This window comes from Lissotriton vulgaris, chromosome 2_1 (assembly GCF_964263255.1).
Source record: "Lissotriton vulgaris chromosome 2_1, aLisVul1.2, whole genome shotgun sequence".
Lineage (NCBI taxonomy): Eukaryota > Metazoa > Chordata > Amphibia > Caudata > Salamandridae > Lissotriton > Lissotriton vulgaris.
Genome location: NC_141687.1, coordinates 661995360 through 662067448, shown reverse-complemented (window position 1 = coordinate 662067448; position 72089 = coordinate 661995360).

The following is a 72089-nucleotide window of genomic DNA, read 5'->3' as shown; positions in this document are numbered from 1 at the left end:
TGCGGCAGAGAGAGCCAGCTGTACTGGGACAAGCCCGACAGCATCGGAATCGCGGAAGGTGTGGGGGCGGGGCTTCGGCAATGAGTGACAGTGAGTGTGGCCATCTGAGCAGAAATAGGTAGCGCTGCGCGCAGCAGGCACTTGTGTGTGCGCATTTCGAACTAGTCATTTTCACGACTGGCCCACGCATGCGCACACCCAGTAGTACCTTTCCTCCTCCTTCTCCCTACAGCACTTAAACAGGCAGGGACTCGGGTCCCCCGGGTCTCACAATGGGCAGTATTAAGCCTGCACTTTAGCCAATCCTGGCGCAGTGGTGCTGGTAGCGCTGCACCAGGATTGGCTGAGACACCGCGGAGACTTCAGCACTGGTGTCGCGCTTGGGTGGTGGATGTTTTCTAAGTGTGGCCAATCACGTGTGGCTTATGTTAAGCCATTGAGTGGTGATTGGCCATTTCCCCATGCTGTATGTGCACGTCACCGCGCCTGGCGTGCCCTTACATCAACAGTCAAAGAGAGTCACGAGGAGAGTGTGTAGTAGACCCTCGTGACTCGTGCATGCCTGCAGCAGTCAGTGAGTGTCTCTTCATCGTGTCTGCAGTCAGTCGAGTGAGTCACACAATTCCACATAAAAGTAAACGTAAGTTTTTTGTGTACAACAATCACTATTATTCACTACAGAAGTGCGTCGGTGTGCGTGGGGTCTTTCTCTACATATGCGTGTGATTGCAATGCATGACCTGAGCACTAGTACAGTAGCACATTTCCTTGCGGTCAGAACTTGCACTAATGCAAATGCACTTTTTCTTAAACGTGCGGCTGCTGCGGGGAGTACTTGTGCAAGGGAACATATGCTTCGTTATAATTAAAACGGTCTTTCTTGTGGTTTGTACTTAGAGCGGGCCTCACTGGTGCAGAGGCACCGCACGGCACATTTCTGGTTTGGCGTGGCACTGGAAGAACTAGCACAGAAGTCCACACCAACCATTGTGTTTAGAATCTGATTCTAGGAGCACAGGGCGGGTGCGCACTTTCATGTGCGCAAATAACAGCTGGGTACACTTACACAGATGCTCAAATCCCTGCGGTCAGGACTGGCACTTAAAGAACGAGTCCACAAGCATGGTGTCATGTGCACTAGTGCCCACTCTCTTCCATGTGCTTGTACCTACCGCAGGAAGATCGGGGGCGGGGTACCCTTTCATTCACCTATGTGTATGTTGGTGAGATGGTGACTGCTTGAACCCATGTGCGTGTGCCATGATCGTAGAGGGTATTTAATTATATGCAAACCGTGCTTGCCGTAGGCCTCTGAAGTGGTATCAGTGCTAGGATCATAGGTGTCAAGAGCATGCTTATGAACCTTGAGCAGGCACAGACAAAGGCAACAGGGACCCTGGAAGGAAAGCAGCCTCGAAAAACAAGTGCTTATTTTACAATGCAGTTCTGCATGAGTTTGTTTGAATGTTCGCCTTAAGTGCAGGTGGAGGAGGAAACTAACTGTGTATATTTATCATGGCTTAGCACGCTCCCAGATCCAGTAGGTCTTTGTATGTGTGCGACAGCATGCGCCTATGCGGTGCTCTCTGACACCAATCGTAGCTGCGCTTTACTGTTTAATTGGTGACATGAGGTCTCATTTTTTGCTTGCTTCCACTGGGACCCATGGCACCCTTGGTACGCCGGGATTTACCCACCCCTGCCTCGCTTTCATTCGCAAAAAAGAGGCCTTGCATTCTTTCATTGTCAGCCTTAATTTTGTGCTGTCGGGCAGCTGGTATAGTTATTAGGAGAGTTAACTAGTAGCTTTTCATAAGTGCCTTCGTTGCATTTATAGCAAACAGGTGGCATTTTATTGTCTTTGCGCTGTGCTTCAAAAACAGCTCCCAACATTAGGAGGGCCAGATCAGCTCAGCCTTCCATTTTCCCTGCCTCACGAATGTGTTTTAACAGTACACTCTCGTAGAAGGCTGTCAAGGCAGGTGCCGGTTTCATGCAGAGCCGGAAAGAAAGCCACATGGCCCCCTGATTCTTCAGGTCCGGAAAAATGTTCAAACGCCTCATCTAAAATAACAAAGAAAACCGTAAAATATTTTAAAGGGCCCACGGGCCATGTTTAGTAGTGGTCTCAGAAATGTCTTATTAATCCTGAAATTGTTGCAGTTCTCTCTGATCGTCTCAGAGTGCCCTGAAGCTGCTGCAAGTAAATGTGTTGACACTATAAGAGTGATTTGGATTGATATTTATTGACATCTTTTTTGTTTAAAAAAGGATTAGAAATAGGAAAAGCACCGTTTTTATTTGTACTTTTTCTTTTCCTTCGTGACTTTTGTACCCTCGATCCCAGAAGCTCTAATTGTTCTAATCCAGCTCTTTTTAATCGTGTTTTTTATGTGACATGGTCTCTTCTTCTGCAGTTCACATGTCCACAGACCCAAACCCCTGGCAAGTTTAGCCTACAGATTCCCTGCTCCATCGCGTGTCCCTCTGTCTACGACCTCTTGAGGCCCCCAATAAATCTGAAGCGCTGAGAAGGCACTGAGGCAGAATTTCTGCGCTTTAGTAGGAGCCCCGTGGAGAAAAAGTGTCAGAAGTAATAATAGGAGCTGGGGGAGTGTTTGAGGGGGTGAGCCCTTGTTTACAGTTACCCACACCCTGTTTGGGCATGAAAGTGCCTGCAGCATTGTTGGCATTACACAAATGAGTCTATTTTGGTGCACAGAGGCCGACTGGATGAAGGGGGCAGATATTCCTATTTTTGGACTCAGATTTTGGTACTTATTGATTTCTTTTTTTCTGGATGCATAGCTGAATCTGCCTTAAGGAGTCAGAGATTGCCGTGATCCAGGAGGATGGCTGCAGAGAGGGCGATATATTAGGTCTGTGTGCACTGCTGTTCCTGCAAACAGACATGGTGGGGGCCCCTCTGGGTACCACAGAGTTGCACAGGGCTTCGTTGATAGTTTAGGTGGAACTTGCGACTGCTTGAGTGGTTACTACGCTTATATTGAGCACTATGTGGGTTTACATCACTAGGTGTGACGTATGATCATTCTTCTACTAAGAACTGCCAGTATTTTGATTTTGTTTAATTCATGTCAGCGTATTGCACAGCAATGTAGATGAAACAACTTCAATGTTAATTTTTCTCAATGCACATCAGCTGGATATTTAATGTAATCATGGCATTTTACATCTTCATGCTTCCTCAACCAGCCCTTTAATTCACAGATGAATCCAGTTATCTTTTTCATCCCTCGATACATTTGTCTCTGCAGTCATGCTTCCGAATAACATTCATACACCCCTGCAGCATTGCTCTAATCCACTGCTTGCTCAAAGCCATTACGCAATTTACATTTGGCTGCCTCCTACCCCACCGGCCATGCAAGCGCCATGCCAAACGTCATTATTTCAATGAAGCCCTAGTAGCTGTTGCAGATATTCACTTAGTTGCCATGATGAAGAACAAATGACGACTAATCTCTGAACCCTGCCCACCTCAAACCATGCATGGCCTTTCGTTTTGTTTCCACCATGCCTCCCTCCATATATAAAAGAAACACACTCACACTTCTTTGTGTGTAGGGCTTTAAGTTGGATGAAAAAACTGGGAGGGGGGGGTTGCTCGTAGGGGAAGCCAATGTAATTATGAGCATGGCTTAAAACTGTCAAGCTAAAAATCTGTAATTAGCATAGTTTGCGCCTCACTGGTATTGTGCTTCTTCTGTCACTGCCTCCAGATATATAATACAAGTGACATTAAGCCCACAACCAACCAGGGCGACAGGCTTTGTCAATGGTTGTAAGTTGCATAAGATAAATAAGAATAAACTGCAGCATTTTCATTATTATATACAATGAAAACAGGTGGTTCAGAGATGTGTTACAGGTGGGAAACACTTAGAGGGCCTGTTTCCGTTGGTTGTATGTGCCTGGCTTGGGGGTCCTTTTGCAAGCAGACTAGTTTGAGGATTGGGCACATTTCTGATTTGATTATAATGTTTTCTTCACACTTGTGCTTCAAAATGCTATATTGGATCCCCATTTTCTCAACAATTTGCAGTAAATATGTGGTGTAAAACCCACCATTTGAATCCATTTTCTCAATTTTCTTGCGGGGTGAATCCCCCGCACCCTGCTTTTGCAGTTCAGGCTCGCTCGCTTCGCTCGTTCACTTATTACATTAGGATAAAACATTTTCGCCCCACCACTTTCAAAATCCACCAGCCGCCACTGGTTTATTGCATAATTTAGATACCAATATGTTGATGGCTCCACTCCTACTCTGGCTGTAAGTGTTAAGTCAGACCCCTGGCTTCACCCATTTGCTGGCTTGCTCACTTTCAAGGGAAGATCTTTGGAGAAATTCAAGAAAATTATAAAAAGAGAGTTTTTTTATCACTTAGAATTACTTGTGAAAATTAACAAGGCTGTCAATCGCTAAGCTAAACCACTTTTGAAAGACAATACGATTACAGTAAAATTACACCTCAGCAGAAACAAATGTCAAGAAAGGGAGGCCCTTCTGCCTTTCACAATGAATGCAGTGTTTGTATGTTTAAATGACAAGCTCTGCGTTTCTGTCATTGAACACAATCATCAAGCGCCAAGCTCAGGAGTGCACAAAAGATAGGTCAACATGATACACAGTGAACAAGGAAGAACACAAGAAAGCAGATCCTTCTCAGTACACTCTGTTACAGAAGACAAAGGACGGCTGAGCCAGTCATTCCGCTTTCCGCCTCCTCGGGCAGTGACTAACAACCCCCCTTGTCTGCCTCAGGTTTTTCTTCCTACTCATTGTGGGAGTGACCACGATATGATGAGGTCTGGAGGCAGGAGGAGCGAGATTTGGGGTAGGAGAACAAAAACACAGCGGTAAATATTTTTCGTACAAACCGGAATAGTATTAATATACCATTGTCCACATCTGAAATACATTTGGATGACCACTGAGGTAGGCAATTTCAATTTAGTCAAATAATGAATGAGTGGTTGATTGGAATATTCAGCTACGCTGATGCCAACTGCAGACAGAACCGACCAGGCCTAATTGGTTTTTCAATTTTCCTTTTTGCTGGAGACACAGTGGACTCTTAATAGTCCACAGCTCTGTCTTTGATCTCATGCCATGACCAGGAGCGTAACGCAGGCCCCTTCTCAGCCCAGTTTCTTTAAAATATCTGTGAGATATAGGAAACTGAGGGGTCCCTCACCACATTCTGCAGGGGGTCCCCGATTATTTAGAGTTACTCCACTAGCCATGACATATCACCTTGCATCTGTCCATTGCCTTTCAGTTTGGAATGTGACAGTGCTTGCACCATTCACAGCATAAGGCAAAATCCAGGCCCCAAAGAGTGCCAGTTTCATAATGGCCAGCTCTTCATTGTCAGTTAGGACATTTGAGGCCAGAGGTGGAAAGCATTTGTGTTGTCCTAGCATTACATACAGTGCACTAGCATAAGAATAGAACAAATATCTTTGTAAATAAGAAGCCCTTCTACTCTGTCCCTTTCACGCAGCTCAACACAGCCACTTTGCTTGCTGCCCTGCATTGTTTGAAAGATTTGTAAATATGCCCCTTGCACTTTAGCTGCTTCAGGAGTCTTTCGTTGTATGATCAGCCATACGAAGGAGCACTCTTTCATGTTATGTTTGTGGCATGCCTGCATGATTGATGGCAGTTTCAGGGATCAAGAGTCCTCAGGACAGAGGTCTGGTAACAAGACTGCCATCAATATATGACCTTCATATCACTTGCAAACCTGCCTGATCCCCATGTTCATCTAAGGACAGGGAGAGGGAGATCAGCTGTGCAACCCCAATGACTGGTAGGACACGTGAACCAAGAAGGGGAGTATCCTGGATAGTATGTGCCCCTATGGAGAAGAAAAATACAAGGCTGCATGATTTTGTGCTTGTAGCCAGAAGAAAACTATTAAGCTGGTGTTACACTTTGTATGCTCCAGGCAGTCCATTCCAAAAGTGTGCTTTTGGCAAGTGGATTGGTCTCTAAGGATGGAGCTAATCTCATATCTATGCATACATATATAGCTTGACCAGAGCTACAAGGCATTGGAGTGATGTACATGGTCAAAGGAAATGATGCAGTTACCAACAAGTGAAGGGAGTGATAGCTGGGTTCTGGGAGTATAAGTGGACTGGTATTGCATCATGATGTAGTATTCTTTAAAGAGGTTACATGGTAAATCCTCCCTAATTTGAACAGGACTGAGGAGGTCCTCATTGATACAGCGATGGTGTATATTATCAACACAAGCAGAGATGTAGAAGGTCTGTTGCAGTGTTTCTTTTTATTCTTCTTTACCTCCATTCTCAGTGCCATGGCTGTGGCCACTAAAGTCAGTGAACTTGTCAGTTATATATGCAGGAGTTCTAGTTGTAATAGCTTTGTAAAAGATGCGATGGTTTTGAAAATGCTGTGTGCAGGGAAGACGAGCCAGTGGGGTTCCATCAGTATGGGGATAGTGAGGTCATATTTCTTCAGGCCTTGGAGGTCATGTGAAGTGGCCTGTAGCCAATAACATTATCAGGTTTGGATTAGTTACTGCTCGCTATTCCAGTCAAATAAGTGAAATTCACTCTTGGTGGGGATGAGCTTCAAGTAAATGCTGGATATCCAGGTTTGAATGTAGTTCAGGCAGTGTTTGCAGCATAGGATACCTGTAGCAGAGATGATGTTCAAGTAGAGTTGTGTTTGATCAGCATTTTGATACTGTTAGAAGTGAGTAGAGCCCCAACGGGCTCCATATAGAGTCTGCAGATGATTGGGGACAAACTTGCTCCCTGTGGTACTCCATAGGTGGTTGAGATCCTCTGTAATCTTGAACAAACTGGTTTCAGTTGGATAAGCCGAAGCAATGAAGGCTGGTGCCTGTAAATCCCATTTACGTCATGAGGTTGTGGATAAGGGTGTGATGATAAAGGTGGCAAAGACCGCTAGGGGTACAACAATATTAGAAGGCAGAGGTGATCTTTAACTGTGGTCAAAAGGGAATTTTCTCCAATTTACAAGGTATCTGGAGGTATGACAGCATGTTTTGCAGCCAGATTATGTGTTTTATTATGGTATGTGTATTTGTAAAGTGCACTATCACCCGTGAAGGTATCCTGAATTAGAAGCAGTTGTTAGGAGTTGGTGTTATTTTGGAGTTGAGCGAGGACTGCTTTTTAATGATCTAGGAGAGTCACAGGTCAGTAATTGGTGAGGTCATCAGGATTTATTGTGGGTTTTTTAAGGAATGAGAGGATCTGGACAGTATTGATAGCTTCTGGGAAGTTGTCATGAGTCAGAGTGGCATTCACAATAGTTAGTAGATGTGAGAGAGCTTCTCAAGGAAGGGATCTGGTGAAGGACAAGGCTTAGACATCATCTTCTTGTCAGGTGACTATGAGTTCATATGTGGGAAAACAAGCTTTGAAAATGCCCTTTGGGAAGCTACAGGAAGGGATGGGTATATAAGGAGAAGATGGCCTGGTTTAGTTGACGTGCTGTCAGACCTTCTGTATTTTATTAATGAAAAATGACTGATGGCATTGCACTTGTTTGGAATGTGGGACGGGAGAGTAAGGCAGTGGGGAGGGTTGATTTAGCGCTTGATTGTCTTAAAGAAGGTTCATTTTATGTTGACAAATGCATTCTGTTACATTCATGCCAGTATCAGTGCTAAGGACTGCACCCAAATCTCACCTGAAATCACCTGGGTCCAAAAGGGGAAGACATTTCTGATCTGTTTTCATTCCACACACTGCCAGTGGCCAAGTTCAATACCATGCTGAGCCTCCTCACCCTCTGAGTCATTCTAGTGATGCTGCACTTGTGGTGTGCTAGAGGGATATTCCTTGAACTGTGTGAAAGGCAGAGAGCAACGACCGGGAGAGGGACTTCAGATTGCTTTGCAATGAGCAAAATTCCAAACCTGGGCTTCTTTTTAATAGTTGAATGAACGTCATGAGTTTTTGGAAAGGGATAGAACCAAAGATTATAGGGTGGTGGTCTGTCCTTTGGAGAATTTGAGTACACCATTCAAGGATGTCACAGAGTCTTTTCCTGTGATCTCAGGTCCTGTTTAAAGCATATATAAAGGAGTGTTTATGAGTGGAAGATGTGTTGCAACATATTTTGTTCCCTGATTTTTTGTTATGATCTTCGCTCCTTGCTATTCTTTTTCCCTCCTGAATTTTTACTTACTGATTTCAGATAGAGCCTGGACCTTGCTTTTTTCACATAGGTGAAAGATCAGCCCTGTGCAACTAGCTTTGCGTTGGGATATAGTAAACAGGGCATTTCTAGCGCTAAGGCCCATTCCTTGTCATAGAAAGCTCTACTGTGGCAGATTTCCACCTTTCTTTCAACTGAGTCCCGACAGTTGAAGCATGGACTAAGAGTGGCTTGTAAAACCATAAATATTCTGATGCCAAAATCCCATTGTATAAAGTGCTTGGATGAACAGGTGGGTCTCAGCAGGCCACCCTCCTAGGGAGAGAGAATAACAACAGAATGCCACAAGGAGAAGATGGGGTGGAAATGAGGAGAGTGAGGGGGAGCAGGGACATAAATGTGGATTTACTCCATCGTCAGGCTCAGCACCTATAGAGTGGTGTCCTCAAGTAAGAGTCCCACTAGTCATCTACACAGCTACTGGAGCTGGGCCACTAAGTAATATAACTTGAAGTGTGGGACTCCTAAAGGACCTGTGTCCACCTGAAGGCGTGGTTTGGCAAGTGCAACTTTTCTACCAGTATTCCGAATTAAATTGCCCAATAGCCTGTCCAGAACACAGAAAAACCTATTCGGTAGAAACAACGACTGATTCACAAAATGATATAGGATGCAGGGGAGGACCACCGTCTTTGAGAGGACTATGCAACCATCTGGGTAGCAGAAGATATTTCCAGAACTAAATCTCGGAAGAAAAAGCTGATACTGCTCCGGTCAGGTTACAGTCCAAGAGGTCTTTATCCAAATTGTAATTTTGGGTACCAACGTAGATAAACCTTTGGGAAGCTACAGGAAGGAATGGGTATACAAGGAGAAGAGGGCCTTGTTTAGTTAACGTGCTGTCAGACCTTCTGTATTTTTTTACTGAAAAATGACTGATGCATTGCACTTGTCTGGAATGTGGGACGGGAGAGTAAGGCAGGGGGGAGGGTTAATTTAGTGCTTGATTGTCTTAAAGAAGGTTCATTTTATGTTGACAAATGCATTCTGTTACATTCATGCCAGTATCAGTGCTAAGGACTGCACCCAAATCTCACCTGAAATCACCTGGGTCGAAAAGGGGAAGACACTTTTGATCTGCTTCCATTCCACACAGTGCCAGTTGCCAAGTTCAGAACCATGCTGAGCCTCCTCACCCTCTGAGTCATTCTAGTGATGCTGCACTTGTGGTGTGCTAGAGGGATATTCCTTGAACTGTGTGAAAGGCAGAGAGCAAAGACTACATTATCCAACACTTACCCTACTGTTGCACTCACTGGAGTGGGAATAGTAATTTGTACCCCCACACTATCCAACACTTACCCTACTGTTGCACTCATTGGAGTGGGAATAGTAATTTTTACCCCTACACTATCCAACACTTACCCTACTGTTGCCCTAAAAGTACTATGCGTTATAATGGATTGCGCTGTATTGGTAGTTTTGTAAAAATGCCTTGCAATGGCATGCGTGGTAAAATCATGCGATGTAATGGTAGTTGGGATGTAAAAACTACGTTGTAAAAGCATGCATGTTTGCGTTGTAATGTCATATATTCATCACTGGCAGGATGGGAGGGCGGATGTTAGAAATTGGGTTATTTGTTCACTGGAATATAAACCCTGGTCAAGTAACAACCACAATCCTAGTCAGGCTAATAGGAGGCAAACCGTAACTTAACCTGTTCTCACCCTCTGGTAGCTTGGCACCGAGTAGGCAGGCTTAACTTAGACAAAATGTATAAAGTATTTGTGCAACACTTTAAGTAAAACAGTAAAACAGTGAAAGCACCACTCGAAAAGATCCCACACCAGCTTTGTAAAAATAGAGTAGATTTTAATAAATGAAACAAGGTCAAAACAACAAAAATCCAATCAGTAGAACAGGGGATACTGAATTTTAAAGTTTATAGTGGAAAATAGCGCAGAAAAGCACAAATAGCTATTAAGGGAGATCAGAACACGTGGACTGGGACAAAGACACAAGTTCAGGCTGAATGCGATGAAGCGCGGGCCCGCTGCAGGGACCCAGTTAGGCCTGCTGAACAAAGTACCTTTCAGCCTGGTTGCGGAGCGTATCGAAGATGCGTTGCACAGCAGAGGCAATGCTTTAGCTCTGAGATGAGAAGAGGCTGTGGTGTGAGGTCCTGATGTGTCAACGCCGAGGAGTCTGTAAATGGTGCTTGTGGTGCTAAGTCAATTTTTGAGTATCTGAGGCGCATCCAAGGTGATGAGTCTGGCCTGATGAGCGAGGCCGTCGTCGACGAGGAATGAGAGGAGCTTGCGCTGGAAAAAGCATTGTGCAGTGGCGGTTCTGATGGTGATGTATTAGACTTAAGATGTGGGGGGTGGTGTCAATGTGAGTCCTTTGCGACAGGTCCAATCCACGCAGCAGCAGCAATGTGTTGGTTCTGACCAGAGATGTGCTAAAAAGATGAATCAGTTCTGCTCGGGGATGCTTTTCTCAGCTGGGAAGATGCTTTTGTTCTGCTGGCAAACACCTTAAGCCCACTTCCAAGGGTCCAGGACTGGTGGGCCACACATGGCAGGGTCGATGCACAGCTGGCAGAGTCCAGGTGCAGGGTTTGGAAGCTAGTCATGTTCCTGAGGCTTCAGATCAGGAGGCCAACCAACTAGCTCTTGGAGTCATGGTTCTGGAGTCAAGTGAGCAGGTCCAGTCCTTCTCACACAGCCAGGAGGGCAGAAGGTCAGCACAGCAAAGATGGAGTCCAGCAAAGCAGTAATCCAGCAGACTGGCAGTTCTTCAGCAGTACAGCAGTCCTTCTTCTTGACAGAGTATCAACATATGCAGAAGTGTACTGTCTTGGTGGTGTCTGAGGTCCACTGCTTATACCCAATGGTGCCTTTGAAGTGGAGGAGACTGCAAAGATATGCCTTTGAATCACACAGAGATCCTCCCATCCTGCCCTAGATCCAGACTCATTACAGGGGGGTATGCAGCCCTTTGTGTGTGGACAGGAGACACTCTATTCAGGTGTAAGTGAGGCTGTGCCCAGCTCATCCCGCCAATCCTCCCAGAGATGGCCCATTGAGAAACACCTAAACTCCCATTGTGTGTGTCTGTCTAGGAGGAATACACAAAGCCCAACTGCCAAGTAACCCAGCCATGTGACCAGAGATGGACTACAGGCACCTAGGGCCCGATGTAGGTAAACGGGATTTTCCGATTTCAAAATACCGAGGCGGGCCGAATCGGTATTCTGAAATCGGAAAACGAGATGTAGGAAAAAAATACCGAATGAAAACCGATTCGGTCGGCATCGGTAATGAGATTCGGTACGTTCCGATTCAGCTCGGTCCGAATCGGAAATTACCGAATCGGCCAACAACGAATCGGAAAACACCGAATCGGCTACCACCGAATCGGATATTTCCGAATCGGCGAATACCGATTCGGTAAAAGCCGATTCGGTAAAAACCGAATCGGCAATCATAGACCCATGGCGAAAAATCCCATAGGAATGCATTGCATGAACCGATTCGGCTTTTACCGAATCGGATAATACCGATTCGGATTTTACCGATTCGGATTTTACCGATTCGGTAAAAGCCGACTCGGCAATAGGCGATTCAGCCAATGAGGTGGCTCCCCCTCCCCCACCCAAACAGGGAGTGGAAACCCTGGCAGGTGCAGCCAATTAAGAAGTTTCTAGAAGTTTCTGGAAAGCCTGCCTGAGCCCAACACACAGTTAGCAGCAGTGGGAGAAGGAGGTTGCAGACTGAGCAGGAGCAGGAGAAAATGGCAGATCAGGCAGGAAGGCAGAAGTCCTCCCAAAAGAGGAAGCCCAAATTCACCACCACAGAACTTCAGGTGCTGGTTGAGGAGGTGGTGAGGGTGCACCGCCAGCTCTTTGGCAAGCTGTCCCTCAACGTGCCAGACAGCACCAAGAGGAGATTGTGGGCCGACATCGCCCAGAAGGTCAATGCTGCTGGAGTCACCCCCAGGTCCATTGATGAACTTAAGAAAAGGTTTTACGACCTCCGCAGCCTCACCAAGAGGAAGCTGGCCGACCTCCAAAGGCAGGCTGGACACACCGGAGGAGGCAAGAACCCGGCGCCACCCCTCACCGAGCTGGAGGAAATTGTCTCCAGCACCATCGAGAGGGAGAGCATCGTAGGGATCGGGACCCTGGACAGCACTGCGATGGCCACAGCTACAGGTAAGAAGCATGCGCATCATGACACACCCTACCAGACACCTCCCCATTAGACACAATGCATAGGCAAACACCAGCACTGTACTGTCACCAACATACAAGAGACAAGCATCATGGTACATGTAGTCAGCAGAAGTTAGCCAAATATGTCAGTGCAGAATCACAAGACAGGAAACAGTGTGACACGGTGTAAGGAGATGCAAGGACATGTGGAATGCTATAATTGTACTGACTGTAATACATCGGCACTCAGTTTACAAATGCTTCTTTGTACCTAGGGGCACCATCAGGCGGCACCACTGTGGCAGCAGAGGGAGCTTCAACATCAAATACTGCAGTGGCAGGGCCGAGCACCAGCCAGCCTGGCCAGGAGGAGGAGGATGAGGATGAGGAAGGAGACACCCCAGGGCTTGGAATGGAGGGAGTCCTGGTGATTGATTACCAAGCAGTGCACTCCCCTGTACTGGCCAGCACACCCCCCTTGCAATTTTCACCTGATAACTCCCCTACAAGGCAGACCATTCCGCCAACACCAGCACCTGCCACAACCGTGGCCTTGCCACCCGTCCTACCTGTCCTGGGAGCAGGGGCTCCGGGACCGGCCAGCACCACACCCCCACCAGTGGCACCCCTGCCCACTCAGCAGGCCGGAGGCAGCAGTGCCAGACGCCGTGCCACCACCACCACCACCACCACTGCTGCACCAGCACGGGAGGGCAGTGTGTTCCTGGGCCTGGAGGGCCAGATGGTCAAAATCCAGCGCCAACAGGCCAGATCCACCATGGCCTGCCAACGCCAGCTCCTGCAGCACAACCTGCAGATGGGGGAGTTGGTGAAGGGTTTCCAGGCTGTTGTGGACAGCAACAAGGAGGTGGCAGCAGGGTTGGGCAGGCTGACCACTGCCATCACCCACTCCTCTGCCAGGCAGGAGGAGCATGAGGTTGCGCGCAGGAGGGATGCCCGGGTGCTCAACCGGGCCATGGCCCGCCTTGCAGCGGCGACCGCACAGCTGTGCCATCGAAGCTCAAATCAGGAGTCGGTGCTCAGTCAGCATACGGCTGAGCTGACCAGGGGGATGGCCAGGATCACCACGGCCATGGAGGCCATGTTAATATCAAACGCCGCCTCCAATCCTGCCCTGGACCTGGGTGATGCTGGAGACAGCAGCAGCCGCAGCAGCCCGGCCAGCGCTGCATCCGAGCCAAGGAGGAGCACCAGGCGATCCGCTGATGCTGCAGGCCATTCGGAGGGGGCCGAGGGACACCCCAGTGGGTCTGGAAAGCGGGCCAAAAAATAGGCTGGCAAGGGGGGATGAGCAGACCAGAACCCTGGACTTTATTTGTTTTTACAGACTCCATTTTTTGATGCACTTCAGTGATGTAACTGTGGTGCATCACTATTAAAAATTTTATTTTCCAAGCAACATTTAGCTGTCTTTGCATCTGTACTCAGTCAGAAATAGTTCTCAGTGATCTCCTCACGTCTGTATCTGCCATCACATGGCGTACACACCCCAGCTGGCTGTGTCAGTGGCACAGCTTCGTCGTCGTCATAGTCCTCGTAGTCAGACAACTCCACCTCAGTGCCCTTCTTGACCGCAAGGTTGTGTAACATTGCACATACAGCTATGATCTTGCAGCAGGTGATGGGGGTATACTGCCTTGCACCTCCACTCTTGTGCAGGCATCTGAATCTACTTTTCCAGATGCCAAAGGTCCGTTCAACAACATTCCTGGTGCGTATGTGGGCCCGGTTATACCTCCTTTGGCTGGGTGTGGAGGGGTTGAGGTAGGGGGTGAGTATGAATGAGCGGAGGGCATATGCACTGTCGCCTGGAAGAGAAAGGGGTCACATTAGACACATGCATACATGTATTACACCTACCTACTATGTGTTATGGGGGTCTGATGATGTGGCTCACCTAGGAGGTATCCTTCTCCAAAATCGCCAGCCATCAGCCGTGCATATATGCCGCTCTGTTGGAATATATAGGAGTCATGGGTACTCCCTGGAAATTTTGCTACCAGGTCTGTGATGGTGCACTTGGCATTGCAGATCACCTGCACGTTGATGGTGTGTGTCGATTTCCGATTGCGGTATATGTATTCGGTGTCCGCTGGTGGGCAAATCGGAATATGCGTGCCATCTATGCAACCGATGATTTGGGGAAACTGCGCCATCTGGTAGAAGTCTGCTTTGGTTTGTAGCAGTTCTGCGTGGGTTGCAGGGAATGAGATGTATTGCTCCATCCTGTCTATCATGGCGTCAAGGAATATGTGGAAGAACCTTGACAGGCTGCTCTGGCTCACCCCTCCTGCTGCTGCTGCTCCACTTTGATAGCTACCAGACGCTACCAGGTGTAGGCTGCATAGCACCTGGACGTGCGCAGGGATGGCGTGTGCCCTTGGGGTGTGGTGGTCCAAGTATGGCTTAAGGTCCCTGATGAGCTCAAGTATGGTGTCAGAGTCCAGCCTGTATCTCTGTAGGATCTCAGCCTCAGTGAGCATGAACAGGGTTATCCTCTGTCTGTAGACCTGTTCATTTCGTAGCCATTCCCTCTGTTCTTCCTGCTGTAGCCGTAGCCGCCTCGCAATGACATAGAAAGCTGCCATCCTGCAAGTTGCAATGCATTTTGGGACTGTTTATATGGGTTGGAGTTGGTTACCACCTGATTGCAATCCATGGTAAATACCGAGTGAATTCTACCGATTTTGAGCCGATTTCGGTGTTTCTGTGCCTCCCTACATCTCCCCAACTGTCGGAATCGGGGAATTTCCCGATCGGAGATTCATACGAATCGGCATGTTTTCCGATTCGGATCATGTCCGAATCGGTATTTTTTCCGATTCGGTACATGGACCGAATCGGTGATTTTCCGATTCGGTGTCACTTACGAATCGGTACAAGGACCGATTCGGTGATTTTCCGATTCGGTGTCACTTACGATTCGGTACAAGGACCGATTCGGTGATTTTCCGAATCGGTGTCACTAACGAATCGGTACAAGGACCGATTCGGTGATTTTCCGATTCGGTGTCACTAACGAATCGGTACAAGGACCGAATCGGTCTTTGTAACCGAATCGGTGTTTTTCCGATTCGTTACATATCCGATTTTCGGTATGTACGTATCGGATTCTTTCCCATTCGGTACTCATTCCGATTCGGTTTTCTATCCGATTCGTTCTGTTTTTGGTTCCCTACATCTCGATGGCTGTTTACCGATCGGTAAGGGCCAAAAATCGGTATTTTCGGCCAATACCGATCGGTAAAGCCCTACCTACATCGGGCCCCAAATCTCTAAAGCAAGAAAATGCTAATTTTCTAAAAGAGGCATTTTCAAAATGTTATTAATTTTTTTTTTTTTTGGTGTAAGAATTTTATTGCACTTTTTTATCACATACAAGACAAATCGAGAATCACCTATAGTGCGTTCGCCTACAACCGCAATGGGCCGGCGTCATGCAATCATGGTTGTCAGCAACAGTTCTAGTTGTACACAGCCCATCAGCCGACATCCAGCGGACCGGCGGCGTGTTATCAGATAGAATCCAGTTGTGCGTCAGTGCTATGCTCACTGCCTGATATATCAATAATCTTACGTTTTTACAGTTTTTTTTACCCTTTTAACTGAAACTTAACTTAACAGTACATTCCCCAACTTGTAGTTCTCCCCCTGCATCCTTCCCTCTGCATCACAGCATCCTCCCTCCTAAGTATCAGTACTGTACAATTGTTCGCCTTGTGTTATCACTTTCAGACGTTCATTTACCCAACTTCCGTTTCTGAATCTGACGTGCCATGCTCAAGTAAATAGGCACATAAGTACCCCCAGTAGTCTCTGGGCCTAGAGCCGACTGGCAGTTCCTCCTCGTATGTGTTGAGCGTGTCCCGGCAATACACCATGTCTTCAATCCAGCGTTTTACCTCTGGTGCTCGTTTACTATTCCAGTGGATTGACACCCTTCTTTTAGCTAACAGGAGCGCAACAGCACAGAATTTGCGCTTCAAGGCTCTCAGGTGTGGAGTTATACCCAACAGACAGATCTTTGCTTCGCACGGCATGACAACCCCTAGCATTTCGTTCAAAACCTGTATGACTTGTTCCCAATATCCCGCCACTTAACGACAGTGCCATGCTAGATGCATGAAGTCAGCATCTTCTTGATTACACCTACAACAGTTTGAATCTTCCCGTAAGCCATGCTTGTATAGCCTATGAGGTGTGTGGTAAACCAGATGCTAATATTAGAAATGTATAATGTTCAAATTCCCGTTAGGTGTCAGCATACCCGTAAGCATGCATGCGGAATCCCATTCTACATCCGTCAGGGGTTCTGCTAGTCCAGCGCTCCACCTGTCCCTGGCCTTGTGTGTGTTGTTCCCCACCGCCCCCTGTGTACTTGCATACAGCTTGGACACCATGTGAGATGCTTTGGGTGTAGTTATGAGTAGCCGTAGGGGTTCAAGGGTAGGCGGCTCTTCTGGATGTGTTGGGTAGTGTTCCCGTAGTGCTCTCTGTAGCCTATAGAAGTTGAATTTGAACAGTGGAGATGGGTTGCTGATGTAATTCAGCTTACCAAGTGTCTGGAATTCGCCATTTTGGTACAGGTCCCCCAATGTGTCTATTCCGGCCTGCCGGAGCAGATCCATGCCAACCTTCTCCTGCATTACCGAGAGGGCTGGGTGATGAGCTAGTGGGAGTGTGGGTGCGTACAGTGGCAGGCAGTTTGCTTCCTTACCCAATAGTCTCCATGCCTCTGTGGTCGCGTTAACTGTGTTAATATCACGGTCATGTAGTCTGGTGCGTTTATGCGTGAGTATATTGGCCAAAGGGATTGGGTCAGTGTCGCCTGCCTCCACCGCCACATGTGTCAGGAAGGGCACTTCATGGTACCAGAAGTGTGCGTATTGCGCCTGAGCGCATAAGTAATATAAGTAGAAGTCTGGTACTTTGAACCCCCCCCCTAGCATACGGCAACGTCATGGTGCGCAGTTCCATCCTCGCCTGTTTGCCCGCCCACAGCAAATTTAGGACTAGCGTCTTGATATTGCGGAAGACAGCAGCGGGAGGTTTTATCGGGATATTGTTAAATAAATATAGGAATTTTGGTAGAAGTACCATTTTTACTATCGCAGCCCTGTCTGCCAGGGAAAGTGGAAGTCTGTTCCATTTTTTAATTTTGTCTTCCAGGGCATCGATCGTCCGCCCGTAGTTCGTCCTAATGACCACTTCAGGGTCCCTGTGAAACCATATTCCCAGATACTTTGTGGGTTCCTCTTGCCACTCCAACGGATAGTCCAGTTTAGTCGGCTGTGTGCTGTCTGTTAGTGCCAGTACTAGGGATTTATCCCAGTTTATCTGTAATCCGGCTTGGTGACCGAATTTTATATATTCTCTTAGGAGCGGGTTTAGGTGCTGTTCAGGGTGTTTAACATATAACACCATGTCATCCGCGTATAGTGAGATATGTATAGGTCGGGAGGGCATTTGAATCGCTGAGTGATGATAATGTTGCCGGATTTTGCAGGCTAGAGGCTCCAGCACTAAAGCGAAAAGCATTGGTGAGAGTGGGCACCCTTGCCGAGTGCCTCTGCATATTTGTATGGGTTCTGATATGTATCTGTTCACTCTGATGCGTGCTGTCAAGTTTGTGTAGAGCATTGCTATCCATCCCTGAAATATCCATGGGAATCCCATGCGCACCAGGACTGCATGGATAAAGGGCCAGCCAATAGTGTCGAACGCTTTAGCAGCGTCTAGTAGCACTGCCACAGCCTTCGTTTCCGGAGCCAGATAATGCGCCAATGCGAACAGTGTGCGGGTGTTGTGTGAGGTGGCTCTGTCTGGGATAAATCCCGACTGATCAGGTCTGATCAACATTGGCATAAGCGGCTTTAGCCTGTCTGCCAGCAGACTAGCTATGATCTTAGTGTCTACATTTAACAACGATAGAGGACGGTATGAATCACATTTATCTACTTCTTTGCCTGGTTTTAGCAGTGCGATGAGTAGGGCTTCCCTCAGAGACGCCGGCAGTGTCTGGGCCTCGTGTGCCGCCCCGTACATCTGTACTAAGTGTGGGGCGAGTAAGTCGGCATACGCCTTATAAAATTCCGCTACAAAGCCATCCGGCCCTGGTGCTTTGTTATTAGGTAAGCGCCTAATGGTGTCTGTGACTTCCTCTATAGTTATGGGGCGTTCTAAGTATTTCCTATGTCCACCGGCTAACCACGCCATCTCGATATCCTCCATGTATTTCAATAGTTCAGCCTGTGATGGTGAGGGGTGTGCCGTGTATAGTGTGCCATATGTGTTCATAAATTCTCGCAGTATACCCTTAGTGTCCGTGACCACCTCCCCGGTGCTGGTAGTTATGGACGTGATATTTTGTGGTGTTTTGCCTGAGCATATCTTCGCGGCCAGCTCCCTGCCAGGTCTACCCCCTTCCCCATATCGCCTCGCAGTAGCTCGTTTAGTCACATATTGTAGCTCGTCAGTTGCAAATTTTGCATGCTCCATCAGTAGTGCCTGGATATCCCCCAAAATGTTGGTGTCTCCCGTCTGGGTGTATGATTGTTCCAGTGTGTGAATGGCCTGTTCACGTGTGTGCAGTTGCCGTCTGATATCCTTGAGGATGCCTGAGGATGTACTGAGACAGACTCCCTGGATTGTGGCTTTAAAGGCCTCCCACAGCAAACCCGGGTCTTCTGTTGTTGGGCCGTTAAGATCAAAGTAATCCCCTATTGCCTTATGAATTGTGGTGGCGTATACTGGGTCCCTCAATGCAGCCGCGTTAAATCGCCAGGCGAAGGGTGGTGGGTCGTAGTGTGGGATATCTACTTCCAAAAGTACCGGACTGTGGTCCGATAGTGTTCGCGGTAAGTGTACAACATCTAACACCCATGAGAGTACGTCCTGTGTGCCCAGCCAGTAATCTATCCTGGACCAACTGTTGTTTGCCGCGTTTATGTGCGTCGCTGTCGTCACCCCTGGGTTACGAGCCCTCCACAAATCTACCATATGTAGGTCCTCCATGGCGTCTCGCACCATTGTCCTAGCATTTCCATGTTGTTCCGAAGTGTGTGCTGCTCTATCTAGAGCGTCCTGCATCGTGACATTGAAATCCCCTCCCCATATCACGTGAGGCGCCTGCATGTCCGTGATGGTATGCCATACCTTGCTAAAAAACCCCGGGTCGTCAACATTAGTGCCATATGTGTTCACTAATAGAATCTGTTGCCTTCTGAGCCTGCCAGCTAGTACCACGCTCCGCCCAGCTGTATCTCTGTGTATGTCGGTAATTTCAAAGCCCGTACCCTTCCTAATCAGTATGCTCACTCCCCTCGAATATGATGAGTAGCTAGAGTGAATTACAGTTTCAGCCCACTTAGCCCCCAGTTTGGAAGTGCCGTCTCGTTCTAAGTGCGTTTCCTGCAAGAAAACAATGTTGGTATGCAGTCTATCAAAATAAGCAAATAATCGCCTAATCTTCTTTGGGTTGCCCAGTCCCCTCACATTCCAAGTTAGTAATTTCAGCGTATTACTATGTGACATGCGTATGTATTGGGTGATGTATTATCCACTTCAGACGTTCAGTCTGCTTACCATTTCGTGTGTGCCTAATGCTATATCTTACAGCATTCGAACGTGACAACGGCATTTGCTGATTACAAACATTATATACATGATAGTACATGACTAAGGAGTTCGCCATGCTTCTCAGACACAGAGGTTGCAGTCGGTTAGATTCTGAGTCACCCGCCCTCCCCCCACCCACTTTAGCGCCCAAACTTTGCCAAAGCCATCCCTGATTTAACTTTAACAGTAACTTCAGTGTCCAACATAGTTCGGGGTACACCCTCCTGGGGGTGTCACCAGGTTCACACATCTCCATCCACATAGTGGATGTGGACGGTCACATGCGTATGTTTTAGTGAATAACTTGTGTGTGATTTCCTCTAACCCCTTCCACCCACGCAGCATTGTCAGTATCGCTGTACTGTCATAACTCCAGTACACCAGACTCCCCTTAGTCACAAGTCCCAGCGTATAGGTAGGGTGGCGCCATGTAATGTACTTAGTCTCTCTCGCTAGGTAAACAGCTGAACAACAGGTCCGGCCGGGGTGGTAGCCACTTGGCCGCTGCCCCCCATCACCAGTAGCCGGCCCTCATGTCCCTCCCCGCCTACAACATCATTTCGTATACTTACTACTCGAATAGCACTTCCGCGGCATCGCAGTGGAGTTCTGGACTTTTTGGTTCCGTCCAGAGGTGTCAGGGATAACACCCGAAGACCCCGGAGTTCTACCTGTCTCGGTGCACAAATAAACAGAAACACGGGCTTCTCGATGGTGGCGTCAAAGACCAAAGGTTTATTACTGCAGGGACACAGAAGTCACAGAAACTACACACGGGCAGAATCTAGGAGCCTGTTCGAATTGTATAAAGAGGGTTGCTCCTTATATACTAAATATTGGGCTTGAGGCAAATTCTTTACATGTTAGTACATTCCCAAACCTTTGTGTCCTAAACAATAAATATTTGGCGTTGCACAGGAATCGTCAACAATATCTGATGTCAAAACATTACGAACGAGGGGTTCCCACTGTTCCATCATAATCCCATGTCAACTTTTCATTCAAGACCCGGACCGCCTCATCGTAAATTTCGTTACCTCCCCCTAATAAAGGCCCAGAAGGAAAGGAGCAGAGCCAGGTGCAGAAGATAGAAAGGCAGGATAAGAGATGTTTGTGGGTCGTAAATGGGCAAGGCTACCAGTTTCGGCCGCCTAATCATGATCAGGCCAACGAACACGAGAACCAGTATAGCAGGACTGGCCTCGGGCAGAGGAGGCAGCTTCTGTCGAGTCATGCAGCCATGGCGTGTTCTGTTCTAAGGTGCACGTGTCACTAGCAAGGTGAATCTCCGGCTAAAGCTTACTTGTCCTTAGGTGAAAGGGGTCACTGCGTGTCCATTGTCTACGTGAGGGCAAGAAACACAAAATGGCTTCCGTGATCTAAGATGGATGCCATGGGTAGATCAGAAATGTGTTCATAACAGGAGTGCTCTTGCTCGTAGCATAGCGAAAACACCAGGATATGCTAAATGGATCATTTGCGGTTCACTGATACCAAAATTATGTATTTACGACAATGTTGAAAACACGGGTTCAAATCGTCACGGAACCTCAGACCCTCCTTTTGCCCTAACGTAGGCAATTACTCTATGTCCGAGTCTATCTCTATGTTCATCAGGTCAGTGACATGTTGCTGCATCATCATTCTTTCTCGCGCCTTTTCTCCAAACGCAGGTGGTTTTCTGAAACATGTTGCAGCACAGAGACTACACAAAGCGGGACCACACTGGATAATCAGGCAGCATGAGAATAGAAATACTAGGATGACACCAATGACCATCAGAACCTTCCATCCCCACGCTGATATCAGAGTCCAAAACCACTCCATGAAGGACCAGTTTCCCTTGTCTACTTGTATAGAGTGGGAAATCTTGTGTAGTTTAGAGATCGCCTCATAGACAGTTGGAGCGTTATTGGGAATAAAAACACAGCAGCTCGATTGGATCATTCTGCATACCCCACCTCGATCTGCAAGTATTACGTCTAGAACCATACGGTTCTGCAACGTCATGAGTCGATCCGCCTGAAGCTCAGCTGTCAAGTTGCTAAGGGCACCAGCAGTTTCGGTAATAGTAGATTCAACTACCCGTGTTAGCTGACGTAGATTTCTACTATTGGCCATAGGCCCCCAGAACGGAAGGAAACCTTTGAAGAAGTCTCCAGCTTCCTGACCAGCGGTATCTTCCTTGCTGAAAACACCTCTTGCTACTCTGGTCTTGTGATAGTCTGAAGAAGCAGTGTACGTTGGAGGCAACAGTCGAGCAATATAACATGAACCTGAAAAGTCAACAGGCAGCCATGTATATGCTCTGTCTTGACAGATGAAGTAGGTACCCCTAGCAGTAAGGAAGGCAGGGGAAGAGTTAGATGGAAACACGTAAGTCTCAACGCACTCACTCCTCCCTAGCTGAGCTCTCGGATTTCTCCCATTTCCTTGCAAACAGACCTGACCTCGGTGAGGCACGACCCAGACTGGAGTGGAGCTTTTACGCTTGCTTTCTCCCAAACTAAGGCGATACTCTGTAGAATTCCAACTCAAATATACCCGTAATTCATCTCTAGGGTAAGATGGAGTATTATTGACGTCCTTAATCATGTCAATAATTCCCTGGACTAAAGCTTTGTTGGCAGAGTTGTATTTAGTGGAACGTGGTGGACGCGGAGGATAGGTCTCAAGGGCATAGGCAAAAATGGTCTGAAAGGCCTGAAATGATCCATTATAGCTAAAAGGCAAAACCAGATAGGGAATGCCTTTATCCATAGTGTGGGGTATCAAGCCACACACCCAGCAGTCTGTAGTGTTAACTACCAGTTGGTGTTGGTGCAGAAGCTGTACAAATGTGTTGTTAATGAATTCTGAGCGTCGAGCTTGTTCGTGTTCAGGAAACGAGTGAAAAGAATGCATAGAAGAAACAGTAGAAGTAGCAGGATCAAGGGGAGGTACTGTAGTTACCGGCATAAAAATCAAATGCACACCAAAGACGATTCCACCCACCAACGTTATCAAAACAATTAAAAACGTAACTGCACATTGCATTAGAAAGCATTTGCTGTGAAGAATTCTGTACAGTCTATTTCTGCGAACATAAATTACATTTTCTCGTTGCAGCTCAGGAAGCTCCAATCTTCTACAATCCGCTCGCAACCACTGATGATGTGTACGTAGATGAAAATGCCTCTATCAGCCCTGGGAGTTCCCAGAACTAACAGAAAGATCGACCTTGTGTCTGACCCCCGCAGATTCAACTAGGCACACAGCCACGACCCTACGGCTACCCAGACGGCAAGGCAATTTTTAAAACAACAAAACAATAGCAAACTTCCTGGCTGGAGGCAATGTACGGTATTCAAATGCATAAAATAGGCAGTTTCCTGCTTTATTTGTCCATATTGCGATATCGTAAATTGTATCTCAGTTTTGCAGGAGCTGTTTGATCTGAAAACAGTGTATTTTCAGCAGACGTTGCAATGTTCAGGTTCGCAGTTGGCAAATGTTCAGAGTTCAAAGGAGTAGTTTCAGGAGGAGAGTCAGAGTTCGATGTATCAGTGATTAGTTCTGCATCGCTGAAAGGGAGAAACCTGGGTATTTGTTCTGCTTCAGAGGTACCAATTCCCTTCTTCACCCAGTTGTCATAAGGAAGTGGCAGGGGCACACGTTTGACGTGTGTCGTGTGTATCCAATTCTTCCGTCCGGCCACACGAATAGCAGTTCTCGTCGCTAATAACACCTGGAAGGGGCCAGCGAATCTGGGCTGAAGATTTTTCGTCCTTGCAAAATTTCTAATGACGACTTGATCCCCAGGTTTCAGCTGATGACCTGGACTCTCCGGTGGCTTTGGCAATGCATCGAAAACCTGTTGGTGAATAAGACTCAATTTAGCAGTCAAGTCGAAAAGGTAATCAATTAACATTGGATATTCCAGCTGTCTAAATTCTTTTGGCCTAGGCACCCCCCAAACATTGGCAGGACGACCGAATACAATCTCATAAGGACTAAGCCCTACTCGGGAATGTACAGTCGCTCTTGTGGATAACAGAGCCAAAGGCAGTGCATCTGGCTAGGGCAAACCCGTGGATGCCTGTATTTTAGCAAGTTTTAGTTTGAGGGTGCCATTGTAACCCTCAACTAAACCAGCAGACTGAGGATGGTTCGCACTGTGGAACTTTTGTTTAATCCCTAAACCAGCACACACACTCTGCATAACTTTCCCTACGAACTCACTTCCGTTATCTGACCATACAATCCGTGGCATTCCATACCTAGGGAAGTATTCCTTGAGAAGAATTTTGGCAGTGGACAAGGCAGTATTGTCCTTCAGTGGATATGCTTCGATCCATCTGGAGAAAGCACAAACTACCACTAGGACGTATTTTAGATTGTTGCAACGATCCATGTGAATGAAGTCTAACTGGATCACTTCAAAGGGGCAAGAAGGAGGAGCGAAGTGACCAGCGGGTGTGGGGATTCCCTTGCCAGGATTATGCATCAGGCATACCATGCAATTTTTCACCACTCTCTCTGCACACTTACTAATCCCATCATTCTTCCAGACTGGAGCCAACATCTTACAAATCCCTTTAGAACTAATATGCGCTGCTCCATGTGCCATCGTTACTACTGCAAGCACATACGCATCAGGCAACATCCAACGCTGTTGTTCCGACAAATCAATCCAACACCCACTCGAGTCCAATTTACCCGTACTCTCTTTCCATGCAAGCTTTTCCTCCTCAGTCGCCTCCTTCTGGATTTCTTTCACGCTTTCCAATGTGTCCTCACACATTCCAGACTAAGAAATCCATCTTGCAGACGTAGCAACATACATTCTACTCATCATATTTCTAGCTGTCTGTTTAGCGGTCTCATCAGCAAAAGCATTCCCACGACCAACATCATCCGTGATTGCTTTATGAGCGCTGCATTTCACAATCGCAACTTCAGTCGGCAAGGTTAGAGATTCCAACAAGTCGTTAACTAGCTGACCATGTTGAATCTTAGTCCCATGGGACGTAATGAAACCTCTCTCTTTCCACAAACGGCCAAAACTATGGGCCACGCCGAACGCGTACTGACTATCTGTGAACACATTCACTCTCTTTCCCTTAGCTAAAACACACGCTCTTGTTAGCGCAATTAATTCCGCAGCTTGGGCAGAATTCTGACTCACTCTTGCAGTCTCCACAATCGTACTCAAAGTCGTTACTGCATAGGCAGCAGTCACATCACCATTCTCCAATTTAAAGCAAGACCCATCAACATACAACGTGCCATCTGGATCTGACAACGGAGTGTCTTTTAAATCAATTCGTCCTTTTGTCTCTTCCTCGGTTCTGAAACAACAATCATGGGGTTCAGAATCACTCGACTCCTGATTAGTCGGCAACAATGTTGCTGGATTCAATACATTGCATCTTTTGATCTGTATATGACTCGCTAACAGTGTCAGCTCATAGCCAGATAATCTAGCACTGGTAAGGTGTTGCGTCTTGGTTCGATTCATGAGTGTGTCCACAGCATGAGGAACCATGACCACTAGCATGTTATTCATCACCAAACCAGCAGATTGTCGAATGGAAGCCGCAGCTGCTGCTGTAGCTCTCAGACAACTAGGCAACGCTCTAGCTATCGGATCTAATGTTGATGAAAAATACGCACAAGGGCGTTGTTTATCACCAAATCTCTGTGTCAGAACACTCAACGCGCAACCTTCTCTCTCGTGAACATAGAGCGTGAATGGTTTACTGTAATCGGGTGTACCCAATACAGGAGCTGAACATAGTGCATTTCGTAACTCAGAAAAACTCTCCTGACATTCAGCAGACCATGGCACCGGACTCGGAACATTTTTCCCAGTCAAAGCTACCAACGGTTTTGCTAAAAGAGAAAAATTTGGGATCCACTGCCTACAGTAAGAGGTAATAGCTAAAAAGGCACGTACTTCTCTCTATGTGTGGGGAACATCCATCTGCGTAATTGCTTTTATTCTCTCTGGGGTCAACTTCCTTCCCTCCTTTGACAAGAGATGACCTAGGTAGGTCACTTCTTGGCAACAGTATTGCATTTTCGAAGGTGACACCTTGTGATTCAGATTAGACAAATGATGCAATAACGAAATTGTAGCTGCTTTGCAAGTTTCCTTGTCATCGGCAGCCACTAGAAGATCATCTACATACTGCACTAAAGCAGAACCAGCAGGAAGTACAAAGGAATCTAACTGACTTTTTAATGCCTGACTGTAAATGGACGGACTCTCACAATACCCTTGTGGAGCACGTTTAAACCTGAAGCTTCGACCTCCTAAAGTGAAGCCGAAAATATCTCTGCTTTCCTCGGCTATCGGAATGCTGAAAAAGGCATTCTTCAAGTCGATAACTGAAAACCATGTGGCTGTTGCAGGAATCAACGTTAACAATGCAGTGATGTCTGGAACCACAGGAAACTGTGGAATCACAATCTTGTTAACCTCCCTAAGATCTATTACAAACCTATAGACCGGAGGCTTTGAAGGATCAGTACGTTTCAGAATTGGCAATACAGGGCTGTTACAGACATTTCCTCTAGTTTCTTCAACCACGCCTTTCTTAATCAAATCTTGCACAATCAATAAAAGTGCACGTTCACCTTCACTAGAGATTTTGTATTGTGGGATTCGTGGAAATTTGACATTCGCTTTCAAAGTTACTACATATGGTGGAACTTCTAAAAGACCTACATCGTTAGGAACAGTCGCCCAAAGAGTATCAGGGAGAGAACGCAGCTCTGGTGGGAGCGCAACCATCGACAAGTACATTGGAGAGGTGATTCTTTTACCCAACGTAAGCTGTACTCCTTCCGGAGAACAGTACAATGTCGCATATAGTCGTTTTAACAAGTCTAAACCAAGCAGATTTTCATTACAACCTGTCGTCAAAATCAAAAGTGCTTTCAATTGACGGGGTCCAACAGAAATAGACAAAGGACCAGATACAGGGTTGTAAACAGGGGCGCCTGAAAAACCTACAGAAACATTTGTTAAGCCAGACAAAGGTGCGCCAGAGAGTTTCTCATGTATGATAGAACTTTTTGATGCACCAGTATCCAACAGAAACGGTTCGACTACACCTGATGTTGCTACTGCGACATAAGGCCCACTCTGATCCACTGGAGCTGATACTACTCCCTCTCTTTGTCCATGGCTGTCCTAGTATTCCGTTTGCTGAAATCCTTCATCAACTTCACAATAGTCCTCAACGTGATACTGTTGAGATCTATTTTGTTGAACAGACTGTCCATTTAGCTGATCAAAATGATTAGAAGGGCGATCATTCGTCTGTGGAGGCATAGCACCTCGTCCTCGACCCCTAGAATTTTGCACAAAACCACCACGACCTCTCTGAGCTGCTGCAGCGTTATTCTGCGCCAAGACAGGACACTCATTCTTATAATGACCTTCTTTCTTACAATATGCACACTGATTCCATTGGTATTGCGGTCTCTGAGAACCATAATCTGTCCTTTGATATGACCCTTGCTGTGTATTAGTCTGATTCGTGCGAGGCGGATATGCTTGCTGTAAAAGAACTTTAGTTTTTAAATCTTTCGTCTTCTTCTCTGACTTTTCCTTCTCCTCTTTATTCCTATTTTCATAGTACTGGGCAGTCGCCAGAATTTGCGCAGTCGTAGAGACAGCCCACGCACTTTCGGAATCTTTCAATTTATTACTAAGTTCTGGCAACAAATTGTGTACAAATTTATCAACGAATAGTCTCTGTCCTCCTTCTGTGCTCATATCCTGACCACTGTGATCCACGAAAGTCTCTTCGAACCTTGTGAAAAAGTCGGAAACACTTTCGTCTTTCTTTTGCCTGTATGCGGACAACTTGTCCCAGTTAACGCGCAATGCTGGCATCAGAGTCTTCATTAAGTCAATTATTCTACCGGGCAAATTAGCAATTAGAGGTTCGGGTTTGGAACCACCTGTTTGCTGACCATCTGCCGCAATTATAGCTGCCCAATCACCACCTAGAGCAACTGGATGATTCTCTTTACGAATTTTAGCCCAAATTGGTTGCGGAACTACATTCCCAAATAACATGTCAATGTCCGCTAGATTCATCACACAAGCCTCAACTGTCTGTGCTAACTCCTTATAATATCCGGCTGGATTTTTACGCGGATCTGGCAAGGCCTGCTTCACTGCTAATACTTCAGCTCGCTTCCACGGAATGTGTATCCACACTCTCTGGAATTGCGCCGGAGCGGCAACAATACCATGGACCGCATCAGCTTGCACAGCTTCGCGCCAAATTGGAGGAACCTCCCTCATTGGATATTGACGACTTTGCTTCGTACTATGTTTCTCTAACTCCCTCGGTGAACGAAGGGATGGATCATTCCTATAACTTAAAATTAGTTCCATCGCTTCTTTTATATTCTGACCAACTATCGTACCAGCAGCAAACTCTTTCTGAACACTAATTAATTCTTCTAAATTTGATTCAGAGTCATCTTCTTCTAATTCCTCACGTAGAAGGGAGCACATTTCGTCGAACACATATCTTTGTGTTGGTTCATTCCATTGCATAAATGTATCTAATACATCTCTAGTACTATATCTCCTAGTCTTCGAAATCCATCTAAGAGCTGTGGAATCTAATATTCCCCGTTCTTCAGTACTTGGAAGCTGACTACGTCTCTGTACAGAGTCAGAAGTAGGAGTCTTAATCAGAGTTTTATAGAAGGGAGATAGAATATTCGAGACAGAATCAGTGATTCTCCGACGAACAGAAAGTGGAGCCATAATACTAGCAGAAGTAGAAAACACAGTAGCAGTTGGAATGGATAGGACAGAAACAGTAGGAGTATCAGGCAAAGTAGCCTGTGAACTAGCAGGTGTAAGTGATACAGGTATAGGCAAAGAAGCCGGCAACCCTGGAAGAGGGGGTGCCGAAGGAACATTAACATTGACCACAGGAGGTACAGGAGCTTGATTCTGGGGAGCAGGAGCAGGAATACCAGGTTGTCCAGCAACCGGTAAAGGTGGAACCGTAGCACCTTGTGCATACGGTGGGGGTGACCGTAACAAGTAAGACAACAGAGGATCATTTTCGGGGTCCTCTACTATCTTAGCTGTACTCGATGGCAAGGCAGGATAGCACTTGTCTATCGCTAAATTACGCTCTCTGTTGGCCACCTCCATTGCTTTCTCGGATTCGTTGACTTGCAGCTGCTTGGCAGACTGCTCTAAAGTCAACTCTTGCTCTTTCTGTTCTTTCTTCAGCTTTTTAATTTCCCTCTGTTTAGATTCTTTTCACCAATAACGAAGAGAATCAAACATTGCCGGCCGGGCTTTCTTCTTGAACAATTTCGTTTCTAAATTATCAATAACTTGGGGTTCAAAACTACCATGCAGTGGCCAACTAAGGACACCGTCTTTCTCTGTATAACGGACCCATACCTCATTATAAGATATAGGACCCACTCCAAACTTACAATATAGATCATAAAGAGGAGTTCCGATCGGAGGAACCAGACATGAGTCTTCCAACCGGGAATCACTGTTGCAACCAAAACACGACAACATACAATTTTTCCGACTTACCATTTTATAATCCGGAACACAGAACAGACAAAACACAAACGTCGAGTCATGCAGCCATGGCGTGTTCTGTTCTAAGGTGCACGTGTCACTAGCAAGGTGAATCTCCGGCTAAAGCTTACTTGTCCTTAGGTGAAAGGGGTCACTGCGTGTCCATTGTCTACGTGAGGGCAAGAAACACAAAATGGCTTCCTTGATCTAAGATGGATGCCATGGGTAGATCAGAAATGTGTTCATAACAGGAGTGCTCTTGCTCGTAGCATAGCGAAAACACCAGGATATGCTAAATGGATCATTTGCGGTTCACTGATACCAAAATTATGTATTTACGACAATGTTGAAAACACGGGTTCAAATCGTCACGGAACCTCAGACCCTCCTTTTGCCCTAACGTAGGCAATTACTCTATGTCCGAGTCTATCTCTATGTTCATCAGGTCAGTGACATGTTGCTGCATCATCATTCTTTCTCGCGCCTTTTCTCCAAACGCAGGTGGTTTTCTGAAACATGTTGCAGCACAGAGACTACACAAAGCGGGACCACACTGGATAATCAGGCAGCATGAGAATAGAAATACTAGGATGACACCAATGACCATCAGAACCTTCCATCCCCACGCTGATATCAGAGTCCAAAACCACTCCATGAAGGACCAGTTTCCCTTGTCTACTTGTATAGAGTCGGAAATCTTGTGTAGTTTAGAGATCGCCTCATAGACAGTTGGAGCGTTATTGGGAATAAAAACACAGCAGCTCAATTGGATCATTCTGCATACCCCACCTCGATCTGCAAGTATTACGTCTAGAACCATACGGTTCTGCAACGTCATGAGTCGATCCGCCTGAAGCTCAGCTGTCAAGTTGCTAAGGGCACCAGCAGTTTCGGTAATAGTAGATTCAACTACCCGTGTTAGCTGACGTAGATTTCTACTATTGGCCATAGGCCCCCAGAACGGAAGGAAACCTTTGAAGAAGTCTCCAGCTTCCTGACCAGCGGTATCTTCCTTGCTGAAAACACCTCTTGCTACTCTGGTCTTGTGATAGCCTGAAGAAGCAGTGTACGTTGGAGGCAACAGTCGAGCAATATAACATGAACCTGAAAAGTCAACAGGCAGCCATGTATATGCTCTGTCTTGACAGATGAAGTAGGTACCCCTAGCAGTAAGGAAGGCAGGGGAAGAGTTAGACGGAAACACGTAAGTCTCAACGCACTCACTCCTCCCTAGCTGAGCTCTCGGATTTCTCCCATTTCCTTGCAAACAGACTTGACCTCGGTGAGGCACGACCCAGACTGGAGTGGAGCTTTTACGCTTGCTTTCTCCCAAACTAAGGCGATACTCTGAAGAATTCCAACTCAAATATACCCGTAATTCATCTCTAGAGTAAGATGGAGTATTATTGACGTCCTTAATCATGTCAATAATTCCCTGGACTAAAGCTTTGTTGGCAGAGTTGTATTTAGTGGAACGTGGTGGACGCGGAGGATAGGTCTCAAGGGCATAGGCAAAAATGGTCTGAAAGGCCTGAAATGATCCATTATAGCTAAAAGGCAAAACCAGATAGGGAATGCCTTTATCCATAGTGTGGGGTATCAAGCCACACACCCAGCAGTCTGGAGTGTTAACTACCAGTTGGTGTTGGTGCAGAAGCTGTAAAAATGTGTTGTTAATGAATTCTGAGCGTCGAGCTTGTTCGTGTTCAGGAAACGAGTGAAAAGAATGCATAGAAGAAACAGTAGAAGTAGCAGGATCAAGGGGAGGTACTGTAGTTAACGGCATAAAAATCAAATGCACACCAAAGACGATTCCACCCACCAACGTTATCAAAACAATTAAAAACGTAACTGCACATTGCATTAGAAAGCATTTGCTGTGAAGAATTCTGAACAGTCTATTTCTGCGAACATAAATTACATTTTCTCGTTGCAGCTCAGGAAGCTCCAATCTTCTACAATCCGCTCGCGACCACTGATGATGTGTACGTAGATGAAAATGCCTCTTTCAGCCCTGGGAGTTCCCAGAACTAACAGAAAGATCGACCTTGTGTCTGACCCCCGCAGATTCAACTAGGCACACAGCCACGACCCTACGGCTACCCAGACGGCAAGGCAATTTTTAAAACAACAAAACAATAGCAAACTTCCTGGCTGGAGGCAATGTACGGTATTCAAATGCATAAAATAGGCAGTTTCCTGCTTTATTTGTCCATATTGCGATATCACAAATTGTATCTCAGTTTTGCAGGAGCTGTTTGATCTGAAAACAGTGTATTTTCAGCAGACGTTGCAATGTTCAGGTTCGCAGTTGGCAAATGTTCAGAGTTCAAAGGAGTAGTTTCAGGAGGAGAGTCAGAGTTCGATGTATCAGTGATTAGTTCTGCATCGCTGAAAGGGAGAAACCTGGGTATTTGTTCTGCTTCAGAGGTACCAATTCCCTTCTTCACCCAGTTGTCGTAAGGAAGTGGCAGGGGCACACGTTTGACGTGTGTCGTGTGTATCCAATTCTTCCGTCCGGCCACACGAATAGCAGTTCTCGTCGCTAATAACACCTGGAAGGGGCCAACGAATCTGGGCTGAAGATTTTTCGTCCTTGCAAAATTTCTAATGACGACTTGATCCCCAGGTTTCAGCTGATGACCTGGACTCTCCGGTGGCTTTGGCAATGCATCGAAAACCTGTTGGTGAATAAGACTCAATTTAGCAGTCAAGTCGAAAAGGTAATCAATTAACATTGGATATTCCAGCTGTCTAAATTCTTTTGGCCTAGGCACCCCCCAAACATTGGCAGGACGACCGAATACAATCTCATAAGGACTAAGCCCTACTCGGGAATGTACAGTCGCTCTTGTGGATAACAGAGCCAAAGGCAGTGCATCTGGCTAGGGCAAACCCGTGGATGCCTGTATTTTAGCAAGTTTTAGTTTGAGGGTGCCATTGTAACCCTCAACTAAACCAGCAGACTGAGGATGGTTCGCACTGTGGAACTTTTGTTTAATCCCTAAACCAGCACACACACTCTGCATAACTTTCCCTACGAACTCACTTCCGTTATCTGACCATACAATCCGTGGCATTCCATACCTAGGGAAGTATTCCTTGAGAAGAATTTTGGCAGTGGACAAGGCAGTATTGTCCTTCAGTGGATATGCTTCGATCCATCTGGAGAAAGCACAAACTACCACTAGGACGTATTTTAGATTGTTGCAACGATCCATGTGAATGAAGTCTAACTGGATCACTTCAAAGGGGCAAGAAGGAGGAGCGAAGTGACCAGCGGGTGTGGGGATTCCCTTGCCAGGATTATGCATCAGGCATACCATGCAATTTTTCACCACTCTCTCTGCACACTTACTAATCCCATCATTCTTCCAGACTGGAGCCAACATCTTACAAATCCCTTTAGAACTAATATGCGCTGCTCCATGTGCCATCGTTACTACTGCAAGCACATACGCATCAGGCAACATCCAACGCTGTTGTTCCGACAAATCAATCCAACACCCACTCGAGTCCAATTTACCCGTACTCTCTTTCCATGCAAGCTTTTCCTCCTCAGTCGCCTTCTTCTGAATTTCTTTCACGCTTTCCAATGTGTCCTCACACATTCCAGACTCAGAAATCCATCTTGCAGACGTAGCAACATACATTCTACTCATCATATTTCTAGCTGTCTGTTTAGCGGTCTCATCAGCAAAAGCATTCCCACGACCAACATCATCCGTGATTGCTTTATGAGCGCTGCATTTCACAATCGCAACTTCAGTCGGCAAGGTTAGAGATTCCAACAAGTCGTTAACTAGCTGACCATGTTGAATCTTAGTCCCATGGGACGTAATGAAACCTCTCTCTTTCCACAAACGGCCAAAACTATGGGCCACGCCGAACGCGTACTGACTATCTGTGAACACATTCACTCTCTTTCCCTTAGCTAAAACACACGCTCTCGTTAGCGCAATTAATTCCGCAGCTTGGGCAGAATTCTGACTCACTCTTGCAGTCTCCACAATCGTACTCAAAGTCGTTACTGCATAGGCAGCAGTCACATCACCATTCTCCAATTTAAAGCAAGACCCATCAACATAGAACGTGCCATTTGGATCTGACAACGGAGTGTCTTTTAAATCAATTCGTCCTTTTGTCTCTTCCTCGGTTCTGAAACAACAATCATGGGGTTCAGAATCACTCGACTCCTGATTAGTCGGCAACAATGTTGCTGGATTCAATACATTGCATCTTTTGATCTGTATATGACTCGCTAACAATGTCAGCTCATAGCCAGATAATCTAGCACTGGTAAGGTGTTGCGTCTTGGTTCGATTCATGAGTGTGTCCACAGCATGAGGAACCATGACCACTAGCATGTTATTCATCACCAAACCAGCAGATTGTCGAATGGAAGCCGCAGCTGCTGCTGTAGCTCTCAGACAACTAGGCAACGCTCTAGCTACCGGACCTAATGTTGATGAAAAATACGCACAAGGGCGTTGTTTATCACCAAATCTCTGTGTCAGAACACTCAACGCGCAACCTTCTCTCTCGTGAACATAGAGCGTGAATGGTTTACTGTAATCGGGTGTACCCAATACAGGAGCTGAACATAGTGCATTTCGTAACTCAGAAAAACTCTCCGGACATTCAGCAGACCATGGCACCGGACTCGGAACATTTTTCCCAGTCAAAGCTACCAACGGTTTTGCTAAAAGAGAAAAATTTGGGATCCACTGCCTACAGTAAGAGGTAATACCTAAAAAGGCACGTACTTCTCTCTGTGTGCGGGGAACATCCATCTGCGTAATTGCTTTTATTCTCTCTGGGGTCAACTTCCTTCCCTCCTTTGACAAGAGATGACCTAGGTAGGTCACTTCTTGGCAACAGTATTGCATTTTCGAAGGTGACACCTTGTGATTCAGATTAGACAAATGATGCAATAACGAAATTGTAGCTGCTTTGCAAGTTTCCTTGTCATCGGCAGCCACTAGAAGATCATCTACATACTGCACTAAAGCAGAACCAGGAGGAAGTACAAAGGAATCTAACTGACTTTTTAATGCCTGACTGTAAATGGACGGACTCTCACAATACCCTTGTGGAGCACGTTTAAACCTGAAGCTTCGACCTCCTAAAGTGAAGCCGAAAATATCTCTGCTTTCCTCGGCTATCGGAATGCTGAAAAAGGCATTCTTCAAGTCGATAACTGAAAACCATGTGGCTGTTGCAGGAATCAACGTTAACAATGCAGTGATGTCTGGAACCACAGGAAACTGTGGAATCACAATCTTGTTAACCTCCCTAAGATCTATTACAAACCTATAGACTGGAGGCTTTGAAGGATCAGTACGTTTCAGAATTGGCAATACAGGGCTGTTACAGACATTTCCTCTAGTTTCTTCAACCACACCTTTCTTAATCAAATCTTGCACAATCAATAAAAGTGCACGTTCACCTTCACTAGAGATTTTGTATTGTGGGATTCGTGGAAATTTGACATTCGCTTTCAAAGTAACTACATATGGTGGAATTTCTAAAAGACCTACATCGTTAGGACCAGTCGCCCAAAGAGTATCTGGGAGAGAACGCAGCTCTGGTGGGAGCGCAACCATCGACAAGTACATTGGAGAGGTGATTCTTTTACCCAACGTAAGCTGTACTCCTTCCGGAGAACAGTACAATGTCGCATATAGTCGTTTTAACAAGTCTAAACCAAGCAGATTTTCATTACAACCTGTCGTCAAAATCAAAGGTGCTTTCAATTGACGGGGTCCAACAGAAATAGACAAAGGACCAGATACAGGGTTGTAAACAGGGGCGCCTGAAAAACCTACAGAAACATTTGTTAAGCCAGACAAAGGTGCGCCAGGGAGTTTCTCATGTATGATAGAACTTTTTGCTGCACCAGTATCCAACAGAAACGGTTCGACTACACCTGATGTTGCTACTGCGACATAAGGCCCACTCTGATCCACTGGAACTGATACTACTCCCTCTCTTTGTCCATGGCTGTCCTAGTATTCCGTTTGCTGAAATCCTTCATCAACTTCACAATAGTCCTCAACGTGATACTGTTGAGATCAATTTTGTTGAACAGACTGTCCATTTCGCTGATCAAAATGTTTAGAAGGGCGATCATTCGTCTGTGGAGGCATAGCACCTCGTCCTCGACCCCTAGAATTTTGCACAAAACCACCACGACCTCTCTGAGCTGCTGCAGCGTTATTCTGCGCTAAGACAGGACACTCATTCTTATAATGACCTTCTTTCTTACAATATGCACACTGATTCCATTGGTATTGCGGTCTCTGAGAACCATAATCTGTCCTTTGATATGACCCTTGCTGTGTATTAGTCTGATTCGTGCGAGGCGGATATGCTTGCTGTAAAAGAACTTTAGTTTTTAAATCTTTCGTCTTCTTCTCTGACTTTTCCTTCTCCTCTTTATTCCTATTTTCATAGTACTGGGCAGTCGCCTGAATTTGCGCAGTCGTAGAGACAGCCCACGCACTTTCGGAATCTTTCAATTTATTACTAAGTACTGGCAACAAATTGTGTACAAATTTATCAACGAATAGTCTCTGTCCTCCTTCTGTGCTCATATCCTGACCACTGTGATCCACGAAAGTCTCTTCGAACCTTGTGAAAAAGTCAGAAACACTTTCGTCTTTCTTTTGCCTGCATGCGGACAACTTGTCCCAGTTAACGCGCAATGCTGGCATCAGAGTCTTCATTAAGTCAATTATTCTACCGGGCAAATTAGCAATTAGGGGTTCGGGTTTGGAACCACCTGTTTGCTGACCATCTGCCGCAATTATAGCTGCCCAATCACCACCTAGAGCAACTGGATGATTCTCTTTACGAATTTTAGCCCAAATTGGTTGCGGAACTACATTCCCAAATAACATGTCAATGTCCGCTAGATTCATCACACAAGCCTCAACTGTCTGTGCTAACTCCTTATAATATCCGGCTGGATTTTTACGCGGATCTGGCAAGGCCTGCTTCACTGCTAATACTTCAGCTCGCTTCCACAGAATGTGTATCCACACTCTCTGGAATTGCGCCGGAGCGGCAACAATACCATGGACCGCATCAGCTTGCACAGCTTCGCGCCAAATTGGAGGAACCTCCCTCATTGGATATTGACGACTTTGCTTCGTACTATGTTTCTCTAACTCCCTCGGTGAACGAAGGGATGGATCATTCCTATAACTTAAAATTAGTTCCATCGCTTCTTTTATATTCTGACCAACTATCGTACCAGCAGCAAACTCTTTCTGAACACTAATTAATTCTTCTAAATTTGATTCAGAGTCATCTTCTTCTAATTCCTCACGTAGAAGGGAGCACATTTCGTCGAACACATATCTTTGTGTTGGGTCATTCCATTGCATAAATGTATTTAATACATCTCTAGTACTATATCTCCTAGTCTTCGAAATCCATCTAAGAGCTGTGGAATCTAATATTCCCCGTTCTTCAGTACTTGGAAGCTGACTACGTCTCTGTACAGAGTCAGAAGTAGGAGTCTTAATCAGAGTTTTATAGAAGGGAGATAGAATATTCGAGACAGAATCAGTGATTCTCCGACGAACAGAAAGTGGAGTCATAATACTAGCAGAAGTAGAAAACACAGTAGCAGTTGGAACGGATAGGACAGAAACAGTAGGAGTATCAGGCAAAGTAGCCTGTGAACTAGCAGGTGTAAGTGATACAGGTATAGGCAAAGAAGCCGGCAACCCTGGAAGAGGGGGTGCCGAAGGAACATTAACATTGACCACAGGAGGTACAGGAGCTTGATTCTGGGGAGCAGGAGCAGGAATACCAGGTTGTCCAGCAACCGGTAAAGGTGGAACCGTAGCACCTTGTGCATACGGTGGGGGTGACCGTAACAAGTAAGACAACAGAGGATCATTTTCGGGGTCCTCTACTATCTTAGCTGTACTCGATGGCAAGGCAGGATAGCACTTGTCTATCGCTAAATTACGCTCTCTGTTGGCCACCTCCATTGCTTTCTCGGATTCGTTGACTTGCAGCTGCTTGGCAGACTGCTCTAAAGTCAACTCTTGCTCTTTCTGTTCTTTCTTCAGCTTTTTAATTTCCCTCTGTTTAGATTCTTTTCGCCAATAACGAAGAGAATCAAACATTGCCGGCCGGGCTTTCTTCTTGAACAATTTCGTTTCTAAATTATCAATAACTTGGGGTTCAAAACTACCATGCAGTGGCCAACTAAGGACACCGTCTTTCTCTGTATAACGGACCCATACCTCATTATAAGATATAGGACCCACTCCAAACTTACAATATAGATCATAAAGAGGAGTTCCGATCGGAGGAACCAGACATGAGTCTTCCAACCGGGAATCACTGTTGCAACCAAAACATGACAACATACAATTTTTCCGACTTACCATTTTATAATCCGGAACACAGAACAGACAAAACACAAACGAAGGTGCGCGCTTGAACCAAGAACTTAGGCCTACCAAAGCGAACAAATGTATCGATACCCAAACTAAACCAATAGATTATCGTAACTAGAACAACCAGTGATAATCTTACGAAACCAAACCAAACCAAGAACTAAAAAGGATTTTATCCAAACAGGAACAACCCTTACGAAGTAACCAACTAGCAACCACTTAATACTTAACTGAGGCACTGAAGACGTCACTAAGGAGAAACCCGTCACGTCTCGCCGTACTAAGGACTGCACCTCGGGTCCAAGACAGGGCGACGGTCAAGGCAATGGACCACTGCAGCCGTCCTGAACGGGAACCCTCGTGGAAGAGAACGTCGGGCCACTTTTGCGATATGCCGGGATCGATGAAGTGGGGCGCCTCCCTCAGGAATCTTCACACGAAGCTTCTCGAACTCTTCAGGCTTTTGGACCGGTACCGAATGACGTCGCCCCACTTTGGGCGCCAATTGGAGTTCTGGACTTTTTGGTTCCGTCCAGAGGTGTCAGGGATAACACCCGAAGACCCCGGAGTTCTACCTGTCTCGGTGCACAAATAAACAGAAACACGGGCTTCTCGATGGTGGCGTCAAAGACCAAAGGTTTATTACTGCAGGGACACAGAAGTCACAGAAACTACAAACGGGCAGAATCTAGAGCCTGTTCGAATTGTACAAAGAGGGTTGCTCCTTATATACTAAATATTGGGCTTGAGGCAAATTCTCTACATGTTAGTACATTCCCAAACCTTTGTGTCCTAAACAATAAATATTTGGCGTTGCACAGGAATCGTCAACAATATCTGATGTCAAAACATTACGAACGAGGGGTTCCCACTGTTCCATCATAATCCCATGTCAACTTTTCATTCAAGACCCGGACCGCCTCATCGTAAATTTCGTTACCTTCCCCAATAAAGGCCCAGAAGGAAAGGAGCAGAGCCAGGTGCAGAAGATAGAAAGGCAGGATAAGAGATGTTTGTGGGTCGTAAATGGGCAAGGCTATCAGTTTCAGCCGCCTAATCATGATCAGGCCAACGAACACGAGAACCAGTATAGCAGGACTGGCCTCGGGCAGAGGAGGCAGCTTCTGTCGAGTCATGCAGCCATGGCGTGTTCTGTTCTAAGGTGCACGTGTCACTAGCAAGGTGAATCTCCGGCTAAAGCTTACGTGTCCTTAGGTGAAAGGGGTCACTGCGTGTCCATTGTCTACGTGAGGGCAAGAAACACAAAATGGCTTCCGTGATCTAAGATGGATGCCATGGGTAGATCAGAAATGTGTTCATAACAGGAGTGTTCTTGCTCGTAGCATAGCGAAAACACCAGGATATGCTAAATGGATCATTTGCGGTTCACTGATACCAAAATTATGTATTTACGACAATGTTGAAAACACGGGTTCAAATCGTCACGGAACCTCAGCAGACACAAGGTCAATACTCACAGTAAGTTCGTAAGTGCCTTTTCAGTCCAGTTGCTGCCACCCACGTGGCCACCATGGTCCATGTGATTGTCCGCAGACAATGGCGTCTACAGTTAGCTGCATCTTGTTAGTGAGGTTCGTAGTTCAGACCGGCCTGACAGTGTTCAATCGCACTCACTCCACATCCCTTGTTGGTTCATTTCGGTCTTGTTGTTTTCTTCGTTTTCCTTGCCGCCTGCACCGTCTGTAGTATGATAGGTTTTCCGCCGTTAACGACTTTGAGTTTCGCCGGACATAACATGGCGTATTCCAGACCAAGTTCTCTTAGCTTCTTTTTAACAGGAGCGAATTCTTTCCGAGCCTGTTGCACCGCCATGGTGTGATCTGGGTAGAACTCTAGTGTGTTCCCTTGATGAGTGATTTTCCCCAGCTCTCTGGCCAGTCTCAGGATCGTGTCTCTGTCCCTGTAATTAAGCATGCGGGCGATGACCATGCGCGGGGCAGCTCCAGGTTTTGGCACAGGTGCCAGTGACCGATGTGCCCGTTCCACTAGGAATACTTGGGACAGTTTTTCGGCTCCAAAGATTTCTTTCAAGAGTGCTTCTATATAGGTCTCCATTTTCCCTGTGTTTGTGGATTCTGGCAGGCCAGAAATCCGAACGTTGTTCCGCCTGGACCTGGCTTCCTGGTCCTCCACCCTGGCTCGCAGGCTTTCCACCATTTTTTCTAGGCCCCCGCAGGTCTTGGTCGTGGTCCTCTGCTCATCTTCTAGCCTCGAGATTCGCTGTTCTGCTTCCGTGAGGCGCCCGTCGTGCTGTTCAATTTTCGCCGCCATGTTGTCGACCCTCTGCACCACGTTGTCGAGCTTTCCGTTCATCTCTTGCAGACTCTGCTGTATTGCCCTCAGCACCGACTCCACGCCTGTGCCTTCCGGTGTCTCTTGGGCCCCGTCCGCTTCTGGGTCTGTCGTGGTTTTTTTGCCCTGGTTCCGCTTTTCAAATTGAAGCTTTGTTTGATTCCTGTCTGGCTTCCCCATTTCAGGGTGCTGTTTGGATGCGTGTTGTTCGGCCGTTTTAGGCCTGTTGCCTGATGTCGCGCTGGCCGGGGAGATGTTGCATTGCGTTGTAGCCGTAGTCCCCCCTCTTGCTGTTCGTGTAGTCATTGGTCGGCTACCGAGATCTCAGGCGCCATCCGGACCGGTATGGGGTCCCTCCCGATAGGTGCAGCGGGTGCTGCCGTTTGCGGGTCGTCTGGGGCGCATCAGGAGCAGCACTCCATATCCTCACATCTCGCTATGGGAGGGGCGGTCCCTGTACAGGCAGCGGAGCAGGCGCTATGCCGATGGCAGCGTGTGCAGATAGCCGGCGCCGCCGTGTGCGTTTTACCTGGCCTGCGCACCTTCGGTTTAGGTCGAAATGCGGCTCCCTCCGCTTACTCCCGCGGGAACCCAGCCACCAGTTCGCTGTGCATTTGCCGATGTGTGGCGCGGTCAATAGCTAGCACCGGGACCCTCCCACCGCTGCCGGCCTACAACGTTACGTCGGTGACGGGGCTCTGTCCAGTGGGAACGGCCGCCGCTGCCGCCAACCTTGTGCGTTCCACGGGCGCCGCCATCTTGCCCCCGGTGGAACGCATGCCGAGTGTTCGTGGTTCCCTGCCTTGTAATTGCTCACGGACCCTGCAGAGCCCCAGATGGTGGTTAGTGTCCACTTGCTAAGAAGCGCCGGGCATGTTCATGAGCTCAACTGAGCTGGCTGCCTCGTAGATCGCTGTTTCGCCGAGCGTCGGGAGCGGCCATTTTGTGACGCCGCGGCGAGGTCTCCGGGAGTCGGGCTGGATCTTTTATTCCCCGCACATTAAGCCGCTACTCTTTGTGTGGGGATGTCGGCCTTGATTTCCGATGGTCAGATCTTCGTTTGCTGCCGCTTTTGGTGGGGATCCAAGGGGTTAAAGGCCGCTAGGCGCGCGACCGTCCGGCGGAGCTGACACGCTAGCCAGCCATTCCGCAGTGCGCCCTCTAGCGCCCCCCCGGCATTTTCAAAATTTCAATTTAAAAACTAACTTTACCATAAGTTTGGATATTAAATTGCGATTCCAGAGGCACCAGACCTGAAAGGTTTATCACTTCCCAATCAGAAATTACACTTATAAAATGTAATATGAGATTCCCATGTTATCCAATGGGAGAGATAGGCCGTATAGTAGTGAAAAACGGCTTCAAAAGTTTTTTAATACCAGAACATGTAAAACTAAAAAGTTCCTGTCCTGCCTTTTAAACACATCACACCTGGCCCTCTTGATAGTCCAGGGCCTACCTTAGGGGTGACATATTTATAAAAAAGGAAGGTGTGGGCCTGGAATAAGGTTTATTTGCCAGGTCAACGTGGCAGTGTAAACTGCGCATACAGGCTTAGCAATGGCAGGCCTGAAACATGTTTAAAGGGGCTGCTTAAGTGGGTGGCACAATTAGTGCTGCAGGCCCAGTAGTAGCACTTAATCTACAGGCCCTGGGCACATGTAGTGCACTTTGTTAGGGACTTATAAGTAAATTAAATATGCCATTTGGGTATGACCCAATATTACCATGTTCAGGGTAGAAAGCACAAGCTTTTTAGCACTTGTTAGCAGGGGTAAAGTGCGCAGAATCCTAATACCAGCAAGATAGAGGTCAGGCTGTCAGGTTTAACAGCAGAGCTGGGTAAAGCCCTACTAACACTTGAATCTAGTACTTAAATGGACTGTGTTCGACCATCACACAAAGGTCTTCATACCCCCTGTAGCTAGTCTGGAGCCAGGGCAAGGAAGGTAGGATGCCTGTGGACTTTAAAGGACACCTCTAGAAGCTTCTACAAATTCAAAGCCAAACTAGGTATAAATATTGAACCTCAGACACCAACTCTTCAGGACACTTTTGGAACTGTGAATATTCTGCCAGAAAGAAGGACTGCTGTGCTGCTGAAAGGACTATCACTCTTCTGGATTGCTGTGCTCATCGAATTTGCAGCCACATCGGAAATGCGCCTTGCAAAGCTTTCCTAATACAGGCCCTCGCAAGGCAAATCTTTCCTCAACGGGATCCTCAAACACGAAGCAGGACTTGACTTCACAGTTCCTCGGTAGCAATGCATCACCTCTGCTGCATGACGTCTCCTTGTGCAGGACCTCTTAACGCAATGTAAACCAGGATTTAAGATACTCATGTTTAGCGGACCATACTGGGTCCCTGTAGCTGTTCGTGGCTCCATCGCAGTTGGCGTGAACTTGTGACTTTGTCCCGGTCCAGCGCGACCAAATAGCCACAGTTGGTGCTGTGTGCTTAATGGTGCTATTTTCACTGAAATCTTTAAACCTGCATATCTTTAGTTCTACTGATTTAATTTTTGTTGTTTTGGTCTTTTTTTATTCATAAAAAAATACTCTATCCTTCTAATCTGGTGTGGGATCCTTTTGTTAAGTGTTTTCACTGTGTCACTGTTTGAGGTGTTGTGTAATTAATTTACACATTGACTCTGAGTTAAGTTTGACTGTTCTGTGCAAGCTACTCGAGGGTTGAGCACATGGAAATTTAAGGATTGCTTGTAATTTCACCCTGAGAAGGATTGGGATTTCTCTTTGAGTAGGGTCTCACACCCTTGACCAGTTACCCAATTTTTTAGATGTGGCCATAGCAAAAACTCAATGTTTTGTACACAGGAGGCAGGGGATTCTTTTTTTTATTCATCAGCTCTTTCATAGCACATGCATTCTGTAGCTTCTTGGCGTAGAGAAAACCCAACCACAATCAGACTGAGGCAGAAAATAGGCTCCAGGACCAAAATAAAGGTGGCCCCCATTAGCCAAGCAGATAGCTATAAAAGTGATCACCAGTAAAAAACAGCCCACATGGCCAAATAACCGGCCCACAACTGCTAATAAACAGGCCCAAACACTGATCTGTCGGACTAGTCCATCGGGCACTGCCTGATTGCCCCATAAGCCTGACCCACCCTCAACCCAACTGTAACATAATCACATACATTCCTTACATTTGTTAGAACATAAAAAATGTCTTCGCATTGTTTTACGTAAGTTATCATTTGCGGCACTATTTTGCGTATGGCCGCCATTTTGAATTATAATCAAAACGAATTCTTTGCCATTTCCGAGAAACAGCCTTCTCTTGGTTATGTTTTTTCGGAGCTGAGTTCTGCTAAACTAATGAATGCACTGTTCTTATTAGCGCATACCTCTCTCGTTAGATGTAGGCCTTCTCCCACTTGTCTAGTGGTGGGCACAGGCAGAGTGACCTTGAATATTAGATCATGTGTGCATGGCCTTGGATTCAAAACTCACTCTTTTGTGATTCACTGTCCAGCTGCATCTGCTTGGAAAATTCCTTGGTATGCATACTTTCATTGGATTCAAAATGTACATAATGTATTTTTATGCTTGCTGATGTCAGTCCCTCTGCAGCACTCCTAAGCGACTGGACAGATTGGGCTCCGCTCTGAATGTATCTTCATAAACAGATATTGGTTTGTATTTCTCTGCTGTCTGACCAGCACTTTATTTGGTATGGAAGGCTGAGAGGTGGTCGTGAGTGACCCGGGTGACCCTATTCAGGTCATTTCCTTCAGTTGGTGCTCAAACAGGGACTCCTTCGGGTGAGTGACCCATCCCCTTCCGTGGACGGGAGGGAGGTCGAGGCTATCGTGGGGTCGGACGGACAGATCAGGGATCCCTGCATGAAGAGTTCCTGGTACTCGCAGCTGCCCCTTTTGTCCTGCCAGACTGTGCCTCGTCCGGCAGTCATCCCGACTGGAGTCTTGAACAGAGAAACCCTAGGATCTGACCGTTTAGTCTAAAGAGTCGGCAGTAGAGAATTAATTTGTTTGACCTGTGCATACCAGGTGAATTTGTTCTGGTTCTTGTGGATATGGGATCATTTTGGTTTCTATTTGGTACAGCCTAAGGACTGTCTTTGGGATAAAAGCAATTGCAATTGTTTTGCTAGGCGCAAAATAGTGAACTTGTTTCCTTTTTGAGAATGCCTAGTGTTAGTAAACTGTGTTCCTTGTGCTGTCGTTTTTCTGTTGATGCTTGATTTGAGGAAAGTCAGCCAGCGCCTCCAGACGGCACTACAAATATTGATATGTATGTGAAGCATGGTCTTGACCCTGGTGAACAGTCGCAATATCGAAAACAAATATCGACTGGACAGAATATTACGTTTTTATATAGAATGGACAAAATATCGACTTGCTAAAATATAGTGGTGTAGAATATCGAAATTCAGGTAAGAAATATCGATTTTCACAATATCGAAGTTAGTAATATCGACAGTCATACTATAGTTGTTAAAAATATCGAATTTTTTAAAGTGTTTTAAGTGTTAGTATATGTGTTAAAATTATGTATTATTTTTGTAATGTATGTTTGAATTCTTTTAAAGTAATGAATTTTATGTTATTTAATTTGGGCGTAATTGAATTCTGTAGCGGGTTGTGGGTTTATAGGGGAATAGGGTGGGAAGTAATTTAATTATAGTAAATTAAATATGAATTTTTAGGAATTATTAATTATTTTTAATTTAATTTTGTGTATTAGTTCTGTAGCGGGTTGTGGGTTTATAGGGGAAGAGAGTGGGAAGTAATTTAATTGTTATTAAGTAAATATTTATTGGTATAGTTAATTAATTGATTGTTAATAAATTATTAATTGGTAATTAATTGTTATTAATTGTTATATTTTTCATTCATTGGTAATTAAGTTTTATTAATTGATTATTTGATAATTATATTAATTGTATTAATTTATTTAGAGTGGGTTGTGGGTTTATAGGGGAATAGGATGGGAAGTATTTTAATTTTAGTTAAGTAATTATTGAAATTTGTTTTGTGTGTTGATAATTAATTTACTGTTAATTAATTATTAAATGGTAATGGTTGAATTACTTATTCATTTTTGGTATTGGAAATGAATTGGTTGTTAATCGATTATTAATAGGTAATGAATTTTTAATAAATACTATTTAATGGTATTTATAATTAATTATTAAATATTTATTAATTGGTCATTAATTTTTTATCGGTATTGGTAATTAATGTATTTTTATTTAAATATTAAATCATTACTTTCCCTACGGTTGTACTCACTGGAGTGGGAATAGTAATTTTTACCCCTACGCTATCCAACATTTTCCCTACTGTTGCACTCACTGGAGTGGGAATAGTAATTTTATCCCTTCGCCAGTGGTTCCCAATCTGTGCGCCGCGGCACCCAGGTGCGCCATCAAAAGTAGCCAGGGGCGCCGCAAACAGTTTGGGAACCACTGACTGATACACAATAAAAGTAATACCTGCGGTGAAGGGCAGGATGCTTCAGACACTGATTTGTGTTCGGTGGCAGTTTTGTTTATTATTTCAGTAATGCAGTTCAGGAGCTGGGAAACTGGAGTTCAGGAGAAAGGTAAGAAATCCCGGACGGAAACGTGTAAGCACTGCAGCAGCGTGATTAGGAGTTCAGGCAGAGCCTTTCTCTGGAGGAGGATGGGGCTTACGTGGGGCACACAAGGTCAGCAAGTTGGTAGACAGGGCTGCCAGGATTAAGGTTAGAGGTGTTACTTAAGAACAGTGCTAAATGTTTAAAACATTAAGTCCCAGTGCTCGAAAAACGGCATTAGTGGCACCCTTGATTTTACCATTGTACATGTACTGTGAGCTATCACCAACACCTAAAAGCTAAAAGCTGCAATATCTAAGCAGACACAATTTGCGCCCAGCTCACACGCACTACCATTACTGTTTTGTGCCCATTTGTATTCTATCACCGAGGCATTCAACAGGAATGCACATTTGTTAACTTCTACGAGAGAAGCCTGTGAAACATCATCTGTTCCAAAGATGTGGAACGCCCTTCCTGTGGAGCTTAGGGATCTACCCTCTCATTGTCAGTTCCGGAAGGCCTTGAAGACTTGGCTCTTTAGGGAAGCCTACCTCTAGCCGGCACTCCTCCTCTTCTTCACACTCAGCTTTTTCTTATTTCCCTCTCCAGCGCCTTGACGCCTTTGGGCAAAGTTGTGCTATACAAGGCTCAAATCATTATCATCATCATCATCATATGAATGTGCACTTGTGAAAACTAGAGTGGATCACTATGACGTCAAACTTGATCACTGACTGCAATGACAAGACAGCAGGAGTGTGTCGTTTGACACAGCTTCAGTATAAGGAATCTTCACTTATCAGGGACGTGGGAGCAATCACGACTGTACACCACGGAGTGGAGGTCTGTGGGGTTATAAGAGGCACCTCACATCTCCTCAGACAGGTAAAACTGGGAACCGTGCAGACAATGGGAAGCAGGAGGGGCACACTTCAGTTGCACGAGGGGGCCATACGCTGGCGCTTTCATGCAGCCAAGCTTCTTGGTGCCAGCAGGCAGTCTAGTGCAGCCACCAGGGTGATGGAATCCCCCACATGCTCCAAGTAGCCATCATCCGACTGGGTGCCAGTACTGGAACACATGCAGCAGCTGGCACCGGGGTAATGCTGAGCTTGCTGGAGTGAGTAGAAAAAATGCATAGTTCCGGCCCTATAAATTAAGTGTGGGTGCTGAACACCGGAAACCAGTAGCACAAATTAAGCACTGCTTAAGAAGGAAATAAAATGTCCTGCAGTCCTCAAAGCAAAACTAAACATTTGCAGACAACCTGCTTTTACACACAACGCACCTTGAAAAATAATGATTCACAGCGCTGGGGACCCCTCTCTCGTGCAGCAGCTACACCTAGCGATCATGCAAAAGGTGCCAATGAGAATAAGTTTTTTCATCCCCCGCCCCTCTCCCCTCATTTGGTTCCCAAGAGTGAGCCCCACATCAATCATTAAAATACCTTTGTCGGATTCATCTGAATTATTTTCAGGGAGAAAAATGAAAGGCTGTGTTTACATTCCCCCACCGCCAAAAGAAAGTAACATATTGGGGAGCCGGAGCCAACAGCCAATAAGGCAAGGGAGCCGTGGGTTGAAAAAGTTTGGGAACCACGGCTGTACGCTATCCAACGCTTTCCCCACTGTTGCACACACTGGAGTGGGAATAGTAATTTTGACCCTCCCGTTATCCAACGCTTTCCCTACTATTGCACTCACTGGAGTGGGACCAGTAATTTTTACCCCCGCTATCCAACGCTTTCCCTACTGTTGCACTCACTGGAGTAGGAATAGTAATTTTTACCCTCCCGCTATCCAATGCTTTCCCTACTGTTGCACTCACTGGAATGGGAATAATAATTGTTACCCTTCCGCTATCCAACACTTACCCTACTGTTGCACTCACTGGAGTGGGAAGAGTACATTTGACCATCCTGCTATCCTACGCTTAAAATATTGTTTTTTTATCAATATTAGGTATATATATATATATATATATATATATATATATATATATATATATATATATATATATATATATATATATATATATATATATATATATATATATATATATTTAAAAATAAAAATGCATGTTTATTTTTTATTTACTTACATTATTAATTTATTAATTTTAAGGTTATTTAAGTATTTTTAAGTATGTTTAAGTTAATTATATTTATTATTTCATTAATTTTACATTACTTTTAAGACATTTAAAAAAATCGTTATTTTAACAAACTATAATATTTACAACAATATTTTGGATTCGATATTTTTGTACTTACCTGTTTGTGGATAGGAATTTGATATTCTGGCATTCTATTTTTTCCTCTATATTTTGGCAGGTCGAGATTTTGCTCCTCGATAATCTCTCAGTGATCCCTTAATCCTATTATGTTTAGGACATTATGGCACAAATATACGAGGGACAATGCCGAGGTTTACTGGCCGTTGACAGGCACTTTTGACGAACAAAAGATGTAGTATTTAAAAGAACAGTTGTTTAGGAGACGAAGTATACAGTCTATGTTTTACTCCCTCAGAACATGGCAGAAAGCAGCTAGACAGAAGCGACTGAAGGCAGAGAAAGAGGTCCGGAAGGGGAGGATGCAGATACTGACTTAGAAAGTGGTAGCATATGACATGGAAAAACAGGAAAAGGGTGTTGAATGTGAAGATTGCGTTTTCGATTACATATTGATAAATCGTATGGGTTCAAGAAGAAGATGATACTTTTGTGGAAGAATTGGTAAATACCCGACTCCCGCCTCCATATTCCCTACAAAGAATATATCCCACTCCGATGCCCTTACAGCCGCCCGTTACTGTTACGTCTACTGTCTCTGTCCCTGTATCTACTGCTGTTGTTTCAACGGCTGTGGCTTTGGCTCCTCCTCCTCCTCCTCCTCTACCGTCTGTGTCATTGCCGTCTGTGGCAACTGTGACTGCTAGTACACCTGCCACACCTATTGTTTCAGCATCCCTTTTGCCAGCACTTTCTCCTGCGACACAATTATAAGTGATGTTAGTGCCTGTTACTTCTGTTGCTTCTCCTACTATGGTTTTTCATCTCCTGACATTTGTATGTTGTGGGTCACCAGTTAGTGGATTTGAAGACTAGGGATTGGATGAAATTTAAGGTGTGCATGGGACCGTGCGATGAGATGTGGGAGATAATGAGAAGCAGGTAATAGCTAACCAGGCTGCACAGTGGTCCCGTAATCCTATTTATAGTGTAGAGGATGTCTGGGCGACTATGAGAGATTTTGAGCACCTTATACAGCAGCATGCCCTTAAACACATGTGCTCAACATTAATTGGTCTTTGGTAACAGTACTTTGAAGCAGAAGTGCCTCAAATTTTATATGATATTAGCGATCAGGTGTATATTAGTGAACTGGGGCCAGGACAGGTTCTTTCTAATGTTGTGAAAATAATAGTTTATAGGGGAAGACTACAGGAGAAAAGTCCCAGGTCAGTGTCTCTGTTTCCGATGCTGGAGGTTCATCCTATATATCATCCAGAAATACCCGGATTAACGGATGGCTGTGGCAATCTTACTAGGGCGAGGGAGGCGCCCGTTTTCAGGAACAATGGGTTTATGCTCCATGGAAAGAAGCAAAGTTGTGTTTCTTAACACTTATTTGCCTGACACTAGGAAAAATCCTACTGCATATAAAGAGTTGACTGAAGCTGCCTCTTCCACTGTAATGAATCTTGCTGATATTGAGTTGTTTTTTTTATCTGCTGGTTCCGGTTGATATTTGGAGGCCGGTGCACACTCAAGATCATGTTGTGGAGTTGGGAGTAACATGGGATGTGATTAAATCATGGGATCAGGAAAGGAAGCCAGATGATAAACCCCAAGCTGATATACTTGCTTTGACTGGTTGTATTATTACATATATCTTTCTCTTCTTCCGCGAAGAAAAAAGATTGGGATAAATTGTGTCTGATTATTTCACCCGATTTGAAGACACGTTTTGGGATTACAGTGGGCAGGATTTGTCTATTGAGGGAGGTGTTCGGTTGTTTGTTAATAGATGTGTTTCAAATTTGCTTCATAAGATTGCGACTCAATTGCAGGCTTCTGAAAGCACCTGAGCCCACCACTTCCCCTTCTGGTATTTTGAATATGGCTTAGTATTATGAGCGTAGGGATAACGAGGAAAAGAAGAGGACAGAGAAAAAGCATAAGGATTCAAGGATGAAGATGTTGTTACAGCAGGCTTTTAGAGGGAATGGCAGAGGCCGTGGTGGTCCTGCCCTACAGCTTCCACGTACTAGCAGGCAGCTGAATGCAATGCCTCTGGGGCCAAATCAGTGCGCGTACTGTAAAGAGGAGGGACATTGGCATAGAGTGTCCTGTGCTTTTGCAGAAGGTGGCAGTCACTAGAGGATGCGGTTCTCTTGGATGGGGTCGTGGAGCTGGTGGGGCTGATAGGGCTCAGAATGCTGCACCCTCACAGGGTTGTTCTGAAGCAATTATTTTGATGACCCTCTTGAGGGACTGAATTATCATGATGATTATAATATGGAGGAAGTGACAGGAATGTCTTACAGCTAGGGCCAGTCTGATACCTGTAGACCAGCGTGGTCCTTATGTAACTGGGGAAAGGCAAGGTTCTACAAAGGAGTTTTTGGTGGACACACGTGCGACAAAGAGTTCTGTTTCCCAAAATATTGTCCCTGGTCTCTGTCTTGCCATAATTACAGTAGTTTTATCTTGGTGTAAACCCCATTTCAAGACCCCTTGCATTAACTATTGGTCCTTTCACTGTGGATTTTCCATTTTTGCTTATATCTAACTGTGGTGAAAATTTGATGGCTTTGGATTTGTTGAAAACATTACATGCTACGATTTACTGTTCTCCGGCAGGTGTTCATATGACAATGGGTCCAGAGGTAGTACGCGATAACAGTGTGTGTCTAAAGATGTGCCTCTTTCTGTTGAATTTCTGATGCACTACTCTATTTGTGGGCGACAGGTGATACAGACGTGGGACTGCTGCAGATACCATAAGTTTCAATACAAGTTCAGGATGTTGCTATTTTGCCCCGTATTCCTCAGTATAAAATACCACAGACAGGAGAGCAAATTATTCAGGACTTGATTAAGAAGGGAGTGGTTTAGGAGACGACTGCTAATATTTGTAATAGCCATATTCTTCCAATTCTTAAAAGGACACCCTTAGGTTCTCCTAATGATCATGAAGACATTTATCATTTGGTGATCGATTGCGTCAAGTTGGATAGGTGCAATAATTTGAAGTATGTCTTGGTGGTTGTTTGTGCATTCAGTAAATGGGTTGAGGCTTACCCTACCAAAGACAATACCGCCATTATGACTGCAAAGCTACTCCTGAAGGAGTTCTTTCCTTGTTTCGGCTTGGTCCGTTTGATTTGAAGGGATAACAGAAGTAATTTTAATGCCAAAGTGATTCAATTGATTTGTGATGGTTTGAGTATCAGGTATACGTTTCATGCTGCTAATCACCCACAGTCAGCAGGTATGGTTGAAAAGTAAAATGGTACACTCAAGCTTAAACTGGCAAAGATTCAGGAGACCACAGGGTTACAGTGGCCAGATGCTGTACCATTAGCTTTTTTGTCGACAAGAACAACAGCACAATCTAGGACAGGATTGTCACTGTACAAGGTCGTGCTTGGACGCCCGGCAAATGTCTGGGCCAACCACCACCCTTGGCGGTTCTCGGATATTGAGTATCCATTGTTGGTCGACTATCTTGCTCAGTTAACTGAAAATGTACGTTCTATTCACCAACAGGTCTGGGACACCCTGCCAGTTACACCAGAGGGGCCAGACACTATATCCATCCTGGTGATTTTGTGCTGCTAAGGAACTTCCAACGGAAGAAGAGATTGGAGCCGCTGTGGAATGGACCGGAGCAAGTCCTCCTATCAACACGCACAGCAGTCAAGGTTGCAGGCAGTAACAACTGGGTACATGCGACTCATTGTCGCAGGATACCTCTGCCCTTGCCCTTTGATCAGTGGGTGAGGGATGGACTTGGGGACTCCGAGTGTGAGACAGTACCTCGGTTTGTCCCCTTCAGCGAAGCCAGGATGACATGAACCAAGACGGATGAGGAAAATGATAATGTGCTGAATGCAGCTGTTCCTCTGACTGTACGAGCTATTCAGGAGCCCCTTTTAATTGATCCTTCTATGCCTGGAGTTAGTAGGTACAATTTGCGCCCTCAGCTGAGAGACAGTGCACCAAAGGAGAAGTCAGATTAGTTAGCTATGGACTGTGTAAGTAAGGGTGTACTTTGCTATAGTAATATACGGAGTCAGTTCAGGGTGATATTTGATTTGAACATTTATAAAGCGCACAACTGCCCATGGGCGTCTAGGCACTAGTAACATGCGATTCAGCAAGGTTGCCCAAAGGAGTGAGTATGCAAAGTTAGTTGCTAAGGAGCCAGGTTTTTAATGCCTTCCTGAAGGCTGGCAGTGTTGGGCTGTTCTGTATGCCATATGGAAGCATGTTCCAAGTTTTAACCATACCTACCAGGAAACCTCTTTCACCCCAACTCGCTTTTTTAAACCTGGTTGTTTGTAAAAGTTTGCAGTGGGCGGATCTGAGGTTTCTGGAAGGTAGATACCACTTCAAATGATTCTTCAGATAGTTAGGACCAGATCAATGCAGTGCCTTAAATGCTAGGCATTGGGATTTGAATTTGAACCTCTTGTCCACTGGGAGTCAATGCAAGGTTCTCAATTTGTGAGAGACTGACTGAAATTTCTAGAAATCCAGCAGCAATCTAGGTGCTGCATTTTGAAGTTGCTGCAATTTTGAAGGTGTTGTCCTTGGATATCTACATATAATGCATTACCGCAGTCAAATTTGGACAAGGCCAATGCTGTCACCAGAAGTTTTAATGTGTCCGAGGGAATGAAGAGGCAAACTTTCCTTATAATCTTTAAAATAAAGAAGATTGATGAGGTGAGGGCACTAATCTGGTTTTTGAAAGTAAGCTTATGAAAGATAACACCTAGATTTTTTGCCTTTATGCATAGGGACAGAAGGTCTCCCAGACTGGATGGTCACCATCTATGTGACAGAAAAGAGGTATCTGAGCCCAGCAAGAGAACCTTGGTCTTTTCACCATTCAATTTCAAGGCAGTAAGAGCACATCTATTGGTTGGCCTGGGTCATACAGTGAATAAAAGGGTCCGCTGTCTCTTCTATGTTGCTGGAAACAGATACTACTAGCTGAGTATCATTAGCGTAGGATACAACTGAGAAGCCAAATTGCCTGATGATTTTAGCCAGAGGGGAGACATAAAGCTTAAACAGCGAAGAGCTTAAGCTCGAGCCCTGCGGTACCCCGCAAGGGAGAGAAAACTGTTTGGATGAAAAGGCTCCGACATCTACAGATTGCGTCCTGTCAGAGAGGCAGGATGTCAACAGCTTAAGGGAAGTGCCTCTGATTCCTATTTCTGAGAGACTGGCTTACCATGTTGAAGGCAGCCAATAGATCTATTAAGATCAGCTCAGCCTTTCCCCAAGCATCCAGGATGGGTCTCATTTCTTCAGCTGCCATGACCAGCACTGTCTCTGTGCTATGTCCCTCCCGGAACCCATATTGTGATGGTCCAGACTTTCCGTGGAGGAGATTAATGTTGTAAGTTGCATTTTAAGTATTTTCTCCAGCACCTTGGCTGGGAAGGGTATTCTCAAGATGGGTCTATAGCTACTGGAGTCGGCTGGATCGAGACCAGGTTTCTTCAGAAATGGAAGAATTGAAGCAATTTTCCAGGCATTGGGCAAGATGCCAGAGCGGATGATCTCCTGAAAAACGACCCCCAGTTGTTCACTGACAATTTCAGGAACAAGGTGTAGTATTTTCGGAAGGCATGGATCGAGTAACGCCCCAGACTTGCAGGTCTTAACTACTTGGATGATCTGCTCAGTGGTGGGAAAGAATAATGAAGTCAGCAGATTTTGTGGGGAGGGTAATGTACCTACTGGAGGCTTCCAATTATGATATTACCATAATCTCTAAATAATTTGTACATAGCCTCCACTTTGTTCCTAAAAATCTGTGCCATGGCCTGGCAGTTTAGCTAGGCTTTTAACTGTTGAAAACAGTTCTTTACCCAAGTACTTTACCTGCAAATTTTTGGTTGTAAAATATTTGCTTTTCTCTTCTGGAATCAATTTCTTAAAAACTGCCAGAGATTGTGTTATTGTATTTTATCTGTTGGGTCATAATTCAGTCTCCACCGCCTCTCCTTCCTTCTACAAATTTGTTTCTGGGTTATCAATTTGTCGGAGAACCAGGGTTCTGAAGGATTTTTCTGCCTGTTGAAGGTCTTAACAGGGGCCAGGGTGTCCACTTCAGCTTTAATCCAGGTAGAAACCTGTGCGCACCCATGTTAGTATGTGTGGTGAGGTCGACCTCAGTTCTAGAAAGGGATGCTTGTAAGGAGGGAGCATCAATTTTCCTCTAGTCCCAGCCTTTGACTGTAACATAAGGGCTATGAGATGTCATGGAATGCTGCTTGATACTTATAGAGAACATAATGGCCTTATGGTCTGACCATGGAACGGGTAGTACTTCTAAAATCTTCAAATCTGTATTAGAAGTAAATATACCATTTAAGGTATATCCTGCGATGTGAGTGGCGTGCTCTACAATCTGTCTCAGAGAGAAACTGGCCATGGTATCCACCAGTATGGCTGTGTCGCGATCCTCCATTTTTTCTAGCTGCTAATTAAAGTCTCCCAGCACTGAGATGTCAGCTGATGTGAGATTTCTACACTGTTTGAACAATGGACATGATAGTTCAGACGTATTCCCTTGGGGGTACATTATTCTGGTTGATGTGGGAACCCAAGCTTAGGACAGAGCAAGCTCCACCGCCGGTACTCAAGAGTTCCAATGTTTTTGATGGACATTAGAAGCCTGTACCAGTGAGGCTCTGACGGACACTGGGACCTTGTATAATCTTCTTGCTAGCATTTTGCCCCTCTTGTTTCATCATTGGCTATGCATCGCTTTGGCAGAATGGCTGCTGATGAAGAGCAGCCAGTGATTCCCTTTATTCGTACACGTATATTTTGATCAACAAAGAAAAATATATTGTATGCTATTCTTGTGATTTTGCTGCTATTTATTCTGGGTGGGGTGTCCTGGGTTTTGGAACATGATCAGGATGCTTCGTCATGTACTATGAATAAGGATGCTTCACAGGTCCGCGCGAAAAGGACAGCCTTGAGTAATGTATTTCTAGACACACATAAAAGATTCTTTGGAGAAGGTACAGCTTGTTATCCCACTGAATCTGCTACAAGTTTATGAACTTGTCACTTGTCAATTAAACGTATGCCCAACCAGCCCAATTCATAGTTCTAAGGGGTGAGTTTGGTATGGGGTATCCTGGTCCTAGTTTATATTACAGGAAGCCACGAGGAAAGGGATATCGGGGTGTGAAAATAATATATATTGTGATCATTTGTATATGAAAGAACAGAACTTTACTTTAGTGGGTTGGCACTATCAAGATTTAACTGTTACCCGGAAAGCTGGATATGATCCTGCCTGTTGTCGGATAATAAATAGGACTATTACATTTTTGTATATCAATTGTCCTGGGATAGTGTTATTCAAAAATACAATGTCTTCAGCAAAAGATAAGGATCCAAGTACCTTTGGAATGAATAATAGATATGCTCCAGTAGACGATCAAGGCCCACTTTATGCACATCCAGGATTTTATTTCTTGTGCAATGGCACTTACTCAAATGTTTATAATGGTGCAGATGATGTTGGTTTAGGGATGGTACTTACACTAGGCATTCCATGCAAGCATAGTAAGCCAAGTGTAAATGGGTAAAAAGAACATTGATAGCGAGTTTGTTGATGGGGTGACAGATTTGGAAGTCAATAATTATAGTAATGGTATCACCTTTGGCTAGATTCTCTCCTCCATTATTACCTCTGGTGGTACTGCTATGGCCAGGGCTGAAAGAGCTAGAGAATATTTTGGATGTATGCTGCAGATACTGTCTAACGCCACAGTAGCAGCATTGCGTGACATCACCACTCAACTGGAAATTATACAAATATATTCTGAGCAGACTAGATAAGCAGTCGATTTTATCCTGGATAAAAGCGGTGGTGTGTACGCAGTAGTAGGAGACCAGTGTGTAGTCGCAATCACCAATATGTAGAAGAATATTACCCAACATGTTTTAGACATTCTAGAAAACATTAAGGGAATGGAAATTGGAAAACAGAGTTGGTTACTGTTTGGTAGTTGGAGTTGTATTCTTGAGAAGCGGATTTATTTCATTGTGATTCTGATCTCTTGATGTGTCCGGATTCAGCGTCTCCCCTTTTGTTGCTCTTATTGTACCACCCTTCTTGCTCTGAAGAGAGTAGTATCGATCCATGATACTAATGGAACAATCATGCTTCAAAAGGAAGTAGAAGACCTCATGCAAATAGATGAGGGCATTTTGAGACGTCCTCCCTCCTTACTATGTCCCTCCCTGATGCTGAAGGCATGGAATGCTACTAATGCAGTTCACTTATGACTTATTGACTTACATGTATTTTGCCGTCATACAAAATGTTTAGCTCATGCTAAAAGGAGGGTCTGTTAGAATATAAAAAGGTAGACACCTTTTTATATTCTAACAGTTTTACGTAAATTAGCATTCACTGCACCATTTTGTGTATGGCCACCATTTTTAAATATAATCAAAACTAATTCTTTGCCATTTTCGAGAAACAGCCTTCTCCTGGTCATGTTTCTTCAGAGCTGAGTTTTGGTACACTAATGAATGCACTGTTCTTATCAGCGCAAACCTTTCTCGTTAGAAGTAGGCCTTTTCCGGTGGGCACAGGCAGAGTGACCTTGAATAGTAGATGAGTTCCCAGGCTGCGAATCGAAAATCACTCCTTTGTGATTTACTGTCCAGCTGCATCTGCTTGGAAAATTCCATGGTGGGCATGCTTTCATTAGTTTCTCAGTGTTTATAATGTATTGTTATGCTTGTTGATGTCAGCCCCTCTGCAGCCCTCCTAAGTGACTGGGCAGATTGGGCTCCGCTCTAAGTGTATCTAAATAAACAGATATTGGTTTGTATTTCTCTACTGTCTGGCCGACTCTTCATTTGGTATGGAAGGCTGTGAGGTGGTCGTGATTGACCCGGGTGACCCTATTCTGGTCATTTGCTTCACATTGCCTACAAGTGAAAAGTCTGCATTTTCACCTGCTCGTGGAAAGTTTGAAAGCTGGTCTCGAGGATTAGAACAGGTCTCGGAGACCTGTTACTTGGTTGCTGACACTGAAAATCGCCCCCTTCCAAATTGTACATATATATCTGAAGTTAGGGACTCGCAAGTTGTGGTTAGTCAGTCTCAGCACCTGTGGGTGAGGCAGGTGGTCTTAATACCACTGAGGGAGATGTTCTAAGGGCATTTCGATACACACCCACATTCCTCTTTGTGATGAGAGAATGGAACTAGTTAAATATATATCTAGAAGGTAAAAATTGAAATGTGACATTTGGCCTATTTTTTTAAATGGAAGAGCAATCCCTCATAACAACCCTAAAAGTCACTCGTGGATTCATTTTTTTTTCAAGTATGTTTTTCTAGTTACTGTCCTTTTCAAAAGCCAAAAGCGCTTGTCAGCTGACACATAGGCTTTAATACTTTCTGTATTCTGGTCACGCTTGCTGCAGGGCTCCGAGAGGTACTTAGAAGTCCCTCCGAGTATTCCGGGACAGAATGTATTCGGATGAGCCCGTGAACACCTCTATGTAGGTCATTCACACACAAGGGATATTTATTAAAATGTTTGCTCCCAGCTATATTCCTACGCTTGGTTTCGAGTTACGTTTCATTTTAACAAACCGCAGTGCAAGCAGAGCTTAGTGTGACAAGGATAAGTGATAACTGTAATTTACCTTCTCAATATTTCATTCATTTTGCTGTCTAGATAAATGGCTCGTGATGATATTTCTTGTTTCCAAGGGAATGAGGTGGGTGATGAATGAGCAACACAATGTACTCCAGCCCGCGCACCAGACTCGCGTCCCACTAAAGCACCATGTACCGTAAAAGCGGAAACGCAAACATAATGTTGAGAATAGTACATACATCAGCGTGCAAAATGCGTAGATGTAATTATGCTTTTTATACATAGCTGTCAGTGTCACGTCAAGAACAGTGACTGCCACCGTTTTGACACCTCCTCACCTATTATGGTGTTATTACTACAACACACCGGTCCCTTTCCTCCCACCGATCCATACAATATTAAAAAGAACATTCTAATCTTGCTTAGATGTTGATTTGCTGCTGATTTATGAACCATATACATAACTGCTATGAAATCACAGACCTCTAAGAAAGACATCGTTAAGGAACTGCTGAAAATAGAAAATTGCCCAAGGTCGCTGTTTTTATGCTAACAGTGTAAGAATTATGAGCTGCTGCTCTACCCTGGCCGAACAAGATCGTCCTGGCGTCATTCTAAAGTCACCCGATAACTCCAGCTGGGCTATTCCTCTAATGATTTGATGAATTAATGTGAAATCATCCTAAAGTATGGGTATGGAGTATTTAAAGGCGAGCATGATAAACAGAACGACTTCTGGTTGCTCAATGGTGAAATACAGTAGTGTGACTTGAGCACCAAAAGTTCAAGGTAGGAAGTTGGGGTACAAATATGTAGCATTTGCCTCTGCTGACTAGCCTGTTCAAAACCCCTGGCACTGCACTTGCCACCTCTGCTTTCAGGCACCATGACGGCATCAGCAGGAATAGAGAACAACGAGCCATGTATGCTTTCTGTACGTTCCATTTCTTTACATTTCCCCTAATGACTTAGCAGAGAATTGGAGTTTGTTGATGGGCTAATGATGATGACACAGGTCAACCCTGCTGTGTCATGAGGTGTCAAACAGTGCATGATTTCACCGTTGCATTTGTGACTCAATGTCTATGTAAAGATTATCGGAGAAAAATGAATCTATAAGACATCCACCGTCAAGCGACCCTTGACCCTGTTGCAGGCAGGTCGCTCCCCAAGCCACACAGCACCAACTGTTGAGCCCGTGTCCCGAAGCTCGCTGCTACCTCTGCTGACGTACGTTCGAGGACCCTCTGCCTCTATTGTGTTTATTGCTTGTTGCTCCCTGTAGTCTGCTGATTCATTTTATAATTGTTCGCCTTTTACTGTACCCTTGTTGCCTTGTGTACAATTTTTTCCTTCAGTGCCCTTTCTCCTGTGCCCTTTTGCCTCTGTCCCACTTGCCTCCAGTATTCTCGCCCATTTTTCCATCGCTGTAATCCCTGCAGACCCGCCCCCTTGCTCGCCTATTAGTCCCCTCCCGCCTCCCAGCTGCTCCTCACTCCCACCTCCGCTTCTTATGGCGGCCGCTGCGCGGTGAGGAGAGCGACCCTTGACCCTGTTGCAGGCAGGTCGCTCCACAAGCCACACAGCACCACCTGTAATTGTTTGCCTTTTACTGCGCCCTTGTTGCCTTTTGAACCCTTTTTTCCTTCTGTACCCTTTCTCCTTCTGTGCCCTTTTGCCTCCGGTGCCCCTTGCCTCCAGCATTCTCGCCTGTTTTCCCGCAGCTGCGTCCCCTGCGTTCCCGCCCATCTGCTCGCCCAACATCCCCTCCCAACTCCTAGTTGCTCCTCCCTCCCAACCCCCCTTCTTATGGCGGCCGCTGCGCGAAGGCGCACCTGAGGCAAGCTTGTCTGCACACATCCGTGCCTGGACCACGCCCAGCGCCATACCCCCTGGTCCCTGCGCACGTCTCAACGACGGACGCCACTAAATCGCCAGCATCCTCCACGCATTCAACACCGGACGATCACACACCTGCTTCCTGGCCGCCCCAAAGCGCACCCAAGGACCCTTCTACTGCCTGAACTACAGCTTAACCAGCCTCCGAGCCACCAAACCGCCCGCCGAGAAAGAACGAAACCACCTCAGATCCATCCTACTCAACACCCGCTCAGCACACAAACACGCAGTCGAACTCTGCAATCTGATCGACTCATCCTCCCCGGACGTCGCCTTCCTGACGGAGACCTGGATGAATGCCCCCTCCACACCCGACATCACCATAGCCATCCCAGACAGCGACAAGATCACCCACAAGGACCTCACCAACGGAGTAGGAGGTGGATTTGCCATCGTTTACAAGAACACCCTCCGGGTCTCGACCTGCACCGACGACACCCTTAGCACCGCCGAACACCTGCACTTTCAGATCCACACAGACCCCAACACCACCCTCAGAGGAACACTTGTCTACAGACCCCCAGGACCCCGGCCTCAGTTCAGTGACTCCATTGCCGAATTCGTTAGCACGCACGCCATGGCCTCCACAGAGTACATCCTCCTCGAAGACCTGAACTTCCATCTCGACACACAACAACAGCAACTCCACCACCCTGATCGCCAACCTTGGACTCAGACAGGGCATCACAATGCACATCCACTCCGCTGGCCACACGCTTAACCCCATCTTCTCAGCAAGCTCCCTCGTCACCTTCAGCCACACCACCGAACTCCACTAGATCAACCATCGCTGCATCCACTTCACCTTCCAGAAACCCACCATGTACCACCGCATCCAACAGATCTACCGTCGCAGCTATGGCAAAATCACCGAAGACCAGCTCAAAACCACCCTCACACAGAGCCAGTCCGCCGACCCTACCAACACTGACACCGGCGCCCGCAACCTCAGGCGATAGATCAATGACTGCGGCAACATTCTGGCCTCGATCAAGATACCCTCCAACAGGCACACCAACAAGAATGCGGCTGGTTCACCGCGGAGCTCCAGGCCTCCAAGCAAACCTACCAGAAACTAGAGAAGAAATGGCACCGTGAACAGACACCAGACAGCCATGCGGCCCACAAGAATGCCATCCGCAGACACCATCACCTCATCAGAACCACAAAAGGACCTCCTTCCAGGACCGCCTCGACAACAACGCACACAACAGCAAAGAGCTCTTCAACATTGTGAAGGGACTCTCCAGCCCCAGCGCCAACACCAATGACATCCCACCATCGCAAGACCTGTGTGACTCCCTAGCCACCTTCTTCCACCGCCAGATCGCTGACATCCATGACAGCTTTAACAACAAGACCGCCTTGACATCAACCGACACCTCGGGCCCACCATCAACATCGACCCCCTGCTCATCTGGACCAACGTGAACGATGACAACACCATCAAAATCATGAAAACCATCCACTCCGGATCTCCGTCAGACCAATGCCCGCACCACATCTTCAACAAAGCCAGTGCCACCTTTTGCACCCTATCTCCGCAAGCAACTGCAACCGTCCCAGAGAGCTGGAAGCACGCCGAGAACAATGCCTTACTCAAGAATCCCAAGGAGGATCTTAGAGACCTTAAGAACTTCCGGCCCATCTCCCTGCTCCTGTTCTCAGCAAAGGTCATCGAGAAGATCGTCAACACACAACTGACCTGCTACCTCGAAGAGAACAACATCCTGGACCCGTCCCAATCTGGCTTTTGCAGCAACCACAGTACCGAAACCGCCCTCACCGCCGCCACTGATGAAATCAGGCCCATGTTGGACAGCGGCGAAACAGCTGCCCTCATCCTCCTGGACCTTTCAGCCACCTTTGACACTGTGTGCCACCGCACTCTATGCACATGCCTCCACACCAAAGGGATCAGAGAAAAGGCCCTGCAATGGACTACCTCCTTCCTCATCGGCAGAACCCAGAGCGTCCGCCTCCCCCCTTTCCGTTCCGAAGCCTCCGATATCATCTGCGGCATACCACAAGGATCATCCCTCAGCACAACATTATTCAACATCTACATGGCACTGCTTGCCCACATCCCCTGACTGCATGACCACAACATCATCTCTTATGCCGACAACACCCAGCTGATCCTCTCCCTCACCAAGGACCCCCTCACCGCCTAAGCCAACCTCCACGAAGGAACGAAATCCGTCACCGAGTGGATGAAGAACAGCCGACTGAAACTGAACTCAGACAAGATGGAGGTCCTCATCCTCGGCTCCACTCCCTCAGCCTGGGACGACTCCTGGTTTCCGACCACACTGGGAGCAGCACCAACACCCACCGACTACGCTCGCAACCAGAGGCTCTTCCTCGATTCGACACTCTCCATAACCAAGCAGGTCAATGCCGTTTTGTCCTCCTGCTTCAACACCCTACGCATGCTCTGCAAGATCTACAGGTGGATCCCCACCGAAACAAGAAGAACGGTCACTCAGGCCCGTGTCAGCTGCAGGCTGGACTACGGAAATGCCCTCTACGAGGGAGCCTCGGCCAAACTCCTAAAACAACTGCAGCGCATACAGAACGCCTCCGCACGCCTCATCCTTGACATCACTTGCCACAGCCACATCTCACCCCACCTGAAAGACCTGCACTGGCTCCCCGTCAACAATAGGATCACTTTCAAGCTCCTCACCCATGCACACAAAGCACTCCACAACGCCGGACCGGCATACCTCAACAGCTGACTCACTCTCTACACCGCAAACCATCAGCTCTGCTCCACCGACCTCTCACTCGCCATAGTCCCCCGCATCCGAAGAGCGACCACCGGTGGGAGATCGCTCTCCTTCCTTGCCGCCAAGACCTGGAACTCCCTCCCCATCCTCCTACGGCAGACCCAGGACCTACTAACCTCCAGGAGGCTACTCAATACCTGGCTGTTCGAGCAGTAGCAGCACCCCCTCACCCCTTCCAGCGCCTTGAGACCCTCACGGGTGAGTAGTGCGCTTTACAAATGTTCTGATTGATTGATTGATTGATTATCAAGATAATGCAGATGCAATTTTACAATGGTTGTTCCCTACCCTCTAGCTCAAATACAGCAAAGTCCTCGTTCTATCCAGTTAAAGGCCACACCAGCCTGTTTTTCATCTGCCATATATTTCTACTTAGCCCACTCATTACCAGTGGCTTGGGAAATGGGCTTTTTCTCTACCCACCGTGGCAAATTCTCCCCATTACAAGTTAGGAATTACTAGGGAATCAGTAAGTCTGAATCCAATTCTCCCATTAAATTCCTAATTTTATCTCAGGCTTTCACTGGGAGCATTCAGCAGCTGCAAAAACACTGGGTGATGGTAAACCGCTCCTATTTCTGAGGGGGCTGGTTATTAAATAGCCACTCATAATGAGGGTGTAAATGGTATCCTGTACCAAGATTGTGATACGGTTCTAGAGAAGGGCTACAAATGTCTGGAAGCCAATCTCCCTATACAGCTCTTAAATGGCTATATTGACTGCGCAGCACATAAATCAAATAGTGATTTTTTTTTATACCAATCTGAGAGCCGATTCATGAAAAGCATTTATAAGTACGAAAGTACTACTAAAGGAATGCTGTCTCACCTTCTCTTCCATGCCTTTTCAAAATGAGCGTAAAACAAATCCAACTCCCTCCTTGTAAAAGTACAAAGGGGACTAGGGGCCATATGTAGGTTATCCCCGATTACCGATTCTTAAATACAGAATCATACCGATTCAGTATTTAAGAACTGGCAATCGGGATGTAGGTATATTTACAGAATCAATTACAGAATCGGTAAGATTCAGTAATTACCGAATCGGTATTTACCGATTCGGTAATTGACATTGATTCCTATGGGCCTATAGGCCCATAGGAATCAATGTCAATTACCGAATCGGTAAATACCGATTCGGTATAATTACCGAATTTACAAGGGGGACAGGGTGTCACTTTGACACCCTGTTGCACCCCTGATTCTGGCTTGTGTGCAATGTGACACACATACATGCCCTTAGGGCATGTATGTGTGCCACATGGCACAGGTGTACATGCACAGATGTGCATGTACACAGGAATTCGTTATTTACCATGAGATAGTATTTCATGGTAAATAGCGAATTCTTAAGCGCCTGCGGCACTATTTTAAGTTCCACCTACATCTGGAATTACCGATTTAGTAAATATACCGAGTCGGTATTTTACCGAATCTGTAAATTTACCGAATCGGTAAATTTACAGATTCTGTCAAATTCGGGCCCCCTACATCTCAAAAACCAATTACCGGTCAGTAACGGCCAAAATCGGCCGTTACCGACCGGTAATTGGCGACCTACATCTGGTCCATAGTCCTCTCTGTTTGAACTATTTGTTTCACAGATATTCACTGAATATTCCCACTTTATTTCCATGCTTGAGAACAATTCACAAAGGTATTTAATTTTTTTTTTTAAAAGTAGTATTACTTTTAGTACTCCAAAATTCCTTTCTGAACATGCCCCTTTGTTGTCAATATTTTAGTAGCAGTTGTAGCTGAGAAGTAGGTACAGTATCTCATACTTAGGGTTTGATTATATGATGCAGCTCCGAAAGGCTCCGAATCAGATTCGGGTCTTCTGAAATCGATTTGCAGCCTGTCTTTCCAACCAATTCTCGAAGGTTTCTGAACACCGGATGATGATGTTCATAAAGCTTTCGGACTTTCCAACTCGGTTACAGATGACATTCGGAGGAACCAAGTCGTTCGGAGCTGACTCGTACAGGTCTGCGGAACGCATTTCCGACCAACCGATTACGATATCAGATATGAACAGCCTTTCCGAATCGGGTATTCCAAGTAAGATCGACTGTCAAAATATGACTTTGGGGGCCTTTAGCAGGCCCCCCTTCACCCGGGGCATTCCGAATGGGGCCTATGGGGGCCCCCAAGGGACCCCTCTTTCCAACCATACACAATGTGGCAAGCACCAAGGGTTGCCTGCCACAGGGTGCAAAATTTTCCCCAACCACCCCTTTTCTTCAATAGGAGCCTATGGATTCGGTTGGAAATTATGCTCCCATTGAAGTCAATGGGAGTCTGACCGATTCTTATCCGGAAGCATCATAATCGGTCGGTCGGGCTCCCCAGATCCGATCAAGTCAGAAACCATTCTGAGACTGATTCGGTCGGAATGCTTTCCAACTGGCATGGTAATCAACCCCTAAGTTACTATTAGCAAGGTGCATGACTTTTATATTTTGTCAAAAATATTGTTAGTAGTTATGATCATTGCTGTAACATTGTGATGTCATTTATTTTGTGTGATCTTGTACTACAGGAAAAAATAATGTTTTTACTATTTTTAATAATGATGTACTCATTATCAAGTTTGTAAATATTGAGGTATACATTTATATGTAATTTAATATATAATTTTTGATTTTCTTTTAAAAAAGTAATTTTTTATTGTGTACATTTTTACATTTTTTATTATCTATATTATTATGTTTTTAAATGATTTCGAAGTGGGTTGTAGGGTTACTCGTTGGAAATTTGACAGGAGTGTTTTGTTTTTTTGTTTTTAGTATTATTCAAAAAAGTTTTTTAAAAAAGTAGGTGTTGTTTGCATTGACAATAATTTTAAATGTATTAATTCTACATTTATATTGTTTAGTTATTATGTAGTTTAGTTTACAGTTCTGTTATATATTGTTTGCAATTCATTACTGAATTGTTTTTAATAATGGTAGACATTTGGTTAAAAATCTATTTTTAATTAAACATTTTAGTTTTTGTTGTCATGTTTTAGAATATTTTGTTTTGCTTGTAATTGAAAATTGTTGGTTTGTTTTCATTTCTTTTATTGCTCTGCATTTGTAATGATACTTTTAATATTTTTTTCTGGCTAATTGGAATTTTAATGACATTTTAATTTCAGGTTTTTTATGTGATGTGCTTGGACGTGTGTTTTAATGTTCCTAATTTTAAGAAATTGGGTTAGCTTTAAGTGTAAATAATTTGTATCTTACATTTTGTTTTGTTAGAATGTGGTGAAGATTGGAATCTGAATATGAAATGTTTCCCTCCCCCAACATAACACTTTCCTCAATGCAGCTAAATTTGAACTGGCAATAGTATTTCCAACCACACAAATTCCTAAACTTTCCCCAGCATGGTTACATTAGGTGACAACATAGGAAATCTAGCCCCCATAGACCAACACTTTAGCAAATATGGTTGCATTTTGAGTGTTAATAGTTAAGCAGAACAATACTATCCACAATGTGATAGAACTTTGGAGTGGAAATAGTAAGTCTAACACCCTCAAAGAGCATAACAGTTTCTTCAATGTGGTTAGATGTGAAGCGGGGAATGTGAATCTTACCTATCTAAGTGTAGCTCTATCCACAACGTTGTTAGGTTTGGAGTCTTAAATAGCAATCTAATCCCCTCAAGTCCAACACTGTCCTCAGTTTGGTTATTTTTGACAGGGGAATACTAAATATTTTTCCTCACCCCAATCCAGCATCAGTTTGAAGAGGAAATAGTAAATTTAACATCTTCAAAGTCAAACACATTCCTAACTGTGGTTATGTTGTGAATAGTAAATCTAACCCCTCTAAAGTACAACACTTTCCCCAATGTGGTTCACTTTGGAGTGGGAATAATAAATCTGAACATCCCAAAGCCCAACTCTTTTTCTACTATGGTTAATTTTGAAGTGGGAAATGTAAAACTAATAAACCCCAAAATGTAACACTTTCCAAATTGTGGTTAGGTTTGAAGTAGAAACAACAAGTGATGGACTGAATGTGGATCAATGTCACACACTCCCCCAGTCAAAAGATCTGGGCCCAAATCCATCGTTTTTTTGCGCTCCACACCACCCTGGGTTAGACAATGGCGATATGCAAATCAGCTCTGACCCTGTTGCCCCATGGGAACAGTCCAGTCCGAACTACAAAAGCCATGTCCTTCCCAGAACGGAATCAAGCATCCGAGGACCGGACCGGTTTCGAGGTAACACCTCTCATCAGCCCGGCTAGCTTGACTCCAAATGGTGTGGAGTGCCTGGGACCCACGTCTGGGCATCCCCAGCGCACTTAGGGCGGCAATTGCAAAAACAACAAGTGATGGACTGAATGTGGATCAATGTCACACACTCCCCCAGTCAAAAGATCTGGGCCCAAATCCATCGTTTTTTTGCACTCCACACCACCCTGGGTTAGACAATGGCGATATGCAAATCAGCTCTGACCCTGTTGCCCCATGGGAACAGTCCAGTCCGAACTACAAAAGCCATGTCCTTCCCAGAACGGAATCAAGCATCCGAGGACCGGACCGGTTTCGAGGTAACACCTCTCATCAGCCCGGCTAGCTTGACTCCAAATGGTGTGGAGTGCCTGGGACCCACGTCTGGGCATCCCCAGCGCACTTAGGGCGGCAATTGCAAAAACAACAAGTGATGGACTGAATGTGGATCAATGTCACACACTCCCCCAGTCAAAAGATCTGGGCCCAAATCCATCGTTTTTTTGCACTCCAAACCACCCTGGGTTAGACAATGGCAATATGCAAATCAGCTCTGACCCTGTTGCCCCATGGGAACAGTCCAGTCCGAACTACAAAAGCCATGTCCTTCCCAGAACGGAATCAAGCATCCGAGGACCGGACCGGTTTCGAGGAAACACCTCTCATCAGCCCGGCTAGCTTGACTCCAAATGGTGTGGAGTGCCTGGGACCCACGTCTGGGCATCCCCAGCGCACTTAGGGCGGCAATTGCAAAAACAACAAGTGATGGACTGAATGTGGATCAATGTCACACACTCCCCCAGTCAAAAGATCTGGGCCCAAATCCATCGTTTTTTTGCACTCCACACCACCCTGGGTTAGACAATGGCGATATGCAAATCAGCTCTGACCCTGTTGCCCCATGGGAACAGTCCAGTCCGAACTACAAAAGCCATGTCCTTCCCAGAACGGAATCAAGCATCCGAGGACCGGACCGGTTTCGAGGTAACACCTCTCATCAGCCCGGCTAGCTTGACTCCAAATGGTGTGGAGTGCCTGGGACCCACGTCTGGGCATCCCCAGCGCACTTAGGGCGGCAATTGCAAAAACAACAAGTGATGGACTGAATGTGGATCAATGTCACACACTCCCCCAGTCAAAAGATCTGGGCCCAAATCCATCGTTTTTTTGCACTCCACACCACCCTGGGTTAGACAATGGCGATATGCAAATCAGCTCTGACCCTGTTGCCCCATGGGAACAGTCCAGTCCGAACTACAAAAGCCATGTCCTTCCCAGAACGGAATCAAGCATCCGAGGACCGGACCGGTTTCGAGGTAACACCTCTCATCAGCCCGGCTAGCTTGACTCCAAATGGTGTGGAGTGCCTGGGACCCACGTCTGGGCATCCCCAGCGCACTTAGGGCGGCAATTGCAAAAACAACAAGTGATGGACTGAATGTGGATCAATGTCACACACTCCCCCAGTCAAAAGATCTGGGCCCAAATCCATCGTTTTTTTGCACTCCACACCACCCTGGGTTAGACAATGGCGATATGCAAATCAGCTCTGACCCTGTTGCCCCATGGGAACAGTCCAGTCCGAACTACAAAAGCCATGTCCTTCCCAGAACGGAATCAAGCATCCGAGGACCGGACCGGTTTCGAGGTAACACCTCTCATCAGCCCGGCTAGCTTGACTCCAAATGGTGTGGAGTGCCTGGGACCCACGTCTGGGCATCCCCAGCGCACTTAGGGCGGCAATTGCAAAAACAACAAGTGATGGACTGAATGTGGATCAATGTCACACACTCCCCCAGTCAAAAGATCTGGGCCCAAATCCATCGTTTTTTTGCACTCCACACCACCCTGGGTTAGACAATGGCGATATGCAAATCAGCTCTGACCCTGTTGCCCCATGGGAACAGTCCAGTCCGAACTACAAAAGCCATGTCCTTCCCAGAACGGAATCAAGCATCCGAGGACCGGACCGGTTTCGAGGTAACACCTCTCATCAGCCCGGCTAGCTTGACTCCAAATGGTGTGGAGTGCCTGGGACCCACGTCTGGGCATCCCCAGCGCACTTAGGGCGGCAATTGCAAAAACAACAAGTGATGGACTGAATGTGGATCAATGTCACACACTCCCCCAGTCAAAAGATCTGGGCCCAAATCCATCGTTTTTTTGCACTCCACACCACCCTGGGTTAGACAATGGCGATATGCAAATCAGCTCTGACCCTGTTGCCCCATGGGAACAGTCCAGTCCGAACTACAAAAGCCATGTCCTTCCCAGAACGGAATCAAGCATCCGAGGACCGGACCGGTTTCGAGGTAACACCTCTCATCAGCCCGGCTAGCTTGACTCCAAATGGTGTGGAGTGCCTGGGACCCACGTCTGGGCATCCCCAGCGCACTTAGGGCGGCAATTGCAAAAACAACAAGTGATGGACTGAATGTGGATCAATGTCACACATTCCCCCAGTCAAAAGATCTGGGCCCAAATCCATCGTTTTTTTGCACTCCACACCACCCTGGGTTAGACAATGGCGATATGCAAATCAGCTCTGACCCTGTTGCCCTGTTGTGGAGTGCAAAAAAACGATGGATTTGGGCCCAGATCTTTTGACTGGGGGAATGTGTGACATTGATCCACATTCGGTCCATCACTTGTTGTTTTTGCAATTGCCGCCCTAAGTGCGCTGGGGATGCCCAGACGTGGGTCCCAGGCACTCCACACCACTTGGAGTCAAGCTAGCCGGGCTGATGAGAGGTGTTACCTCGAAACCGGTCCGGTCCTCGGATGCTTGATTCCGTTCTGGGAAGGACATGGCTTTTGTAGTTCGGACTGGACTGTTCCCATGGGGCAACAGGGTCAGAGCTGATTTGCATATCGCCATTGTCTAACCCAGGGTGGTGTGGAGTGCAAAAAAACGATGGATTTGGGCCCAGATCTTTTGACTGGGGGAATGTGTGACATTGATCCACATTCGGTCCATCACTTGTTGTTTTTGCAATTAGGTTTGAAGTAGAACCATTAATGTAACCCCCCTCAAAGTTTAACACTCTGATTAATGTGGAAACGTTTGTAATCCAGGAAAGAAAGTACGCTGAGATGAAGTTGTATCTAAAAGGTAGATTTATTCTTCAGTACAATCAGGACAGGAACATTAGAGGATAAGATGGTTGTAGTACAATCAGCCCCACCGGGAGCATCATCCCTGCTGCTCAGCTCACATACAGCAACTGACAATTCCACACAAACAAACACACAAGGAACATTCTGTGACATCACTTACACTGGCTGAGCAGCAGAGTACAGAACACAGAGAACGGACTAACCAGAGATGAGAGCAGGATACCACAGTTGGAATATTAAATCAGACCCCCCAGATCCACTCCCCCAAAGTCCAACACTTTCCACGGTGTGCTTAAGTTTGGCATGGGAATGGTTAATCTGATCCTCCCAAAGTTCAGTACTTTCTCTAGTGTGGTGCGGTTTGGAGTGGAAATACTTAATGTAAGTCACATGAATATTGGTTAGCTCGCTAAAGATGGCTAGTTTGGAGAAAATACAATTTTATTTTATTTTGTAACAAAATAAACTTTGTTTCCAACTTTTATCATGTTTCCCATTTTTAATTGAAAAAGAAGACAGTTTACTGGAACAATTTTTATTTAAATTCTTATGTTTCATTTTTCAATAAACATTTATCCTGTTTGCGATTTTTTCAAACATTTTATGGACATAAATGCATGTTGTTAACAAACATCTTTTATATTTTTCTGTTTCTATTTTCTTTTTTTATATAAAAATACTGTAAATAAATGTTTTTTGATTAATATAGCATTATTTGTTATATATTTTTACTTTGATATAAGACTATTTTTAGACACCGTTTAAATACATTTACATTTTTTTTACATATTTTCTACATTTTTGTGGGTAAAAAATAAATTTCCTGCATTTATTTATTGCACTTGTTTGTAAAGAAAAAAAGTATTTATTTCATTTCCATTATTCCACAGTTTTTTGTTACCACTTGCTTTATTATGTAATCTATTTTCATTATTTTTGGGCGTTTGAGGCTCTGCAGGTTAGTTGTTCCTCATTGCTGTTCTGTTAAAGCCTAGAGGTAAGTTTATTATTTATAAATTTTTTATACTTAATACTTAGGGGAAGTAGTATATTATTAGATTGGCTAGTAGTTGTATGTTTATGTGTTTTTTTAAATGTTATCATTAGTATGGATCTTTTTCATACTTGATTATGGTGTGTGCACTAGGCCCAAGTCTTTTTATTGTATATCAATTAATAAATCAGTAATGTAGTACTTGCATCCCAAGAGGGCATCCAGGCACCTGCTACAGGTCTCAGTCGAGGAGCCAGGTCTTAAGCTCCTTTCTGGAATGGGTCAGCGAGGGTGTGGGGGGGAAGTGGAGGTGAAAGGTGTTCCAGGCTTTGGTATGAGAAGACGAAGAAGGAGGCCCCTCTGGCACAGCAGCAGGGTCTGCGAGGGACCTGTGAGAGGTTTAGGTGAGTGGAGGTTCCTGGGGTAATCGGTGGAAGTGCTGGTGGGGGCTCATGTAGGTGGATCTTTGGCCATACAGGGCTTTGTAGGTATGGGTCAGAAGCTTGAAATGGCATCCCCTTTGTACCAGAAGCCAATGGAGGTCTTTCAGGTACTGGGTGATGTGGGTTCTCTTGGGCAGGTAAAGGATCAGCCTGGCGGCTGTGTTCTTGATCGATTAGAGTTTTGCATGAGTTCTGTGGTGGTGCCTTTGGCCGTGTTTGCGTTACCCCATTAGCTTGTAATGGGGTACCAGCACAAGAGTAGTGCCAGGATTGCTTAAGGGAATTTACTGGGGCCTGAGGAGACCAGAGAAAGGAGAACTTGGGATGTCAGGGTAGTGGAGCAAGCGAGGTAAGTGTTTTTTCTTTTTATTTACACACACCACTCACCTTGCATGCATGCACGCATCAACACCACATATGCCTACCGCCCTCACTCTGCCTACATGCCAGCCGCCACTGATAGTAGAACCCTTGTATCGCTTTGTGTGGGTAAACCTTTGGGATTTTGCAAATCATAGATTGTTTATGATCAATAATGACTTCTGTTTGATTACTGTTAAGAATTTGTTATAGGTTCCTCTTTGCTTGTTTAGTAGCAGTGTCTATATTAAAGGGATATTTGTGTTATGGTATTGACCATGGATAGAGAATATATTTTTGTAAATGGTGGTGGCACCTTTTAAATTTCCTGCCCATCATCCATGTGTATTACAATAAGAAGTTGGTCACAATAGCAATAAAAACTTCAAGGTAAACATAGAAAAATTTGAATGAAAGTATTCACGAGGACATAATCATACA